This window comes from Oculina patagonica, unplaced genomic scaffold (genome assembly GCF_052425735.1).
Source record: "Oculina patagonica isolate OP01 unplaced genomic scaffold, crgOcupat unplaced22, whole genome shotgun sequence".
Classification (NCBI taxonomy): domain Eukaryota; kingdom Metazoa; phylum Cnidaria; class Anthozoa; order Scleractinia; family Oculinidae; genus Oculina; species Oculina patagonica.
Window position 1 is genome coordinate 1 of NW_027558059.1, and position 50821 is coordinate 50821.

The 50821-nt window shown below is 37.4% G+C and overlaps 3 protein-coding genes and 1 pseudogene across 3 annotated transcripts; 1 reads left to right on the forward strand and 3 right to left on the reverse strand.

Annotated features, from left to right (window-relative positions):
* The first annotated feature begins 16075 nt into the window (after positions 1-16075).
* LOC144640251 (dual specificity protein phosphatase 6-like) lies at positions 16076-19062 on the forward strand. The gene is made up of 3 exons (XM_078499447.1): positions 16076-16726; positions 16927-17328; positions 17974-19062. The coding sequence occupies exons 1-3, from the start codon at positions 16294-16296 to the stop codon at positions 18294-18296; spliced, it is 1158 nt and encodes a 385-aa protein (XP_078355573.1). The 5' UTR covers positions 16076-16293; the 3' UTR covers positions 18297-19062.
* Positions 19063-32778: 13716 nt separating this feature from the next.
* On the reverse strand, positions 32779-38425 carry LOC144640250 (tyrosine kinase receptor Cad96Ca-like). The gene is made up of 9 exons (XM_078499445.1): positions 38190-38425; positions 37961-38077; positions 37204-37388; positions 36650-36769; positions 35107-35183; positions 34548-34588; positions 34094-34190; positions 33443-33539; positions 32779-32992 (listed from the first exon to the last, which is right to left on the reverse strand). The coding sequence occupies exons 1-9, from the start codon at positions 38353-38355 to the stop codon at positions 32840-32842; spliced, it is 1053 nt and encodes a 350-aa protein (XP_078355571.1). The 5' UTR covers positions 38356-38425; the 3' UTR covers positions 32779-32839.
* An 8383-nt stretch (positions 38426-46808) lies between these two features.
* On the reverse strand, positions 46809-47449 carry LOC144640254 (uncharacterized; annotated as a pseudogene).
* A 245-nt stretch (positions 47450-47694) lies between these two features.
* On the reverse strand, positions 47695-49653 carry LOC144640253 (ephrin type-B receptor 3-like; the record flags this gene model as incomplete). Its single annotated transcript, XM_078499448.1, has 3 exons — positions 47695-47729; positions 48416-48562; positions 48999-49653. Coding segments are annotated over 3 exons (837 nt in total), but the record flags the coding sequence as incomplete, so codon positions are not given.
* Between the last annotated feature and the right edge of the window lie 1168 nt (positions 49654-50821).

Sequence of the window (50821 nt, forward strand, 5' to 3'; positions counted from 1 at the left end):
CCGGTTTCAATAAACTGGAGAGACACTGTGAGGCATTTTACAAACAGGTTTTAACGACTAAGAATTAAGGGAATTCGTCTGTATTGTTTATAAACGTTTGATTCGCATCATTTGAGACGCAGATAGGAATTATATAGATTCTCACTGGAGCTTGCCAGTGAAATAAACCTGTTTTTCTTTTTACTTGTATTTATGTTTTTTATCGAGGATATGGGACATTGTACCGAATCGTAAATTGCATGATTATGGAAGACAAATCCCTTGTATTGTTTTCACAACCATTAGATCAAGAACCGGAAAACGTTGGTATTTCCTGAGGCTAAATTTTATTGCTAAAACAGACTGTAAATATAATAATCCCAATATACAAAAACGTGATGTTGTTCTTGTAGATAAAAGTAGAGATTATCGTCTGCTTGCTTTAAGTTCCCTTTCCGGTGGCGTTTGAATTAGTCTCGATTAAGTAATTACAAGAATGTAAGCTTTAAGGAATAAAAACAAAAATGAGTCTAGTATTGAAGGGCATATTGGAACATTTCCCGAAGAAAAACACATTAATTTTGAATGTTATCAAGTTTTTTCCTTTTTTTGCGCGGTGTTAAGACCTTTCATTATCGGCTTTGTTTATATGTTTAGGCAAATTTGCTAGTCAAGTCAGTCAAGAATCTGAAGAAAAATAATCCGTCAACACAGCTTGGGCTGCTTGGCTTAAGCTCTTACGTTGAAGAAAGTAAAATAAATGGATCCTTTCTGTTCGAGTTATCCGAGTTCGAGTTACCGGGGTTCTACTGTATTTATAAAATTGGTATCAAGGGTAGCACTAGCATTAGCACGCTAGTAAACAAGAAATTATACGCCACATCGAGGTCAGGTACTTGCCTTATTACATTACATTAATTAATCAACGTAGATTATCATAATTTAATACATCGCCTGAGTTGGTATTAACTGTTAGTAAGGGGGGTCTCCTCGATTAGCCTAGAAAGGCTTCCGAGTTTCCTGCTCAAAACTGTTACTACAGTGAAGCATGGAATGTTGTAATAATAATAGTGTATGATCTTGGGCAAATAAATAAAAAATAAATAAACTCTTGATTTCTACTACAACAAAAACAACTTAACGAAAACGACATTTTAAGACCGATTCTCAGCTAGAGGTGCTGGATATTTTATAAAGTGTAGGAGACATAAACATAAACACTTATATCTTAACTATCAGTAATAAGATCAGCCAAGAAGATGACTTCCTTCAAAAAATAAAAAAAGATAAAAGATAACTCGCCATGCTCATATTGTGAGGCTTCCGGCATAAGACCGTAGGGTGCACAATCACGCGAGCCATAAGACCTTGTTTTTTCCTGCGAATTTTCCCGACTCACGATAGATAAAAAATCATTTTAAAGCAAGAAAATTTAACTGTAAACCACCTCAAATCTACACAATGCAGTTTTACTATTTTCATACAGTTTTCTGTTGTTTTTTATGTGGTTAAACTCAAGTCGGTTGTCCATAAATTCCCGAGGGTGGAGGGGTGGGGGTGACCCTATATGGATCTAGGATCTTTCACAGATCCTACGTAAACTAGCTGCATTTTCGATCACAGTCCCCTGCTTCATTAGTTCACTCAGGAGCCCATTAATGGGCTCCTGGTTCCCTCTATATGGCCATGCTAAAGCCACCTCTAGCTCAAGGGTTCAAAAATCTTGTTCGGTCCCGCAAAGGACGTCCATTTTCGCGCTTTCACAGTCGAAACACATTAAGTACCTATAAGGGTCCGTTTTCAAAGCAAGCCGCAAATAAACAGGAAACAGTTTTCAAGAATTAAAACGGGCATTAAATTTATAAATGTTTTTCCAGGACGTGGCTCTTGGCCGACTAACGACGCATATCGTCAACAACATTGCCCGCCTCCCCTGGTGTAGATTAAGCTATTGTATCATATATCAGTTATCAGTAAACGAATCTACAGTGGTACCTCTTAGGAGTAAACGTGAAATGGAGTCACGTCCGAAAAATATATTTAGGCATCTTTTCTGATGTATATTTTAATTTTTTTTAGCCCATTGCTTAATAGCATCACCACGTGCTATTTAGTGAATAACTTTGCCTTCGTGCTGACGAGACCCAACCAGGTCGAAACGGTCGGTTGCATTTTGGCTTTCAGTTTGTGCTCTATCATATCGTTGTCGCTTTAAGTGTTCTACTTAGTATCAGCCTTGCTAACTGTATTTGCATTTCTATTTTTGGCTGATTAGATCTTTCACAAATCTTATGTGTGCCAACAGCATCTTAGCTTAAGGTCCTTTGCCACTTATAAATTCTAAACATTTTCAACGAGCAGCCTGTAGATCAGAGTTCTGACTAAATAAACTGGTTGAAAAACCTGACGACATGCAGCTAAAATTAAAATTAAAACTAAAATCTACGGTATTTTAGTTTACAAAAAACTCGAACAAAAATTTCTCGTGCAAGACATTTTGTGCTGAGTGCAGGCACTTGGTAGGGCTTAGTAACCGCGCCGAATTTTCAAAACAAGATGGCGGCGTGATCTGAGCCAGCGGTTTTTGTCGGAGGGGTTGCTAGGTAACGTGACTCAGAGAGCGTTTTTTGAGGGAGAATTGAAATTGTTCTTCCAAGAGAATTTGCCAAATGTACAAATGTTTACAGCCGCACCAAAGTGTGAGAATGAAAAAAGGCGCTGAGAGGACTCGGGAGTCCAATATAATGTTGCCTTGGCAACATCGCTCACTCTTCAAAACGGAAAATAACTTGTGATTTATAGGCGCATTCGAGTGGATTTCTCATTTCAAAATTTTCCGTGATAATGACTTGACCTAAGTCATTTTCATCAATTCCCATGACCCGACGCATGGAGAAAAATTAATTAACTCATAAATCTGCCATTGGATCCTTATTCCTTCGGCTAAAATGGCTAGGTTCCCAATCCAACATTCCCTCCAAAAGATCAAGTTTTGAAAATGTGCATATTTAGTGCCTGTCTGAGAGCGCTAAGAATCTACGGTATTTGCACTCTTCGGAAATAAATGCGATTGACGTTGTAGTGTATGATGAATTAGTTAAAAAAGTAACAAAACACTTCAAAGTATGAATGTACGGAAGCCGATAAGGGTCACTAGTTGTCGCTTCCAATTTGTCGCTTCCTAGTTGTCGCTTCCAAGTTGTCGCTTTCATTCCTGGAGGGGCTTTATGTATTACAATGTGATAGAGGGGGTGGGGGTGTCGGGTGAAAGTATAAGAACTTTCAGAAGTTTGTTTGTTAAATTTTTAGTTCGCTGGTTTTTATTCCCCCCCGTAAGTTGTCGCTTCCAAGTTGTCGCTTCTCAGTTGTCGCTTCCAAGTTGTCGCTTCTCAGTTGTCGCTTCCAAGTTGTCGCTTCTCAGTTGTCGCTTCTCAGTTGTCGCTTCCAAGTTGTCGCTTCTCAGTTTTCGCTTCTCAGTTAAAAATATTAAAAGTGACTGGCCAAACACGACTCCGGCCGGTCGCTAAAAGTTAGCCTTCAGTCTGTTAACGGAGGATTTCACTCGCTCTCTGGAGCCGTTACAGCAGTTACAGCATTGATATTTATGCCATTGTGTCGGCTAGGTCTCTGGCATATTTCGTTAGATTTATCGGCTCTTGTTTGTTGAAAGATTCTTAATTGCCTTCAAAAGAATGTTGTAGTCTATAATATTTATCAGATCAGTGGGATTGGAAAACTGTATTTATGGGATTGCAGAAGATCGCAAATACTACCAAGCTTAGCTGGGTTTAAAATAAAGATTAAAATAAAATTTCTAACAGAAAAATATATCTCAACAAAGAATAAGACCTTAAAAACGTTTTATAAAAAATGGACGACTTTTTGTCCTACTTAGTCTTTTTCTCTTTCATATGTATATATATTTTTTGCCTCATTTAGCTTATTTTTGTAAACCTCTATTAAATTGCCTTTGTAAGTGTTACCTTTTTAGTTGTAAGTGAGAATGTAAGTAGTGTCCTCATTATATTGTAATTATAAGTAGCTTTATCATTGTAAGTAGTGTAAGTAAGTAGTGTAAGTAAGTATTGTAAGTAGTGTCCTCATTATATTGTAAGTAGTTGCAGTATTGTAAGTAGTGTAGGTAAGTAATGTAATGTAAGTATTGTAAGTAATGTCGTATTGCAAAATAAAAAATAAAAAAAAAAGATCAGTGGGATTGAGAGCGATGGTTTCTTTGAGTTAATGTTTAGCTCCCCTTAGTTTGAGTGGTTGTGATTTGAGTTATTGTATGGGGCTAAACTTTACTTCCATTATTTTTTAACTGTCTTGTTGCGTTACTTGCATCCAACAAATAAATTCTATGGCAGTTTGATTACTGATTACAGCGACAACTGAGAAGCGACAACTGGGAAGCGACAACTGAGTAGCGACAACTTGGAAGCGACAACTGAGAAGCGACAACTTGGAAGCGACAACTTGGAAGCGACAACTAGTGACCCTTATCGGCTTCCGTAATGAATGAGATCGGAAACATTTGGTAGTAGTATGCTAGTTGACAAAATACTCAGAATACTACTTAGGTCACGGAATTAAAGTAATACCTTAGAACAACTAACCTTGGCAGCGTCATTAATTTTAAATAATTACTGAACCGTTCAAATAACAAGGAGCGTTTGTTCGGTGTAGACGTTTGTTTTGAAAGTATCGGGTTTGTTTACTCCCGTCAAGCGTAAAACGAAATCATGTCCGTTGGAGTCTTGATTTTCCGGAGTGCAAATACGAGTGCAAAGTTTGCCTATATTTACGTCTCACAAACGGCTCTTTGTACTATTGCAGCGTAAAAAATTTAATGGAAAATTTCATCGAGAATCGAAAAGATAACTACAACATTTGTTCGCTTGATTGCGCTCATTAAATTGCTTACTTCAGCACTTTCGTTTCGCCTTCCCCTATTTTTATCTTCACTGACCCCAGGACACTGTAGTCTCCCATTGGGAAGTTGAAATCTATCACTGCTTCCTACACGAATTTTAAATATTTACAAGCTTATCCGCTTTAGATGGTGCGATTTGTCTTCAGATACAAAGTCCGGGTTTGCAAAAGTTACTTTCCGCTCAGAGCTTTGCGTCAATAGCGGAAAAATTTGCTTATCTGCAGTTGTTGCGTAACAGTTTGGCGTAATGATACCAAACAAAGGACTGACGTTGGGCGCCCACGACATATGACTGACAGTTTCACATCCCGATCGCGTCTATCCCATAACGCGATGCAAAGCACGCGGAACGCTCGTTCTTGTGTGGGCGGGCTTAAAAAGGGGGGGGGGGGGAGTTGTAGGTTGGAACGTAGGAATCTAGCTGGTTGAGCCGAGTAAAGCCAGCGCTAAGGCCTACGGCTGGCCAGCGCCAATGCCCTGGTATTAAAAGCAACCACTGTTTTCTGCCGAGACTGCCGCTCACAATTAATCTTTCACCAGTTCTCAACTTATTATTAAGAGTACTGGCCCTGAAGAAGACTTTTATAATTCAAAAATCTTCTCTCTTTCTTTTTTTTCCCCCTTTTTTTTTGTTTATCCCTAAGTGTTTATTCTCTATTACACCACAGTCGCTACCAGGGAAGGTAGCTTGGTTGTCACAGACCAATTTTTTTTCCGGTTTCAAAGGTTTGGCCTCATGTTTTATACACTAACAGAAAAAACAAAGTTGTGCGTAAACAGAAAAACAACTATTTCAACTTCAGTGATCGCTAGCTCAGAATTAAATAGCTGCTTTACGCTTGCACTGCTAAGCGCAGTGTTTGCCCCAAAACCCTTCCCCTGTAGTATAAAAACAAAGAAGGTACGACCCCCTGAAAACAAGACACCCACGTTTCATTTCCGTAAAGGTCGATCTCTCAGCTCAATGCTTGGAACGCAAAAACTGCTTCGTCAGGGTCTTATGACTGAAAGATTAGCGCGTTTCTCCGGTGGGTGGGTGAATGCTTGAGCTTCGTCGCAAATTTCACGAAATGGAGCTCGTCGTAGAAACCGTTTGGGTTCCAGATGAAAAGTGATCGCTGAAATGAATTATTAACATTCATAAGTAATTACTAAACAGAGTCCACAATCGACATCCGTCTCAGATACATGTTAGTTTTGTAAAACACTCTATATAAAAGCTTGAAAAACTTAAAACTATAAGGAACTCGGCATTGGTCAAACCTAATTTTTTTTATATCAATGTAGGTGCAGGCGCCTAGAGAAATGAAATTGAAAAGTAGAGACAGATATATCGTAGATTGTTAGCGAAATATATTACAAATTTATTTTTTTCTTTCTTTTTTTTTTTCTCTTTTTTTTTTTTTTTTTTTTTTTTTTTCTATGTTTTTTCTTTTTTTAAATTATCGTTGGATGTAGGGTTCTTTTGAAAGACTCTGGAAAAATTGGATTGATGAGAGATTGTTATTGGGTTTAGTAACATGTAATGCAAATACCTAGAAGAACCTTTAAAAACAGGTAGAAGCCTCTACATTGTTGATACGACAAAATTAGTCTCAATAGCATGGGTAACAGATCTCGAAATAAACTAAAATCTTCCCCTGTGGGGCTCGCAAAAATACAACGAAACTCTTAAAATATTTGCGCGTTTCATAAAACACCCGGGGGCTGTAAAACTATTAAATGGGGTGTAGATCATACATCTTGCAAGCTAAAGTATGCCTGACAAGGGGTGTCATTTAATTTGCATCAATGTCAAAGTCCAACATGGGCAAAAGCTGTTTTGACAGGCTTACTGATGTGCGGCTGACCACCAATTCAGGTTGCAACTGAAAGGAGGAGACAACTGTTCCGTCAAAACGGAGGAAAAATGGACCCGCCCCGTTTAAACTAAACATGGCGGGAAAAGTGTGTACATCCGGTCCGAGGTCGGGGGCTTCAGTACAGCTTTTTGTTTTCCTTTGAAATTAAGCCGAGAACCCAACTAAGCCATAATCAGTGAAATCTAAGTCACTAGCATACGAGCCCGTGATATGAACAGAGATCTCATTTAAGTATTAAAGAGACTTTTAAAATCAAGAATCTTTCTTTTGTAAGGATAAGCAAATAAGTGGGTTTAACGACTATAAACTTGTATCTGTCACTCCCTAGTTTTTCACATTAGGCACGCAAAGCTACCCATCCAATTTCACAACCAGTGAAATTTTTGTTCTATTAGATTCGTGTAAATAATAGTTAAATGAAACTGATGAAGTACTAGCCATATACGCCTACCAGTTCGATTCCATAGCGCGTCGAGACACAAAAAAAATCATGGCTCGCTCATATAAGGGGCGGTGCCGGTGGTTGAAAATTCCTAAGAACCCTTTCTCAGATTATCGTAATTTTTACATTTGTAGACGGTTTCCGTACAGTGTTTTAATGCTGTTACAAAATATTTGGTTAGAGGCGTGTTATCCGGTGATCTAACCACTAATGATTATGAAAACAAGCTTTCAGATTAAAGAAGCAAATTTAAACTTAGTGATTATTCGGTGAATCGTCATCAACTTAAATAATTATTACTCAAAAAATTATCGTTCTCAAGCTCGACATATTGGATACAAGATTTTTCAGTCAAGTATAAATAACCCATGAGAAGCACAATTAGCGAATTTTTTAAACAACTGACAGTAAATTGTCGGCCGACTCTTGCTCAAGGTGATAGGCCAGTCAAATTCTTATAAAAAAAAAAAAACCTGTGCGATCAAAGCAAGCAGGACTCCTGATTTTCTCTTGAAAAAATGTAGCTTGTTGATTCTTAGAGTGGTTGTATACTTTAAAAAGTCGGAAAGCATTGTAGATAATCCTGTTACTATTTTTTGACACAACCACGTTTTCTGGCCAGCCCCCAAGGCTCCAATTTCCCGAAGGCTCTAATTTCTCCCAACATAATCAATACATTTTCAACAGAGAGGTGATGTGAAATAAAAAACTCATCAACTAAGGAATACAGTTCTGAACGACCTGATGTGCCATCAAATTTCCAAAGCTGTTTTAATAATTCGGTGTCCTAAGATAAAGCTGATAAAGCTCGAGAATTTTATCGACAGAAATAAAGATTCATTCCAAGTTTCATTTTCTTGTAACATTTGCTGACAAAGTTTTGGCAAGAGAAAATAGTTACCGTTTCTAGCTTGGGTCTATTGGTTGAAAAACCAATTGAAATGCGAGGCTAGCACTACGGCAAAGGACACTTAATTAAATAGGCCAATATTTCGACTAGTATTACTAGCCTGTTCTTGAGGGCCAGTGTTATTATGGAAAATATAAGGGACGAGCATTTCTACAAAGAGAGATCCGGCAACAAGAAGTACTGGGTTTTATTCTGCGTTGTGCCGTTCCCTGTATAGAAAAGTTTCATATAATTGTGGTTGGTTACACCCCAGTAAAAGATGCTATAAGCGCATTTTCTCCGCCGGATATAAAAAGAGAAGGGTCAAAGAGAGAATTTTAATATGATAAGGCTATAATCAAATTAGACGAGGGTGTGACCTTGCATTTACAGTTCAGTCTAGGCGAGACATTTATTAGCTGTGGCCGGAATTTTAACGTTGGCCTACACAAAACAGAGGGGGTGGGTGGACTGACTGATACGGAAGAATCTAGAATGACTAATGGCGTCGGATGTTACTTGAACGAGAATCAATGTCGGAGTAAAAATACACACCTAACTGCTAACACTTTCCCCTTTCGCATATGCTTCTTTGGGTTTATAACCGAGCGGGGAATGAGGAGAGGGGAATAGACCCGAGGAGAGGCTGGGGAGAGGGGAAAATAGGCGCGCGGGACTCGGGTTTTTTTCTGTCATTTTACTGAAAGATACCCCTCCGTGTATAGTTTAATTTTTCTTGGAAAAGCCTGCACTGCAATTTACAGCAAGCCGAATTTTCTTGGTTATTTTTCTGCAGTATATTGTTAAAGAATAACAAAATGTTTTTTGAAACATTTAAGAATAAAAATTAGCAACAAAAAAATGGACTATATTTCGATGCTTGTCGCTAATTTTTATTCTTAAATATTGTTAAAGCTTTAAAAAAAAAAATTACAAAATTAATCTACCAAATTTTGATCATCAAAATTTTGCGCAGCTTAGTGGAGAGCAGGCTTTTTGTTATTTTTTATTTTTTGTCTATTATTCTATTGTGCTTTGTGCAGGCATAATATATTTGACAGGGTTTTTTTTTTACAAAAAGAAAAATATCATTCAATGTCATCGAAGATTCCTAAAAAATCGAATATCCAAATTTTTCAGTTGCTTGCTATGTTTGGACTAAAATTCTACACATTTTCATTGAATTTAAACCAGCTAAATTCTGTTCTTAAGGAACGTCGAGTTCCGTGCCTCCCACGTGCTGAGAGTTGAAAGAAAATTCTTACACAATTTGATCATTCAGGCATCTCTGCCTTTGAGCTCGTTTCAGTATCTCAATCTAATATTGGTCAATATTTCGCAACGGGCGTAAACTGTTGTTAGAATGTTTAGACTCGCATTTTTATGAGTCACGTACATTTGATAAATATATCTCCATAACGGGCGAAAAATTAATCAGAATATTTAGGCAGTATTCTAATTCTTCACGGCCGTATTAAATTTAAACTAGATTTCGGCTGAGTTGGGTGCTAGCTGACTTAGTCCAGTCCGATCCCTGAACTCTCTCTTCCGCGCGCCCGTTAAAGGGGTTGAACCCTATAAATCCTTATCTCTCTTCTTGCGCAAAGGGTTCAACCCCTATAAACGGCGCGCGGAAGAGAGAGAAATCAGGGATTGGACTATAGCTGATCGTAGCGATGACTACTGTTGCGTTCGTTAGCTTTCGCCAGCGTCCCGCAGGAGTAGGGGGGAGGGTTGGCTGTAGTCCGAGAGCCCCAAATTCCCCCCCCCCCTCCCCCCAACCCGGGCTGGAAACTTACCTTACTGATTTTCGCGACACGTTTCGCGATGAGTGCGGATTTCGCGACATTTCGCGATTGCGATGATGAATCACTTTTTTCGCGTGAGAGACACATTTCTTTCCTACGTCAGAAAATACGTCAAATAACAAAAGAAGGGTGGGACCGGCGAGCAGAGAGTATGTCACAGTAGGTATGCTTGTACGTCTGAGTCTGAGTCTGACGACACTCCAGAAGATTCCCCTCAGTGCACACTTCTGATGTGGTCACGCGGATCGCGAACTATTGTTCGCGTCCCGCGAGGAACGGAAAGCGAAAAAGTGTCGCGAAAATTTCATGTAATAAGGTACTTAATACGCGCAGACCCTATGATCACTTAGTACTGTATACTTGTGACTATAAATAAATGCTGCAATGGACTTTGCCTTACAAGTCAAAGGTCAAGAAAGAACGCAAACAGTTGTGAATGACAATTGTCAACATGTCATGTTGGTTTTATGCATTCAACGCCGAAAATTATCATTTTTGTTTGTTTCTCTTACTCTCTTTCTCCCACACAAATGCGTCAATTACGTCACAAATTGTTGACTCATCGAGCATAATTTTAATTTTAACTCCGACGAAGTTATTCTTTCGCAATTTCTTGTAGTTTTTCCTTGATTTTTATTTACAACGGGAAGTAGTTGGCTAATTAAAGCGTTTTTTCCTCCTCTGAGGCAAAATAAACGGAATAAGTATGCGTGAATTTTTTAAATTTCACTAGCAGAATGGGCTCCTTACACTAGCCTACATTGGCACGTTCTGCGCTAAAATTTGCTTTCACAAGTTGCATTGCGAGCCAAAGAAACTGTGCTCGCTAGGTGGCTGTAGGAAATTCGAAATCCGAGAATCATTCGCCTTTAAAGGATAAGAAATGATTCGCAGAGTAGTTTTGGAAGACTTTGATCGATGTGTTGGACAAGTGAACACAGCCCCCTGGAATCAAACAAGTAAGGCCGGGTTTATAGCAAGCTAACAGAAAAAAATTACTCTGAAACAAAAATTCCATTGAGTACGAGTACGCTTCGCTTCGAGCCCCATGATTGGATAAAAAAATGTTGAAATAAGGCGACGCAGGGATATGATATTTTTGGACGTTCCACGACTGATCTATTATTAGTCAACAGAACACATGACATGCTTGATCATGCTTGTGGAGGCGGACAAAGACCATAATAGTGTAATGAGATTGAGAAAGGAAACATTTTACCATATTAGTTCCAAAGGTCAAAATCTTGTTTCTTCACAGACTCTCTATCATATCGATTTTCTTTGCCGATTGCCGGCCATACCTTTCCCTCGATGTCTGTAGCTGAAAATTTTGTAATAAATCAAGGCAATAACGAATAAATGTCAACCTGTCCGGCTTGACAAAAGAGAGTACCGTATTTTCTCGATTAAACGCCGGGCCCCGAATAAACGCCGGGTCTCCAGGCTTTTTTTTAAATAAAACCCTTAAAAAATTTTTTAAAGTTTAATATTTCTTAAAAATAATATATATATATATATCTGTAATAAAAAAAAAAAAAAATTTTTTTATAAAAAAATAGGGCTAAAAAAACTCCTATAATTTCTCTCGGGCCAGGGGACTAGACCCGTCTGATTTGTCACCGATCCACAAATTAAATTAAGGACAACACCCGAACATTCCAAGACCGTCGAGACCCCGCGCAAACCTTAACTTCCATAATAAAAAAACCTTTCTAACGAATTTACTCTGGCCTTAGCTCATTGTGGGTGATAACTGATCTAATATGAAATCGTCGCGTCGCCTCGTGGTTTTAGCATGGCACCTGAGTGGGTGTCAATGATGAGTTATCGCTACGCCTTTCAACAAGAGAAATCAAAACCATTTTTGGTCAACAGAAACAGCCGAGGCTGATAAAGTTTATTGCGACAATGGTATAAGGTATACGACGACTATGAAATACCATTAAGTGGGAAGAGCGTTTAAGATATGGTTAGACAAGGGGCAGTAAATTTTCCCTTTCCGCTCTTCTACCCTACCTCCCCTCCCCTTCTCACTACCATATCCCCCCTCCCTCCCTCCCTTTTACAGTTAAATAGTCAAATTGTCGTGTCTCAACAACCATTAAATACTGCGGCTGTTTGATTTTTTTCTAATTTATACAAAAATAACTGGATTGTGCAGTATATATAACTTATCGTAAACTAAATTATCACAGGGATTTTACTTGTTTTTCGTCGACAACTGTGCTATACACATACTTCTACTGGCTTAGAAAACAAAAATAATCCAAGAACGCCAAGCAAAGGGAAAAATGTCAACCGAATGAATCAATTTTATTTTTGGAAAGAAGTGCGAGGATTTGGGCATCCTCAGAGACCCAGGGGCAGTTAGTGGGGCGAAATGAAGGAATAAATCGGGTAGAAACTTTCGTCGCTGCAATTTCTGCCCGATTTATTCCTTCGTTTCGCCCCACTAACTGCCCTAGCCCTGGGTCTCCGAAGATGGGATTTGGCGAGAACTAATTCCAAGTTGTAATTCATTTCGACCCTTTCTACCTGTGGCCAGAGACACTCGTCAACAGTTTTAGTACACTAAGTGGTATTTTATAAGACTTAAATGAACCTGGTTCATTATTTAAAGGTTTGCATTAACACTAAAATGTGTCTTAGCTTTTGAAATCACACAAATCCCCGTGATACGTACTTCCCCTTAAAGAGCGGTTGTTATTTTTGCCACGTGTTTTTTTCAGACTGAACCTTCTAGGGAAAAACACTTCAGCGCAGATGCGATTGTCTTAACTCGAAGAAATACTAATTTCCCTACAGTTGTGAAAAATGACGTGAAAAACAAAAAACAGGAAAAGCAAGAAATAAAAAGAAAGAAAACAGGTTCCTTCGATAACAGAATGCTTGTTGGTGATTAGTGAATCAAACAAAATAGCGGAAACAGGTTTACCGTAGAAATTTAAACTTGAAGATGGGGAAAACACTCAAAAATGGCGTTGTTTTCAAGGTTAGGGCGTGATGACGAATAACGAAAGGTGTGCTTTTTAATAAATGAGCCAACTTGGCAAAATTAAAAATAAGTCAAAATTACACAAATATTAATTTGTGTGGACTGCATATTGCGATATGTGTGAGGCGGTGATTATAGAAAGGCTAACATATAGTAGACGGGCGAAAAAGTGCATGTAGAGTTTATATTATTAGAAACGTTAGACAGAACTTGAAAGGGCGGTCGCCTATTTGGTGCCTTACAAATATTGGAAATTATATACAATATAGATATCCATTACTCTCGCTTGTGTTATTTTAAATTGAGTGTCATTCGTTTAACTTTTGTTTATTATTTTTCTGCTGACAACAGTTAGAATGACGATTTTGCTCGAACTTCCAAAGGAAACAAATCATAAAGGAGTTCGAGAACTGATCGGGAGTTGTATTACAGAGTGTTTGACTGGGGAAAGGGGAACCACATTTGGTTGGAGCGAGTATCGTGAGATCGAAGAAATCGAGGTTTTGAATCAAATCGGTGTTCTATGTCATGTAACTCTTTTGCTCATGTATGTTAGGGTGCTTTAAACGATTCTAAACTAAAAAACAGTTTAATAATAAACAACGGTTTATTTGTAATGTATTCGTAAAGGTGAAAACAAAATTCATAAAGGTGGCTCTTCTCCTACGAAAAAAAACCTTATTAGCTCTTTGTCAAGCATTTTTATGTCTTTGAAAATGACTTAAAATAGAGTGAAAAAAATGCTCGGAGTAAAATCGGCTCAGTCGAAAGCCTTTCAGTTCATCTTCGCGCGAATGATATTCAACTCGAGGGCTCTCATTTCAGCCCTTTAGACGCGAATTTGGCAGCAAGTGTGTATTCTTGTAATATGCCGCTGTGTTCCGTGCAGTTCCGGCAGGTCTAACGCTAACAAGTAAAATATCTATAGGACGTTACAGTAAATCAGTGAAGAGGTTGATACGGACTTTGAAAACAAAAACTATTCCATATTTGCTAACCGCAGCCCGTTCCAAACTGTTGAATTACTATAGCCTCCGTAGCTGGGGTTTGTTGGAGTTAAAGCGCGCACAAGCAAGCGGAAGGGCCGCGAGGGGATTGAATTTCTTTCTAACTACTGAGTGGAAACCTTCAAAAGAAACAAAAACTGGTTCGAGAAATCTCTCGGGTGTTCGAATGAGAAAAGATTTTGGTTCGACTTATCCGGAGGCTCGAAAAATCGAGGGTTCGCGAAATTGGGATACCAGTGTAGTCGAGAAATGTTTGGACGATTCTGCTGGTTAAAACAACGCGAGATAAAGAACGCTTAGTTCCTCAGCTCAGAACTTGAAGCTTATGCTTACAGCGATCAGATTCGGAAAATTCCTGAAGTAGTTTTCCGATGTGTTAGACCGGTAGCAGGCGATGTGGGCGTAAAAACCCAGCCACTTGGCAGACTATCATGTGAGTGTGGGTTTGCCTTAGCAGGTTTCTAAGAGTTTTTGCAAGAATAAAGAGGGCATCTCAGTTTTCCCGCCGGAAAATAGAGAAAAATTTAAAACTCACTACCCAAATCCGGAACGATCGATGGTTAGTCAGGGGTTTTGGCCCTCAGTTCTTTTCAAGCCAAGACTGATAAGAGCTTATATCCGCCCCTAACTGAAATATTAGTCTTAGTCACAAATAGGGCGTAACGTTTCAAAATAAGCTTAGATATTACACTCTGGGACGAATCGAAGAGCCTTTTTCTCTAAGAACCTTTTAAAATCAAGAACGCTGTTGTTTAATACCTGGATTATCTAGCGAATTGGTTTAACTAATGTAATCCTGAGTCTCTTACGCCTTAATTTCGTATCAAGCACGCAAAGTCTTACATTTGATTTGTCGGCCAAAAAAAACATTTCTCATAAGCACTGAATGAAAGATGGCTCTGAAAATTTGTCGCGTATGAGGGATAAAAATAAGATCTTATCGATTTTAAATAACGCTTTCTTGACGTTTTCAAGCTGTTTCCTCATGTTTGACATTTTAGAGCTGAAAGCAACATTCCTGAACATTCCCCCTAAAATTGCGTTTTCCCTCTCAGTTGCGGTTTATTCTGGACACATGTTCGCCCAGAGGTAGGGCGTTGACGCATCACCGTTTTAAAATATTTTCCGTTGAATGATATAGCGGTTTTTCATGACCGTACCCCTGGATTTTTTATAATTACGGCGAATATTTTTAACACTTGAAAACCACTTCCGTACACTACTTTAACACTGTTAAATTAAGTTTTGGTTTTGTGGGCGAAAACATACTGGAAAAACAAGTTTTTCAGATAAGAACATTTTGTTCGGCTCTAGGCGTAATCACCTATTCGAAAAAGTATTTTCTTTCATAATCGAAAAGATTTTTTTTAAAGACAAAACAAAAGTATGATTAACAAAATGTGCAAAAATAGATTTTTCTCACGATCGTTTGTGGCTATCTGGTATCTAGAAAGTTTTTCAGGATTTCTTGGGGTTGGACATGCATTTCCGTACGAATAATTAGCAATTAAGATAATTTGCCCAGAAGAAACCAGAAATATAGCTACCTTCCTTTTGATTGGCTCTCAGGAAATATTCAAAGTCTTTTCAGCGCGACCCAGTGACCTCAATATGTTTGGAAGTATTCTGAAAATGAACTGGACCATGTAAGATGATCAGACTGATCACAAATGCCAAAGATCTTTACACAAAGTTATTCTTATAACAATTTGTGGCCATTTGAGGCGAAAGATTCCAACATAATCACTCACAAACTCCGATAGTCGATAGTCCGTCGGTATTTTAAAACTGATCAAAAGAACTGATTGTATTGTTCGACTGTTTTACGTAAAGGGAAACGTAACGCTTTTTGAATAGCAATTATAAATAATGATCACCGCACCCATTTTCTTGTTGTTATTAAAAACAGTGGGGGTTATTAAATGCGCCGTTACTCTTCATTGAAATTTTCGCTACACTTGCTCCAGAAATAGCTATGATTTCTTCTGTGGCTGATATTTATTTTCTGCCGAATATGTTCAACGCTTTTGGCGCGACCGTGGTGTTATATTACGGCATTTCGCAAGCTGTGTTATGATAATTTTTAGATTTCACTTAAACCGGAAACGTTTGACAGGCGAGAGAGCCATAACCCCTCCTATTCTTTAAACTCATAATAGGTCGCTATGGAAACTGTGACGTAAGCGCACTACGCTTTGCTTGTTGGCTTCTCATTGGTCCATTGGGACATACCTATACTCAACGTCGATAATAGCTGTCAATCATTTTCGCACTAATAACAATGTGTTCATTTCGCCGCATCAAATGGTTATGAAGTTGAGTTGAGAAGGAAAACATCAATTGCGCTTACCAAGTCGATACTTTGAACAGAATTTGAAATGCCTTCACTACTCTTTGTTGACAGCCCAAGAAGTTACCGTAGGATTCAAGTGGAGAAGAAAAAATACATGGCCAAAGGAGCCAGTAGGTCATGGCTTTCTGATCAATTGAGCAATGGGACCTTTCTGCTTATTCTTGACTGTCGTCCGTACGCTGAGTTCGCTCGCTCTCACGTCCAAGGAGCGATTAATTTAACCATTCCTTCCCTTATGTTAAGACGGTTGAAGAAAGGGACGAACTTCGCCATCAGTTCGCTGATCACATGCGAAAAGAACAAGGCGCTGTTCAACAGAAATCTTCGCCATGCCTCGGGTATAGTTTTGTACGATTCAGAAACAAGCGATGTGTCAAGCGTATCTTCAAACAGTGCATTGGCAGTCTTGCTGAAAAAGTTCTCTGAAGATGTCAATACACCAGTCTGGTTACTCGAAGGTAAGCACAATTTTTTTTTCACTTAAACACAAGCATCCTTACTCATTTAATTAACTTACGCGCTAACAAAATTTCACTGGCAATCGCTTGCTCATTTGCTCGTCCGTCAAGGGAGACACCATTAGAATTTTGTTTGTTTTTGAAGCTTTAATTTAATATTCCCAATTCACTAATTACTTTGATTATTTTAAATGTTCCAGGTGGCTTTTCCAAGTTCGAGAAAAAGTTTCCAAGTTTTTGCGAGCCAGGCGAAGAAGTTGAAAGGCCATTGCTATCTCTCTCCGGGCTTACAATCCAAGACAGCGTTGAACAAGATCTAGCATTAAAACTCGAACCAAGCACACCTCAAATAACAGATCACCAAGAAAGCCGAGTGAAGGTCCCAGTACAAATCCTACCTCATCTGTACCTCGGCAGCGAAAAGGACTCTTCTGATCTAGAGATTTTGAAGAAATACGGAATTTCCTACATCCTAAACGTTACTCACGACAAACCAAACTCATTTGAACATTTGCCTGGTTTTAAGTACAAGAAACTGCCAGTAGAGGATAATTGGAGAGCAAACCTTTCCGACATGTTTCCTGAGGCGTTTGAGTTTATAGGTAAGTTATACACTAACATTTTTATTTTATATATTAGTTTCATCTGGTCTCGTATTAATTTGGACTGATAATTTAATGGGATTGTTGCATAGCTAAGGACTCCGGTATTCGAAGTAACTATGGCGGGATAGATGTTATCCGAAAACGCCCCCGTTGTAGCAAATCGCAGAGTAATTCATTTGCTGCCTCTTCAAAGTAATAAACTTGAATACGGAAGAAAGTTAGGGAAGAAACATACTTGCAATAACATTTTGTGTGGGAGAGGACATAGTTGATGAAACGTAAGCTAGGACAGTCTTGTTTGTTTAGTGTGGGTAGATGCGGAGACTATACTGACGTAGTTTTTTGCGCGGAATAAAACGAATCAACCTTTTAATTAACCCGTAGAAAACTGTTACATCCTTTTTTTTTTGTTTGTCGCGCTTTAATCAAATTGCTGAGATTTCGCTCTCCATTTATACTATAACATTTAGCGCGTGTCCCACTCTTGAAAATTTTGCCGCGAAAGCTAGAATATTTAATTTCTAGCAGTCAATTCGAAAGGGTATTGTTCTTTACACTGTATATTGATGCTGCGGCTTTTGCTTATAATTTTGATACCTGCATTTCTGACAATCATATATTGTTTTTCTTTTCTTTCTTCAGAGGAAGGCATCACACAGAACCGAGGGGTTTTGATTCACTGCCTTGCTGGCGTATCGCGTTCTGTCACAGTGACCATAGCTTACCTCATTTCAGCGCTGAACATGACTTTAAATGAAGCTTACGACTTTGTAAAACAAAGAAAACCCAGCGTTAACCCAAATTTAAACTTTATGGGACAACTTCTGGAATTTGAAAGGCAACTACGGACACCTCAAACGCCTAGTTCGACCACTAGTACCTTGTCGAGCGATTCCAGTTTGGATGGCGAAGTTGAGGATGTCGTTGACTTGAACATTGTTGCTCCACGCTGCCAGACAGTTTAAATCACTTGTAATTTATAACAGACCTTAAAATTATTCCTCTTGTAACAAAGAACTTCTAGCGACGAATTGACAGAGAGACTTCTTACGAGTTGTTAGAACTCGCAGGCAGAATTATAACGGAAAAGTTTAAGATTATTTAGTTTCACAGAGAAATATACGTACTTTAAAGATAGAGCGAATTGAGATAGTTATTAATATTACAAATGGCATATTAGTGCATTTGTGTGCTGTTTTGAATATTCTAAGGGAATTTTGCATTATATGCAATTAAACTGTAAACACACTTTGTGTACTTAATTCTAGTTTCTACACAAGTAATCTTGTATATTTCTTGCCAATATACAAACGCGTTCTAATTTCTAACTAAAACTTTTCGACGTCTTTTCAAAGTTTAATATACTGTGTTCGCAGCTTAAAGTTTTTCTCTAGAAACTTTGATATACTACTTCTCTTTATAACAATTATTGTATAAACAAAAGAATTTATTCCTTTAGTTATAAATCATTGTAGATTATTCATGATCAAGCTAAATGAAATCTACGATCAAATTCGACAAACTACTAGTCTTCAACAATTCAAATTTTAATTTATGTTCGCGACGATTTGTAAATACGTTATAATATTAAGACGATATTCGCGCAGCGCCAACGAATTCCACAAAAGACAAGTTGTATATATTAGTACATTATTGTTAGATCTACAGATTGTAAATATATTAAGAAATATCTACTTTAATAAATCTAGTAAATTCTGAAAGGAAGATAAACTTGTTCAAATCTAGTCAAAACAAATGGGAGTTGGAGTAAGGGCTGTTCCAGAGGGAGGAAATGGATCTGAGCGAAAAGTTGTGGTTAAAATCACGAAATTTTGCCCTGGGGCTGTTTTTTGCGGTTGCTATATTGAAAACTGTGAAACAATTAGAGCAATCCACCCGTTTTAATTTATTGTTTAGTTATTCGATCGCGCTTAAACCGAATTGTGTTTCTTTACAAGTTTATTCGATGGACGAGAAAGGCTAACTTTTCAAGATTACCGTACTTTCAGGGAGGTATAAAATACTTCAAGATTGAAATTCAAGGAGTGAACGACACGCACTTCCGGCTTCTCCGTCAAACAACAACAAGACTTTCGCTATGAATATTGAGTCAAAGTTTGTTTCCATATGCGAATTTAAGATAGATCTTCACTGAAAAATAGTAAGACGACCTTGAAGGAAAGGTGTCGATCTGATCATTGGAATATAAAACGGATAAACATTTCAGTTCTGTTTTTTTTTTTATTAAAGCAAAAACTTTTTTGTAGCGAGCACCGCTTGGGACCACATTTTTAATCGCCTTTTCACAAAGGATCAAATGAAAGCAAGTGGCTTGAATAAAAAAAATCGTTGAGTAAACAGAAAGGTAGATTTAAATACACGCGAGATCCGGCATGTAGTTGCGGTATTTCACCTCACGCGCTCAGGCCGGGAAGTCAACAGCGCTGTTTCCGGAATTGCAGACTTGCTGGCGCCTCCAGTATTTTCCGGCTATTTTTGTTACTGCGACTACGCATGCGTAGACCAACTCGAAAGATTTGTGTGGCGCGCGCTGGGCGAGATAGCATTGATGATTTTGTGGTGAGCATATGATCCACATTGAAATATTGTTCTTTTAATTCGACAAGGTTATCTTTGCCCATTTTGTAAAGATCGCCAGACAGATGCGGGCGCCGGAAATGGTTTCCAAGCGCCCCGTTTTCATTCTAAAACCTCCCATCTATCTGGGACGGATGTCGATTGTGTGGACAGTGTTTAGTAATTACTTATGAATTTTAATAATTCATATCAGCGATCACTTTTCATCTGGAACCCATACGGTTGCGAAGACGAGCTCCGTTTCGTGAAATTTGCAACGAAGCTTAAGTATTCACCCACCCACCGGAGAAACGCGCTAATCTTTCAGTCATAAGACCCTGACGAAGCAGTTTTTGCGTTTCTAGCATTGAGCTGAGAGATCGACATGTACTGAAATGAAACGTGGGTGTCTTGTTCTCCGGGGGTCGCACCTACTTTGTTTTTAAACTAAGGGGGAGAGGGGAGGGTGCAAACACTGCGCCTAGCAGGCAAGCACAAAGCAGCAATTTCATTGTGGGCCATTGTGAACTGGTGGCCATTGAGGCTAAAGTAGTTTTTTTTTTTTTTTTTTGTTAACGCACAGCTATGTTGTTTCTGTTAGTGTCGAAAAAATGAGGCCAAAACTTTGGAACCGGAAAAATTGGTCTGTGACAACTAATTTACCTTCCCCGGTAGCGACAGTGGTGTAGTAGAGAATATACCCCGGCCTCGAGGGATAAAAATTAAGGAGAGTTGAAACTTGAGTGAAAGATAAATTGTGAGCGTCAGACTTGGCAGAAAACGGTGGTTGCTTTTACCAGGGCATGGGCGCTGGCCAGGTTAGGCCTGAACGCTGGCTTTACTGCTCAATCGACTAGACAGCCCCCGTTCCAACCCCCCCCCCCCCCCCCCACCCCCCTTTGAGCCCGCCCACACAAGAACGAGCGTTCCGCGTGCTTTGCATCGCGTTATGGGATCGACGCGATCTGGAGGTGAAACTGTCAGTCATGTCGTGGGCGCCCAGCGCCCCAGCGTCAGTCCTGTGTTTGGTATCATTACGCCAAACTGTTACGCAACAACTGCAGATAAGCAAATTTCTGCGCCATTGACGCAAAGCTCTGGGCGGAAAGTAACTTTTGCAAACCCGGACTTTGTATCTGAAGACAAATCGCGGCATCTAAAGCGGATAAGCTTGTAAATATTTGAAATTCTTGTAGGAAGCAGTGATAGATTTCAACTTCCCAATGGGAGACTGCAGCGTCCTGGGGTCAGTGAAGATAAAAATAGGAGAAGGCGAAGCGAAAGTGCTGAAGTAAGCAATTTAATAAGCGCAATTGAGCGAAGAAAATTAGTTGTGGCTGTCTTTTCGATTCTCGATGAAATTTTCCATTTATTTTGTTTACGCTGCAATAATACACAGAGCCGTTTGTGAGATATTAATATAGGCAAACTTTGCTCTCGCAGTTTTAGTCCGGAAAATCAAGACTCCAACGGACATGATTTCGTTTTACGCTTGATCGGAGTAAACAAACCCGATACTATCAAAACAAACGTCTACTCAGAACAAACGCTCTTTGTTATTTGAACGGTTCAGTAATTATTTAAAATTAATGACGCTGCCAAGGTTAGTTGTTCTTAGGTATTACTTTAATCCCGTGACCTAAGCACTATTTTGTCAACTACCAAATACTACCATATGCTTCCGATCTCATTCATATTTTGAAGTGTTTTGTTACTTATTTAACTAATTCATCATACACTACAACGTCAATTGCATTTATCTCCGAAGAGTGCAGATTCCGTACATGCTTAGCCCTCTCAGACAGGCACTAAATATGCGCTTTTTCAAAACTTGATCTTTTGGAGGGAATGTTGGATTGGGAACCTAGCTATTTTTAGCCCGGTTTTATCCGAAGGATCCAATGGCAGATTTGTGAGTTAATTAATTTTCTCGATGCGTCGGGTCAAGGGAAGTGATGAAAATGACTTAACGTCGAGTCGTTTATCACGGAAAAGTTTGAATTGAGGAATCCACTCGAATGCGCCTATTAATCACAATTTATTTTCCCGTTTGAAGAGGGAGCGCTGTTGCCATGGCAACATTATATCGGACTCCCGAGTCCTCTCAGCGCCTTCTTAAATTTATTCTCACACTTTGGCGCGGCCGGAAACAGTTGTGTTGTTTGAGAAACTTTCTTGGAGAACAATTTCAATTCTCCCTCAAAAAAGCTCTCTGAGACACGTTACTTAGCAACCCCTCCAACAAAAACCGCGGCAGGCTCAGGTCACGCCGCCATCTTGTTTTGGAAATTTGGCGCGGTTACTTAGCCCTGCTTTTGCCAACCGATGTACTCTACACAAAATATATTGCACGAGAAACTTTTGTTCGAGTTTCTTTTTGTAAACCAGAACTCCGTAGTCAATTTTAGCTGCTTTTTGTGGTTTTGTGTTGTTTTTTTATCCGGAGGAGGGGTCACCTCCATTTACTGTAATACTGACAGGGCTGCTTGTTTAAAAGGTTTAGAATTTTAGTGGGGACTTTAGCATGGGACGTAGGATCTTTGAAAGATCTAATCAGCCAAAAATAGAAATGTAAATTAAGTAAGCAAAGCTGATACCACGTAGAACACTTTAAGCGACAACGACATGTTAGAGCACAAACTGAAAGCCAAAATGCAACCGTGGACAGCTGTTTCGACCTCGTCAGCACGGGCCAAACGAGGATAAGAGTTCGGCGAGAGTTCAAACTCTCGTTCTCGTTTGGCATGGAACCCATGCACTCTCATCGACTCTCATGCGCTCTCGTCAATTTGAACGTGCTCAAATTTTTCATGAGAGTCGATGAGAGTTTGACGGACTCTCGTTCTCGTTTGGCCCGAGTTGATGATAGTCAATGAGAATTGACGAAAACTCTCATGAGAGTCAACTCTCATCCTCGTTTGGCCCAGGCTTAGTACATGGCAAGCAATGGGCAAAAAAATTATTAAAAGATACATCAGAAAAGGTGCCTCAATATATTTTTCGGACGTGACTCTATTTCACGTTTACTTCTAAGAGGTACTACTACCGTAGATTCTTTTAGTGATAAGAGATATATGATACAGTAGCTTAATCTACACCAGGGGAGGCGGATAATCATGATAATGATGACGATATGCGTCGCTAGTCACCCAAGAGCCACGTCCTGGAAAAAACATCAATAAATTAAATGTTCGTTTTAATTCTTGAAAACTGTTTCCTGTTTATTTGCGGCTTGCTTTGAAAACGGACCCTAAGAAGCACATAATGTGTAACGCCTGTGAAAGTGCGAAGATGGACGTCGTAAGAGGGACCGAAATACGATTTTTTATCCCTTGAGCTACTGAGAGGTGGCTTAACAATCAAATATGTACTTCCAACACGAAATGTGTGATCGCTTAGGCCATTTAGTCTGGCATTGGGTGAATAGGGGTATGCAAATCCGCCGATCCGTCATAATTTAATGACCGAATCCGTAGATCCGTTGTAATTTAATGACCCAATCCGTCGATCCGTTAAAGAGGTCTAACTTTCGAATCCAAATTTAATTTGTTGCCAGGATTTGTGAAAAAAAGCATCTGGAGTTGTTTTGTGTTAGCTAAGAAGCAATCAACATTTTACCATATTAACGATAAACTAAAAAAAATACCTCTACATTAGAAATCGGTTGTTGATCCTACTATCCCACAATTTCCGTACTGCGTGACATGCGGTAAGTCTTGCGCGTGACCAAAAAGCAAAAAGTAAAACAAAGCAAAGCATTTCTGAGGATCGTTGAGATCCGCGATCCGAACTTTATTGCAAGCAAAATCCAAAATCCGGGCCCAAAATGGATGAAACCGCGATCCGCTTCAATTTCAGGATCCGCAAATCCGTTAAAAAATATGCTCTGAATCCGAAATCTGGGCAAAAATATTGTCAAAATCCGTCGATCCGTTTTCCTATTCACCCCCCTCATTAATGTAGCAAGGGATTGTGAACGAAAATGCTGCTAGTTTACGTAGGATCTGTGAAAGTTCCTACGTCAATATAAAGTCACCCCCACCCCTCCACCCTCGGGAATTTATGGACAATGGACATGTGTTCAACCGCCTAAAAAAACAACAGAAAACTGTATGAAAATAGTAAAACTGTATTGTGTAGATCTGAGGTGGTTTACAGTTTAATTTACTGGTTTTAAAATGATTTTTCGGCTAACGTGAGTAGGGAAAATTCACAGGAAAAAACAAGGTCTTATGGATCGCGTGATTGTGCACCCTACGGTCTTTATGCCGGAAGCCTCACAATATGAGCCTGGCGAGATTTCTTTTATATTTTTTTTATTTTTTGAAGGAAGTCATATTCTTGGCTGATCTTTTTACTGATAGTAAAGATATAAGTGTTTATGTTTGTGTCTCCTACACTTCATGAAATATTCAACACCTCTGTGGTGAGAATAGATCTTAAAATGTCCTTTTTGATGCTGTTGTTTTGGTTGTAGCAGAAATCTAGTGTATCTCAATGTTGCAAATAAATTCTTGTTTACAAGCGTGCTAGTACTGGTGCCACCTTTGACATCAATTTTATAAATTTATTTTTAGCTTGATAAAATTGTGATGAAAGCAAAGCCAAGTCTTGTTCTTGGAACTAAAAAGTTGTTGACACGAAATGCAGTATAATCTATTTATTTAGTAAAAAATTTAGTAAAAAAAGTGTCTTAAGTATTAAAGCCAGTTTCTTTGCTAACCTCAACATTGCCAGAAATTTACGGACCAGAAACCAGAGTACATCCTGTAGAAAATTATCTTCTACGTTAATTCATTTGGTTTTGATAAATACTAAGTTTTTCTCTTGTGTTGTTGATGTTTCTCTCTCTCTCTCTCACGTGACGTCATCCGGGATCTTAGCTCGCACCCATCAGCTTGTCACTAGTTCTTTCGGTAGGATAACTTGCTACCACTAAATTTTCCCGTTTTTCCCGTAAGGTTTCTCTCTATATATCTCTTTATATTAATAACGGTCATTACCAACACATGCATTGTCAAGTAAGCCCAATGGTTTTACAGGAAAGGGGAACAGGAATAAAATATATTTTTTTAAAAACTGAAAATATCAAATTGTCAAATGAGCCAAACTTGGCTACCGTTATTAAAATCTTAGAACAAATTAAAACGAAATAAATGTCTGGCATTATATCTATCCTGTTTCTATGCCAGAAAGGTTCATTTTATTTTATTTTCTACAACATAAGAGCTTTAGCTAAGCAGCCCAAACTATTTTTAGGGTTTTTTTTCTTCAGATTCTTGACTTGCAAATTTGCCTAAACATATAAACAAAGCCTATAATGAAGGGTCTTAAAACCGCGCTCAAACGGAAAAACTTTATAACATTCAGAATTAATGTGTTTTTCTTCGGGGACAGTTTCAATATGTCCTACCTCTAATCATCAATACTAGACTCCTTTTTGTTTTTATTCCTTTAAGCTTTGACATTCTTGTAATAACTTAATTGAGACTAATTCAAATGTCACCGGAAAGGGAACTTAAAGCAAGCAGACGATAATCTCTACTTTTATCTACAAGAACAACATCACGTTTTTGTATATTGGGATTGTTATATTTACAGTCTGTTTTAGCAATAAAATTTAGGCTTAGGAAATACCTACGTTTTCCGGTTCTTGATCTAATGGCTGTGAAAACAATACAAGGGATTTGTCTTGTTCATAATCATGTAATTTACGATTCGGTTCAATGTCCCATATCCTTGAGAAAAAACATAAATAAGTAAAAAGAAAAACAGGCTTATTTTATTGGAAAAGTCCAGTTAAAAGCCCTATCAAGCTATAATTTCTATCTGCGTCTTGAAGGGAAGCGAATCAAACGTTTATAAACAACACAGGCGGACTCCCTTTACTCTAACTCGTTAAAACCTGTTTGTAAATTACCTCACAGTGTCTCTCCAGTTTGTTGAAACAAGTTTCAGAGTTCCCAAAGGACCAATATCCCACCTTCCTTATTGGTCAACAGCCAATTTAAGAAATTACACACGCTTCTAAAAAATAACAAGGGGAGGCCTTTGGTATCCTCTAAAAAACAAATTAATTTCTCTCCATATAAAAGAAAATAAAAGATCGTCGAAAAGGGGTACAAAATTTAGTGAAACATTTTTATTCAATTTATTTATTTATTTTAATTAAATTAAACGAAACAAGAGACCAAAAAGTTCAAACGAAAAAAGTTCATGTTTTCGGCGTGTGCTTTTTATTCACGTGCCATGCGATTTTAAATTAGCCAATAGAAAAAGACCTGACGACCACATGTTCCAGGTAATGGCGGGAAATTTCTCGATCGACGTCGAGTCTATAAAAAGAAGTTGAAAAGCCATATTAAAAGTTGACAATTTTTTTAAGAGCCTTAAAATGCCACAGCACTGATGTTATACAAGCATTTTATCAAATGGTACCGGAATTAAAAAAAAAACAGTTATTTTCAATACAAGATACGCAAATACTGTTTCCCAGCGCTAGAAATACGTTTATATCACACGTAAATCCTATATTTAACGCAGGCTTTATATAAAGCAGTTTTTCAATACGTTACGGAGGCCATGTTGGCCGGTGTACCTCAAAAAATATTTAATGAGCTCTCATATGGTAAATTAAGGACACCAATTTGACAACCATGAAAAGCTCTATTTAGAGTCTTAAGATTTTTAAATGTGAATTGATAACAAAAAAAAACTGTTCAGTTAGCAAGAGACTTTGAACGGCAACTTTGCCACGCGCTCTTTGTTTACAAACATTGAAAACCAATACCGTTTTCGGGGGGACTCGAATTTGCATGACGACAAGCACGTATGTTGTGTACGTGACAATAAAACGTGTCAGTAAAAATTCTGGTTTTGCGAAGCGTGTCTTTGTTAAACTGCAGGAAACCTCAAACGGAATACTGCTCTCCTATGGTACCTACTTTAGCTTTTATCTTTCTAAATGTTGCCAGTAAACTATTCGTTAATTAAGCTCTTGTAAACAAGTTAGCTTAATAGCTCACGTAGTCACTGAATATTAGATCCTCATGTTTCCTGTTTAAACAATGATGCTTAAATGGTTAGAGACAAATAAATGATAAGTTTGCTACACGAAATTATACTTAATTTTCTTTTATTAACTTAAATTCTTGTTTCCAACGCAAATTAGTAATTATATTTCTTCTCTACTGGACAGTTTGTGGTCGGAAATCTTGGGACCAATATTTTTAGACATTTGCTGTTATTTTTAAACACTTCGCCGTAAATCTGCAAACTAAAAAACTAAAGAATGCAGTGCCGGACTAAAATAGATGGCAATGGATTGAATTGACTGAAAAATGTTCAAAACAGTATCACTGTCAAAAAATGAGTTCAAATTGAAGTCAGAAGTGAGGTTTAAAAAGGATCCAGAAAAAGCTTCTTCAGTGCATTTTAATGGCAAGTTCATGAAAGGGCAGCGCTCTTGTAGTTAGTACTTCCACCCCGCCAAATATTTTTGGGAGTTTACCAGGCATAAATCTATCTTCCGTCCGTGGATTTTGTCAGGTTTATTACTACACAGCGCGCTCGAAAAAGGAGATTTGAGGATTTGAGTATACTACACTATTGTTTCACTTTGCCTATGGTTTCTTGTTAAAGTAGTAGTGTCAGTGTTAAGCCTTTTTTCTGATTACTTCTTAATTGAAGAAAACCTCAAAATAATAGTTTTCTAACGTAGAAAAACAACAAAAGAGTAATAAAAAGGCGAAAATAACCAAGGATGAGATTGACAAACGAAGACTCAGAGAGATTACGAACAACAAACTTGTTTCAACTGATTTCGTTTGGGTACTGAAATAATAGGATTTCTATAATCTGTTCTAGAGTATAACTCATAACTGAGCTTAAATTATAGGAACAGCCACCGAACATTTCAAGTTATGTTCAGTTCCCTGTTATCTTTTCCGTTCTTTTGACGAACAGAACAAGAATGGGGACAAATTTGATAAAGAGGAAGGTCGTAGAAGGTCGCTTTTATTTTCTTGTGGGCAAAACTTTTTATGCGTGTGGAGTTTCGAATTCTGTCGTGCTAATCGCTTTAACACTAATCCACCTCCACTAATCACATAACCTCTTAAAGTTTTACCTACCAAGCGTAAACCGAGTAAGTCTGCTGAAAACTACTACACAATAAAATAGATAGCTAGACTTTCTTCTGTTTCTTTCCATTCTGTGATGCATGCCGAAATAGGTGGATTGTACCAGATTCTTGTTCCGGAAATGTATAAAAAACAGGTCGATCACGTAATGTTGTTTATGAAAGGCTTGATCAAAATCGGCGGAAATTGAGACTCTGGCTTTGTGGTCAAAACCCATTTTGGTGTACTAATCAATTATCACGATAAAGCCTTCTTTCTTGTGACCACGATTAAATTCTTCATCCTTGGTGTTGCTGTTGTGAACGTCGATGATAAAAGCTATTCCAGTTTTAGTCTGTTTGTTCATTTTTCAATTTTGATGATAATCAAACTGATCGCATATATTTCTTTTTCTGCCGCATATATTTCTAATTAATACGCTATATTTCCGTTTTGTAAGAGTATATTATGTGTCCAATTAGCGCTTGAAACGGGAGGTCACGTTTTATAATGTTGGTGGCCGGCCAAGCCCGTTTTCCGTCTGTGGGTATATCCATGTTTACTATTCGCTATTCCACGATCGCATACACTGTTGTATAAGCACAACAAAGCGCTGAAAGCAACGACTTAAACAATGGTTAGAGAACCAAAAATTCCGGTACGGAGGTGTTATTTGTGGTCAGGAATCGTTTTCCGTGCATTTGGGTTGGTTTTGGTAAAACTGTGTTAAATATTTCCGCGTGCGCCCATAATAACATTTCTAGTTCTTAGCTCGCGTGGGCGTTCTCATGCCGTAGTTGCGCGCCAAGTTGGACGATGTCCAAAGGTTGAAAGGAGGGAAAAGTGTAATCCACTAGAATCTATCACACGCGAGGTGTTGACGACGAAAAAGGAATTCCCACAAGTTGCTCGGCAACTTTTTGGCAACTTTTCATTTATTTAGAGCAATTTTTTCCCATTCGAGCAATTTCTAGACCAAATATCACCGAAAATTGTCCAAGTGTTGTTCGAAGGCCGTACGAACGTTTCCGAATGGTTAACGAAGTTTGCCGAAGATTTTCGAGGAACATCTAAAGACGTTTCAACTTTTGGCTCATTCCGATAAAACAAAACTCGTCAGTAAACATGACGTCATCGATCCTTGTTAATAAACAAATTTCTACCTTAATATGTTATTTAGATACTTCTTTTACAGTAAAATTGCATTAAACTGCTTAGAAATCTTACCTTCAAAGGGGAATTAATATAAATTTGGAGACATTTTCTTGACAAAAAGCAGCGTTTTTGATTTTTTGGTGGTAACTTTCGAGCAACTTTTATTAATCAAAAGAAACCTTTCTGGATTTTTGAAGCAACTTTTTGAGAAATTACGGGCAACTTGTGGAAAGCCCTGCGTATACTTATGCCTTGTAGTTCCTGTACGGCTTTTTTCCCAGGCCTTCACGGTATGGTATGACGTCACTACTCGTTTCAGTGACGTGTTCGGAACACGTGACCCAAAACGAGTTGACCGTTTTCAAAGGTTCTTACTTAAATGAGATCTCTGTTCCCGAATGTAACATTTAAGCTTATCTTGACACGCCACGGTCTCGTATGCTAGTGACTCACATTCTTACTAATTTTCGCGATTTCAAAATAATCGCGAAATATAGTACGCGCGAAAAAAACATTGCGCGAAATTTAAACACGCGAAAATTAATACCATATTATATATCAAAACAATTACAATTTTAAATGTTTGGATCTGCAGCTATCTACCTTTAAAAATATCTTTCCGTCTTGTTTTCGACTAGCACCCTTCCTCTGATTACTGTTTCGGGCTTGTAAATTGGTTCAAAACCTCTTTAGTAAAGTCACTAACGTTTCCATTTGCAGGCTCCTTGTAGTTACATTGAGCCAGACCTTTGTGTATTTTGACGACTGATCCTTAAAACACTGACAAAATCGCGAAATTAAATACACTTTTTCTCTAATTTTTCTTGCAATCGCGAAAATTAATACTCGCGAAATTCGGCTCTCGAATGTTCGCGAAATTAAGTACGCGCGAAAATTAGTAAGAATAAGGTAGATTTCACTGATTATGGCTTCGGGTTCTCGGCTTAATTTCGAAAGAAAACAGAAAGCTGTACTGAAGCCCCAGACCTTGGACCGGATGTATATACTGTTCCCGTCATAGTTCAAAAATGGCGTTTTTGACCGAACAGTCGTCCTCTTTCTTTTAGTTGCAACCCGAATCGGTGGTGAACCGCACATCAGTAAGCCTGTCAAAACATCCTTTTGCTCATGTTGGACTTTGACTTTGATGGAAATTAAACGATACCCCAATTGAGGAACCCCCTCTCAGGCTTACTTCGGCTTGCAAGATTTATGACAAGCTGAAAAATGGTACCTTGCACATTTCGGCACATTAACAATTCTCGCATTTGCGAAGCAAAATATATACACCCTGTTCAATGGTTTTACAGATGAAACGCGCACAGGTTTTACGAGTTTCGTTGTATTTTTGCGAGCCCCGGGGAGATTTTAGACTAGTAAATTTCGAGATCTGTTACACATGCTATTGAAACTGATTTTGTCGTATCAACAATGTAGAAAGGTTCCTCTAGTTATTTGCATTACATGTTACTATAACCCAATAACAATCTCTCCTCGATCGGATTCTTTCCAGAGTCTTTCTCTAGGCGCCTGCACCAACATTGATATATAAAAATTTAGGTTTGACCAAAGTTCTTTTTAGTTTTAAGTTTTTATTTAAGCTGTTATATAGAGTGTTTTACAAAATTTAAGAATTTATACTTATTGATAATGTGCAGATTAAAACACTTATTCTTGCTTTACTTAAATAAGTATATCCCCGTCACATGACAAAGTTGTTTTCTGCCCAGCAAAATAAGTTTCCTTTCAGCAAGTGTATTTTTTCTTACACACTACAAAATCTGTTAATGCAAAAGTTAATTTAACTTTATAAACACTCTACAAAGGAGGTTTCCTCCGTTTATGAAAAAGCATCTATATATGATGTAGTCGAATTGCAGCCAAATGATTATTGGCCATTAAACAAAGCACTTACATGTGGAGTAAGGATAGGAGTAATAGTATACCCATAACACACTAATTTATGATATCTAATTTTTTTTATACCAGTTCATGCTTGTAATTCGTTTCAGTTTTAATTTTTTTTTAAATAACTATTTCAACTACTAAACATTAGTTTTTTTAACTCTATTTTTATAACTATCTTAAATTATTAGATATTTTATATTTTTAGAAATTGTATTTTAATAGCAGGGCCCCTCTGGATACCAGCCACTGTGCTGAATGGGTCACCCTGCATAAATAAAGTTTACCTTTACCTTTACCTATAACAATAATAACATGATGATTAAATAAGTCAGTTGTGGAAAGCACTGTTATATAACAGTTAAAATATTGGAAACTTATCTAGAGAATTATTTCCTGAGTTATCGTTATTGATTTTAGATATTCCTAATGCAACGACAAAATATTTATGAAACAGCAAGATTGCTCACAAAAAACTCTACAATCTATTTATCTTATAGTTTTCGTATTCTGACTTGATCAGTTAATGGAAATTTAAATTGCATTTACTAATGGCAAAAAAGCATGTTTATATGTCGTAGTCGAATTGCAGCAATATGATTAATATCAGAAATAAAGCAGCAAAGGAGTAATAGTATACACATAACAATAATAACAAGATGATTAAAAAAGTCAGTTGCGGACAGCAACATTAAACAACAGTTAAAATATCCGGATTTATGTTGCCTGAGAAACAATTCATTCCATATTTGTTGTTGATGCATCAAACACGTTTGCTCATAAAAACTCTACAAACTATTTATCTCATATTATATGTATTCTGACTTCATCAGTAAATGAAAATTAAAATCACATTTACTAATAGCAAACTGCAGCAAATATATCATTTAGCCACTTGAATCAATTAAGCGACAAACAAGTAATCCGGTTCATATACCAATAAAATGATGATTAAATAAGTCAATAGGAATAACACTATTCAATAACAAAGACAATACCTTGTTAACTAAACTAGAACGTTTATACATAATAGCGTAATGCCTTAGTCTAGAAGTTGAATAAATAAGGAAAATGTTAGATTGTTTTGTATGCATCGACACATTACCTTTAACCCCTATGAACAATTTATCTCGTATTTTAGTCTAAATTAATCAATGATTTAAATGGCGTTACTGTACCAGATACCTCTTGTAAACTTAACTAAAAAATTCTACTTAAAGTTTACCTAGAAATGTAAAATTTATGTCATAAGTAACAGCTTTTGTCGTTTTTATCGAGACGAGCAGTATTATTTTCAAACATATGTCCACCAGTGGAAATATCCCTCTACTTAACATTCTTTACCTGAGACATTTTTTGACTTAATCTTAAGCACCATTTCAGGTAAAGTTTTTTTTAATGTCTGAAAGTTTTTATTAGTCTATCACAAAAAAAAACTTAGTGTCTTACTCAGTGAGTGTTTACCAAGGAAATAAATTACTATAATTATTACTACAATTATGATAATTACTATAATTACAATAGTTATATAGTTTGGTTTAAATTATCATAAAATAATAAATAATTAACTTATATTGCGCAATTATTAATTTAAAAATTTTCAATTGCGCATTACAATATAATTAAAAAATAAAAAAAGCTTAAAATTTAAAATTTAAATTCACAAGCTAAAAAAGTTTTAAATGAAAATAACTTTAAAAAAGAAAATAAAAAGGTCTTGATGGCTTTCATTTCCAGCTGTGCATGTTTACTCAGAAACGGAGACTTGACCATTTTCCCAATTTCTTTCCAGTGGAGGTAGTTTTGACTCGTTCAGTTGGAGGTTCATCTTCCGCTCCGAGATCTTCAACCTTTGAGTATTTTGTGCCGTCATATCGTCCCATGTTCATCAGTTCTGTATATGTCTGAAAAGGAAAATAATAATAAATCAATTGAATAAATTTATTAGAATATTTAGATTTTTATTTTTAATTTATTTTATAGTGTCCCCATTAAGTATTTCTTACTTCTAGTTCTATTAAGTATTTTAGCAAGCGATACTGAAATGAAGATCTTTATTCCTTCATCGCTAATATAAAAAACTTTATGCAGCATTAACCAGGATGTGATTAAAAATGTAGAAATTAACGTTCCCAAACCCAAAAGTTTGATAGCATCAAACTTAGGATTGCCTATTTTGAATCTTTTCCTTTTCCGACAGACTGACTGACTGGCCGGCCGGCTGACCGATGGACCAACTCCTAAGAGGAGAGTATTGCAGAAGACACCGAAGTTTATTTAAGCTTAAGGGGTCAATAGAGTTTCTGAGTGGCTTCAGAAGTGCATGGAATTCTGTTGACGCCAATTTTACAAACCTCTTCGCGAAGGTATGAATCCATTCTTTTTCGCAGGTTTTCAAAAGGGGAGCGGAAATCAGGGTTAAGGTTCCAGCACCTTGTTATTACATCATACCTAAAAATAAACACAACAAGGTGCAATTAAGTTGACTTTTGCCTATAGGAATTTTTAAATTCCTATAGCCTTAAAAGGCTAGTACACCAATAACATTTCTTAGTAGCTAATAATTGCATAAACATAAAAAAGTCTTTGTTCAAGCCTAGTGGTTGTATAGGCCGGAGCTTATCCTAGTTTCTGTAGCATTAAGTGAGCAACAACATGCAGGGTTACCCCCAGCATTAAATTCACTTGTACCCACTTATAAACCTGGGTGGAGAGAGGCACAGTGGCAATAAAGTGACTTAATTGCTCAAGAACACAACACAAAGAGCCTGGCTAGGGCTCGAGCCCAGAAGACTCAATCCAGACTCCAGCAAGCTAACCATTAGGTCATTGCGCGTCTCAAAACTAAATTAAAGGATAGCACATATATAAAAAAGAAAACAGTTTTAGTTAATTTTATGCTGCGAAAATCAAGAATATTTAACTTTTTAAGTTTCAAAGGCAATGTGTGCAGAACATGGTCTATCATCGAATAGTCTGATGAAACAATCAGATTTAAAACCTACAATTTGTCATCAATATGTTCAGGCTTTGGCATTTGATATCCATTTAAGACTTCTGCAACCACCTTGCCTTCCGACCATCCAGGATATGGAATTCCCCCTGTCAAGGAATACAGGTGTGTTCTTAACTTTTTTTGCATGTTGGTGAAAAGATTACTACTCGTTTTAAGTTATACATAAGTTTTAACTCTACCCTACTTAGAGTTTGATTTTGAAGATGTTTAGTTCTTCTTGCTATTAATTAATATTGGTTCATATGGTGTAATCGCCCAAGTGAGTTCTGAAAAGAAATGCTGTTAGTAGCCGAATGAGTTCTCCCAACAGGAGTCGAACCAGGGAGCCAAGTTCTGTACACTGGTGAGACATTTTACCACTGAGCAGCAAAAAAGACTCATGGGAGTAACATTATGATGATGATGATGATGATGATGACTATAAAAACAAGTTTTTAACTTACCAATGGTGAATATCTCATACAGCACAACTCCGTATGACCACCTGTGGATTTAGTGATAATGCAGATGAGAGGGAATACTTGTGTAGTATGTACACAAGACAGAAAGTGTGTAATTTAGTACTATAACAATGGTTTGTAAGAAGAGTAATTCAGCTAGTGTCTTAAAAAAAGAAAACTACAATATTATGGGTTTTCTTGTGTTCTTTCAAACTCCTGTGCAGTTCATTGACTTGATGGTAAAACCACTCTAAAATTCCTGGTCTAATTTGCTTAAAAAGTTCTTTAATTTACAATTTTAGATAAAATTATAAATAATTGTTAGTAATATTATAATTCGCTCATGACTTTCATTCCTGGGGTCTGGCCAGGACTGAATACCAACTTTTGATTGGTTTAAATACTTATCACAATCATAGTCGATTATCTAATCTAGTCTTGATTCTAAATTCAGCTTTCGACCTTAGCTATTTTCTTTTAGGTAGTCATAAAAAGTGTCATTCTTATCATTTGCAGACAGCAAGATCAACTGCAGCACAACAATGGAATGTATTATACATACACATCACTTTGGGATGAAAGTTCAGCAAAATTCCCTGACAGAATCTCTGGTGCAGTCCATTTAATTGGCATGCAGCCCTGTGAACACAATCAGTAAGAAAGACTGATATCGAGGAAGTAAAAGGAGCTAAACGACGGATGGCACATCTGAAAGATTAACCTAACTTTTTGAAGTCGGTCGTTCACAATCCCTCCTAATTTTCCCTATCCTTTACCTTCCTCATTGCTTTTTTGGTTTCGAACTATCGGTATATCGCTCATGTTTTAGGTTCTTAGTTAACGGTTGGTTTGAGGTTTCCATTAAACTGAAGTACAATTTTGAATGAATTAAAATATTGTAACATAACTCCCCTAATGGTTGGCGCTCGCCTCCGAGTCGAACGGCTCGGGTTCGAGGCCTGGCCGGGGCGCTGCGTTGTGTTCTTGGGCAAGACACTTTACTCTCACAGTGCCTCTCTCCACCCAGGTGTATAAATGGGTACCGGCGAATTTACTGCTGGGGGGTAACCCTGTGATGGACTAGCATCCCATCCAGGGGGGAGTAGCAATACTCCTAGTCGCTTAATGCTACGAAAACCGGGATAAGCTCCGGCCTGTATGGGCCACTAGGCTCGAAGCAGACTTTTTTTTTTTTTTTTTAACATAACTCCCTTATTTTCATATCAAGTTACCAAACTTTTTTTAAAATACAATATGACATTGCAGCAAGACTTTGCAATGTGTTCTTAGGTGAGACACTTTACTCTCACAGTGCCTCTTTCCACCCAGGTGTATATATGACTGTGTACTGGTGATAATGCTTGGAGGTAACCGTGAAGTGGAGTAGCATGTGTAGGTGGGTGGGAGGGGGGGGGGTGTAGTGGTGATAATGCTGGGAAGTAACCGTGTAGTGGGTTAGCATGCCATCCCGGGAGGGGGGGGGAGAGTAGAAATACTCCTAGTCCTTAATGCTATAGAAACCCCGATAAGCTCTGGCAGTATGGACCACTTGTCCCAATACAGTTAATCTTGTTTCCCGAGAATCTCAATGTTTCCTCAGGCTAAAACAAAATTAACTGGTTTCCCGAGGGACCAGTCATTAAGTGATTTATTACATAGCATAACGAAGACATCAGAAGATTCACATGCAAAGGCAATCATCAGTCAACATTAGCAGGCAATAGTGCACTGTTACCCTCTGACGTCATAGATTTTGCAATGTTGCCCGCTCAGAGACTTTTTTGGCGGAAAACAGTTTTATTGTTAGATGTTATGTGAAGTTGAGGTAGCCAATGAAAGTGCATGTTGTTGGGGAAAAAATTCCAGCTACATAACAATTCATATTACTAAGCATTATTGCTTTCATTGGCATTATAGGATTCGATATAAAATTTAACAGAGCTTGATACAAATCTGCCACAACACAGGTGACCTTTTCAGTGCAAGCCGTTTGAATGCTGACATCACTGTTTACATACACTGCATTTAGAAATTCACCCAACTAATTAAGTTGCAACATTTACAAATATTGTTTTATGGCTGTGTAAAGTTATTGACCACTCTACCTTTTTGGCATTTCCGTGCCCATACTTGAAATCTTGATAAGCCAGTCCAAAGTCAGTCACCTTGCAAACATAGTTGTCATCGACAAGTACATTTCGAGCTGCCAGATCTCGATGGATTATCTGCAAAAATATTCTTACATTTTGCATTTTGAATATGATTTCACTTATCATGTAGTGATATTTCTGTATGTCTTTTCAAATAAATGTAATACAACCAGGCATATAGGGATATCTTGTCATGATTACAGAATGTTGACAACTCGAACTCTTGAAAAGGTATAACATTGTAATCCAGGAATAGGAGTCAAATTATTTAAAACTATAGAAAAATTGCAATAGCTACAATAAACATATTGAAAAGTTGACTGAAGGCAGATGAGAGCTACAGCGTTTGCTTGAGCAGTACCAAAATATTACTGAATTCTAAGTACCACAAGTGGGAGTCTTATAGCTCATTTAATTGACAAATTCATATTGAGTAGGAATTTAAAAAGCGTTGCAGAGTCTTTGGAGAAACTTTATCAGACTCTAATTTCTGTGACTTGTTTGCTCACCCCTCTTGATCCAAGGAATACCATACCAGCAGCGATTTGTTTGGCAAATAACACTAGGTCATATATTTCCAGCTCTGGAACACTTCCCTGTCCGAGGTGATACTTATCATGAACTCCACGGCTCTTCCTCAAATAACCCAGCAAGTCACCACACGCCAAGTACTCCATGACCAGAATTGGATGAACTGGAAGCAGAGAATGAGCATTTTAAATATAAGTTACAATCCACTGAATTTGTGACAATTAACACTGTCATTTACTGGTACCTTATCTTGGGAAATGTGAGGCAAATGGTGAGTTAACTGGAATTTGGATTGAGCTGAGTTCAAGCCCCACAAAAAAAAAATGTGTTGCATTCTTGCACAGGCAAGACACTTTAATCTCACGTTACAGTCACTGTGCCACTTCTTGGGAGTGTAAAGGAGTACTGACAAATTATTAGGCTAGGGCAAGCCGACACTCCATGTTGCTTCATGTCACAAAAAATGGAGGCATGCACCAGCATTGTTGAGTTGTGTTGTTCAAGATTCCAACATAAATACACACTGTCAATTTTAATGGTATGCTGAAAGAAAAGCTTGCCAGTTTTGGTTGCCATCTAGTGATGGCAAGATATCAACCTCCGTTAACTTAACATTCCTTCCCAAGCAATAACTTCCCACTTAGCTTGTTGCTAAACTTATAGCCCGAGCACCTATACATAAAAAAAAATCATTAAACGTTTACCAATCTCTGAACAATTATAGCAGCCGATTACCTTGGGTTGTAACACAGCCAATAAATGTAACAATGTTTGACTGAGGTTTTTCTCCAAGAAGTTTTCCAAGCTCTATTTCTCTCATCAGAGATTTTCTTCCATCTTCCCCAGCAGTGGCTACAATATAATACAAATATAACAAGTTGATTTGCATTTACATCTTTCTCATTAACTTTGATTGCATCTGAAAATGTTCACAAGTAATTTAAAACAATTCAAATGATGTTACGTGTAAAGCATTTTGCAGCAACTGTCCGATTTCCAGGCTTCCCATCTGGTTCACTCAAAAGTGCTCTCCAGACTGCTCCAAATGCCCCTCTGCCAATGACATCTTGAAGTAGTATGCGGTCAACAGCAATCTCCCATTCATCCACTTCAACATTCTGCAACTCCATCTCAACTGCTTGCTCTTGATCAGGACTAAACAATTTAAAAACATCAACACTGTCAAAATTACCAAAGGGTATGGCATACCCCTAGTGACCAATCAAAAGAAATTCATAAAACTATTCTGCAAAATTTACCGGTAGAGCATACGTTACAATTGCCACCAATAGTTTTTATTATTATGATAATCATTACTTGTTGTTATCGACTTTTAACTTATCAACATCTATTTCTTGTAGAAAACCTCTCCAATTAGTTTGCATCCTCTATAGTACACTCAACAAAATTACTCGTTTCTGATTGGCAGTGCAATTAATCCCAACTTGATTAATGGTTTTCCATTTGATTGGTTGATTATTTCTTCATTTATTTCTTCAATTTGAGATGCATGCAGTCGATGTCCATAATCATACAAAAAAGAACGAGACCAATATCCAGCTATCTTCACCAAACACTATTGGTCAATAAAGGATTAATTATCTATGGCATAGAGAACACCACTTTTCTTGATGACACAGCAAGAAATCCCGAGCTGCAAGAAAGCCCAATCTAAGGTAGCCAAAAACAGAGCACAATTTGGTTCATCTTGCCCAATCATGGTGCTAGCTGTATAATAAACCTGCTTATCGGTGCATTAAAATGTATATGGCAGTTTCCACTTGAGTGTTGAAAGTAATTCGACGCATTTGCTTTGGTTTTGCATAATTTTATTTCTGCACTTAATTAGTAGTAGCACCAATTTCTCATCCAATCAGAAATCCCACCATCTACATGTATTTGCTTCAAGGTTTGATTGGTTCACAGCTGGATTTATCTGTCCTTGATTAGCCAGAGTGATTTAACTTTGATGTTGGTTTTACAACACTCAATTGGAAACATGCTCTGTACAAATGTAAAAGTGATCTGCATGTAATTTTAGTAGAATAAAAAACAAGTTAATATGGAACTTACAATTTCGCCATAGCTGAATATTCCCAATGAAAAATATGAACAAACATAACAAAATCAGGTTTAATATTTGCAGTAGACCCAGGTAAAGAGAGGTTAAGTACTAGTTGGGTTAAATTATATATAAAAACGTGTACACTTGGATAAGGAGTAACTCAAAACAACAAGTTTAAAAAAAGATAATTACTTTGCCCAATACAGTTTTTTTTTTTTTTTTTGCAACACAACTTTATTGACAGCAAAAGTCCATTTACAACACAATAATATTCCTAAAAATAAAACTAAATCGAAATAATGAATTAAATTAAACAATTTACAGCACTTACGACAACTAACTTAATTTAACACAATACTTAACAGGAAAAAAAAAAAACCTATATACATTTACAATCGTAGTTAACGACACTACTACTGTGATTTTTTTTTCTTTTTTTCTTTTTTTTTCTAATATTAAATTTTACTCCTCCACAAAAAACAAACATTTCTAAATTTTAATTCGATTCGGAAACAGTGGATGAAGAGCCACTCCATGGGTTTGCCACTGGAAATACTCTTTTCTTTGTCTAATGTCTTGTTTTATTCATTTATTTATTTATTTATTGACTATTTTTTTAAAAAAAAAATCTAGGCAGAACAAGAAACTTAGATAAAATGCTGTTATTCAGTTGGTGTTTTTACCTGCTCTGTGATGTTTACAAATGTACCAGACAATGGCAAATATGACAATGCAACCGGAGATGGGTCCAACAATGTAGTACCACTCTACAGCTGGCCTGGCCCTGGCAATGTCACTTGACTTGAAGCCTTTAACAGTAATATACAAGACTTCAATTTTATAGTTTCTATAATTTTAGTTATTGTTTATTCTCGGGTAGAAGGCATGGAGGCCACATGGTTGAGCCCTGGCCAGGATTGCATTGTGTTCTTGGGCAAGACACTTGACTCTCAGAGTGCCTTTCTCCACCCAGGTATATAAATGGGACTAGTGAATTTGATGTTGCAAGTAACCCCGCAATATGCACTAGCATTTCATCCAGGAGGCTAGGAGTAAAAATGTGCCTTAAAGTGCCTATGAAGTAAAAAATACTTTTACATTTTTTTGTAGCTTGTTATATGTACTTTTCGAAATGCCCAAAAGCGAATAGTGTTAAAGAAAGAAAAATCCGAGTTTTTGCCGCCTAAAGTTCAAATTTGACGTCTGAAAAGTGGGGCCATTTTGCGCGCGGCCAAAACGATCATATTACAAGGTCGTGACGTAGGAAATTGTTTAGACGAGTCGAGCGCAATGGCGGATAAGAGAAGTGTGAGTGCAAGAGGTACCCAATGCGTGCTCGGTGGCCCCAATAAAACCAATTGCCAGGACAAAACAAGTACAGCGAGAGTATCGATGCATTATCTACACAAAAACTAAACTTTGCGGCAGAAATGGAGTCGGTTTTTGCTAATTCACGGCGACGATGTCCCACAAATCAGCCCCCAGCTCATTTTGACGAAAGCTGCAACGATGGTCTTCGATAAAGCGTTGGCGGCAATTTATTCAGACAGTGGTAACCATGTCCAGCTAGAGGTATCTAATCCAAGGGGCTATTGCCACAAGAAACACTACTCGTCAAACTTTGCTCTTGTCTCTCGCGATCGGAAAGCACATTAAATTTTGTATTTATGCACTTAGCTTTAATATATTTGTAGATTTGTTTCGATTTCTCAAAGCACACCACGACTCGCGCGAGAATATATGAAGTAAATGAATCATACAATAAATGTAACGGCAATTAAAGGCGCCCCAAGTTATTTATTTATTTTTTTATTTATTTATTTATTTTGCCACACAAACATGATTAATGAAGCTATCCGGTAAATCGAGGTTATTGCTTCCTTTCTGGGCACCATTTTGATTTTTCGTTTATAGTGCAAACTACAGCACCTGAATACACTTTATTTTTGACACCCACGAATGCCACGTAGAATAATTATTATATAATAGAAACTGAATGTATCTGAAATATTTACAATATGCATGCTGTTAAAGAAAGCAGTCTATACTAACACATGTAAATGTAAATATAAAGTAGGCCCTGGCCCTGGTCAAAGATTGTATACCTGTCTTATTGAATGAAAGCTTTGTTACTCTCATTTGATTAATACACAAGTTCCATCAGTTTACAACACACATATAGTGAGACTGAAGTATAGCAACTAATAGTGTTGATGGAATGCTAGCCCATAGCAGATAACCCCCAGCATATGAGGATAGTAGGAGGTAGCAAGGCGCGACAGGCCGCACAATCTCTACCGGTGTGAAACATTTGAGAACCTTTTATGTTCATCCAGTTAAGTTTTTATATCCACCTATGACCGTTAGATGGATCGAAAATGGTGCGTTCTGATTGGTCCTTGCCAGTCCAATCAGGTTGCTGTAGGTTCGATCTGTTTGGTTTCAAAGCTTGCATTGTGTTTTCTAAAAGGTTATAATTTAAAAAATTCTACGTTTAAAATGGCATCCTGTTAAAATGCACAGGCATATTTCTGTTATACGCGTTCTTAAGGTGCTTTCTTCCAAAGATTGAAGAAATGTGTATTATAGTTTGCGTGTATTTAGGCGTAGAAGTGTTGTACAGTACAACAGTTTGACTGTGTTAATTAAGTTCACTGGTAGAATAGGGCTCTGTCTGGAAAACATAATCAGTAGGAGGTAGCAAGGCGTGACAGGCCGCACAATCTCTACCGGTGTGAAACATTTGAGAACCTTTTATATTCTTGCTCTAACGAGCATATATATCTTCTCAAGATTTTCCTCTCTTAAAAGATATGATAGGTGGATCTTTAAAAATCTGTAAGATTTTTTAGAAAGCCAATTCTTTCTTGTCATGTATTCAATGTTTTTTCCACGGTGTAGATATGTTATTAGGGACGGACCATTATTTTTCTGGAGGGGGGGGATGGAAAATCTCTCTCTGCAAACTTTTTTTTTATCTATGCACCTCTGCAAACAATTTTTTTCTAACAACACCTTCCTGCAAACAATTTTTTTTCGATCTTTTTTAATCACGATCTGATACAAAAAGGAGGTTCGCTTTTGCTGTCATCAATCATTATTTAATTCAATATTTTATGGTGGCGACCAATAAACACCTCTGAACTCACCTTTTACGTTTTCTGAGACGTACACTACGAAGATTGGCGGCAGTAAAAAGCGAAACTGCTGCTTGAACGTTGAAAGGATAATTAGTGCCAGGCCAACACGGACTCCCCGCGTGGTTTATGTTTGCGACGCAGTATAGCATTTATTTAAATTTTCGCTCTAACGAGCATGTCCTTGAGAGATTTACCTCTCTTATAAGATACCAACGGAGGCCTTGGGAAAATATTATTATATTCAGCAACGGTTGAGTTTGTATTAATCCCCAGGTGTCCATTAATATTTGTTTAATGTCGCGTACTGCTGGGTGGTATGTAGTTACAAATGGCAGTATTTTTCTGTCCGTTTTTTTATTGATGTTTTGCTGGAGCGCTGACTGTCTATTGGCGAAGTTGACTCCTGTTAGAGACCTCTCTATAGCTATAAAGTTATTTGGATAGCCGCGCGCTTTAAGGCGCAATTTGAAGTTAGAGAGGCTCTTTTCAAATCTTGTTTTTGAAGAGTTTGTTCGAAGTAGCCGTGTTGCTTCGCCTTTAATAAAGCCTCTTTTAACTCCCGGTGGGTGACACGAGGTAAAGTGAGTGTATTGGAATGTTTCTGTCGGCTTATAGTGTGTCTTGATGTCAAGGATAGATTCTGTGTTGAATCTATCTCATTTATATATCCAGGAAAGTTATTTCGTTCTCTGAAATTTCAGCTGTAAATTTAGTTGTGGGTGGAAATTGTTGGCTTGTTCAATGAATTGACAAATGTCTTGTCTTTCCTGATCCCAAAGGGAGGAAACGTCATCAATGTATCGTTTCCATTTTCTTGGTTTGATATTACTTTGGCGAATTAGTCTTGTTTCAATGTCTGCCATAAAGATGTTGGCAAATGCAACTGCCATTTTTGTGCCCATGGCAGTTCCATGAGTTTGTAGATAGTTCTCATCATTAAATTGGAAAGAGCACTCAAGCCAGCAATTATGTGGCCCAAGAAAGCAGTCAGGGCATCACTGATAAGGCCCAAGAAAGCACTCAAGGCAGCTTTAATGATGGAGATATGGTTTTACATCAAATGTTTGAAGAAAAGTGGGATATATTTGACAACCAATCTGCCCAAACAACCTCAGATGATGAAACAGGCAGTGACTCATCTGCTAATGAATCGGAAAGTGAACCATCAAATGAGGAATATTTTTAACTTTAATTTATAAAAGTTTATGAATTTAAGATCCTGAAAAACCATCAAGAGACTGTATACAGTAAACATTGTTGTTGTTGTGTTTCTTTATAATGTTTGAATAACTATATGTTAACCGTATTTTCTCAATCAAACACTGGGTACCGAATAAATGCCGGGTCTCCAAGGTGGAGTTGAAAATAGACCCCTCAGGTATTTATTTGAGTAATAATAAGCTGTAGGTATATTTGATGGATAGATGTTTGTCAAAAATAATTAATTAAACCCCTTGCTTAATAACACCGGGCTCAAATAATCTGCAGGAGTCAAATAAATGCCGGATCCAGCAGGCTAAGTTTAAAATTAATGCCCCAGGTGTTTAATTGAGAAAATACGGGTATATAGATATGTATGAAGTTTAATTCAATGAAATGTAAAATACTGTTCATATTTAATTGCTGCAATATAAAGTTACTGTTTTAAGAAAAGGATCAGCTATTTACTAATTTATTAGTTGAATTTATTGCCTACATGACCACTTTGAAATTCAATTTGGTCAAATAAAATGTTGATTTTATTTGAGCCCTGTATACTGCCTGCAAACAACTACATACTTTTAGTCTTCATACTTTTAGTCTATAAACATTTAGTCTCATACTTTCATTTTTGAAAGTTTTTTTTTTTCATTGATAGATTAGTGCAAGTTTCTCTGACTTCTATGCAAACTATTTTTTTAATACATATGATGTTTGCAAACAATTTATTTTGTCTTTTTAGTCTTTCAATATTTTTCATCCGCCCCCCCTCCAGAAAAATAATGGTCCGTCCCTTAGGCGCTAGGCCTTGCTGTGCGTTTCTTTCACCATGGGTTCACCGAGAAAAATTAAATTAGAAAAATAGGTCCGTAATGCGAACATGTGCCTAGTACAAAGTGAAAACTGGGAATCAATAGTTTATGTGGAGCACACGTGTTTGTATGCTTTAAAAGAATCAATTTATGGAAATGAAAATTTCAATACATACAAAAAGGTGATCTTGATGCAATTTTGCATTGGTTCATCCACACAACTCACACCAGAACAAAAAAAGAAAAACGTGCAGGAAGGCTATTGAATTGATTGAGTAAGAGGAGAACACATAATAAAAGGCTACAAAGAGAACTAAATAAAGAAATCAGAGCACTGCAAAGTCAAGGTGTATTTTGATCTCATTCATTTCATTTCATTTCACTTTAATTTTCATTCATTTCAACATCCTTTTTATTACAGTGTGTGTAAATTGTGGAGGAAATCAGAGTGTTGTAAAGTCAAGGTGTATTTTTTTCTGGGAAAAAAAGACAAAAAGATGCGTGTCTTTTTAGCAGCATGTGCATTAATATAAGGAAAATTGCATATGTATGCTGGCAATTTATACACCTGGGTGGAGAGAGGCACTATGAAAGTAAAGTGTCTTGCCCAAGAACACAACAGAATTACCCCAGCCAGGGCTCGGACTGCTCGATCCAGAGTCCAGTGTGCTAACCATCAGGCCACAGGGCCTCCCAAACTTCAGTCTAAAGAAAATCTTTACTGAACAAGTAATAAATTTAAGCTGCCAAGGATTATAACTGCTGGCTTTCGTGTATAATAAAAGACCTGAGATTTTTTGTGCTGCTTAAAGCAATGGAGTACCAAAACAATTCTGTATTAACACAAAATGTAATATGTTTGCATTCATTATGAACAGGGTGTCTTACAAAAATACCACACACAGGGTTGGAAACTAAAATTTTGGAGCACTCGCCATCCAGGCGAGTGACCTTCAAATTGCACTCGCCCAGATCAATTTTCACTCGCCCAGTCTTCTTCCATTAACAAAGAAAAATTTAGGCCCCCCTCCCCCTACAAATAATAAAATATACAACTTCAATTTTTAATCACGTTTTGATACTCACTGTGCCACTTTGGTAGTCGATCGCAAAACAGACTGCAATCTATTTCTTCAATGAAAAATTGCCAAATATAGACCCTACTCCACACTAAAAACACGAGCACACTTACTTCAAAAGTTGAAACGCAGTTTTATTTGATACGTATTTCCAAATTCTTGTTGTTTGCAAGCAAAATTGTACAGGAAAAGAGGCGAGAAATGGCCATCTTGCTGCGTTTCGCGGCTCGATGGATGAGCCAGTGAATTTTTGACCAAAGTTATTTCTTTGTACAAGTACGTCCGTCATGTAACTTGCCCCAAACGGAAGCCATTTTACGAACGCGAACACAGCTTTGTTTGAGATTTCAAAATGTTGGTAAGCTATCGGCTTGTGGACAGTGTAGATTATTTTAAAGTGGGAAGTAAAAGTTTCGCTTATTCTGAATAATATATTCTGGATATGACAATCGTACTCGCCAAACTGGGCGAGTGATCCGTGATTTGTACTCGCCCGACAGTTTTCACACTCGCCTGGGCGAGCGGGCGAGCGCTAATTTCCAACCCTGCACACGCATTCCTACAGTACGTAAATGGTTGCAGTTAAATGTAACTGATTAACAAAACAATAATTTAAACTTTAATTATACCTTTTGTTTCCACAAACACTTTGGCATATTTCCATTTATCTTTGTCACTTTCCAGTTGATTCAACTCACTCACAGAGTAAACTCTGAACAAATAGAAGCTGTTTCCAGGTAGATGGGCCTATAACCGGGGGGGGCTTATAACCAGAATTTTACAGTATGTCTTCCAGCCTTCAATGTTACTACATCAGCGGTGATATAATTTCAATTTTCCCTGACTTTTCTTCAATGTGTCAATTTTCCCTAACTCAAAATAAAATTCCCTGACTTTTCCCTAACCTTGAAGAATTTTATTTTTCCCTGACCATTTCGTGACCTGTGGCAACCCTGATTGATGTGTGTGTTAATTTCCAAGAGCAATCCATGTCTCAATTTCTATATTTTCATATTACCTGAGCAATAGCAGAATCTGCTTTATTGTAAGAAGAACATTAATAAACATTAGCATAATTTATTATTTCACAATAAAAAACAATGGTAAAATTGCGTGACGTTTCGACTGCTCCTCGGTAATTATCAAGCTAAATGTAAGAAATAAAATTTGCATAGACATATATAGCTACAAAGAGGTAAAATGTGCGAAAAATATTAATGAAGTAGAAATATGTAAAAAGAATTTACAAAGTCGTTGCTAAAAATAATAAAAAGCATGCAAAACTAATTAATAAAAATTATTAAAAACTTTCACACGAATAAAGTCGGACTGTACATTGAGACTTGGTCTCAGTTCCTGAATAAAAAAAAAAATTCATAAATAAGACAGTCAAACTTGTTTTCACATTTCTTTAAAATTAGAAAGTTATTGTCGGGGGTAAGATCCTTTGGGGCCAGAGAATGTTCCTCGCAAAAATGCTTTCCAATAGATGACGATACGTTCGACTTGTGCTCGTCGACGCGTTGGTGCAAGTGCCGGCGCGTAAAACCAACATAACCAGCATCACACAGGTCACATTTGAACAATAAACAAGGGACTGTTGGTTTACTACTGGCAGCTTGACTTCACGTAATTTCAGGTCTTGCTCAATCTTGTGGCTGACGAAAACAGGTCAGATGGTGGTGTTAATTTTCAGTTGCATGCAAAGAACATCCACTGAAGCTTGGTCTTTAAACGATAACACAACACGAACAAGTTCTGAACTAATGAACAGGTTGCTCAGAAGCTTTGATGGCAATGAAGCGTGTCATAGTGAAATTTATTAGGTCATCTGGGTATTCAAGATGGGAGAACAACAACTTGAGACGATCGCATTCTTCAGAGAAGTAGGTCCAGTTAGAAGAAAGTCGAAACACATGATCCAGCATAGTTTTCAGTAGGCCGCGTTTATACCGATCGTCAACATGACTCTTGTAGTGTAACTATAATTTTATTATTATTATCATTATTACCGGTACTATCATCATCATCATCATCATGATCATCATTATTATTACTATAATTATTTATTATTTATTAATTATTATTACTGCCTCTGGTATGAACATGAACAAAAATTAATATATTCAATGTTTGCATCAGAATCCAATGTGTTCCACCAGAAAATATCAAATTATTTTGGGCTAGCCATGAAGCAAGATGCAGATCCTGATCAAAGATACATATGTTGCAGTTAATTTTTGGTTTCAGTTACCAGTAATTTCTAATTTCAACTATTAGTTTTTTTCTAACTAGTTGATTTTATTAACCTAGCTTATTTTTTTAATAACTATAAGTTAAGAAGTAGAAAATTAAAATTAAGGCACCTTCCCTCTCTCACTGTCTTAAACCCCCCTCCCCCACCACCACCATCCTTACTTACCCTGCACCCCTACCATCTGCTATTATCCCCCCTAAGTAGTACCGTCTATTTTTTTCCTTTTTTACTAACCTGCACTTCTAGGATTTGAACTCTCACCCTCCAGATTTGCTGTCCATTAACCTCTTATCCACTTTGCCACATAGGAAACCTTGAGTGAACCACTACTTTGTTAATATGACTCCAATCCAAACCCTAACCCTAATAATAACCCTAAAAATCAACTACTTCGGAAAAACTAACTAGTTGAAATTAGAAATTAACTGAGATAAAAATTAAATTAACTGCAACATGTACATTGTACATCTTATAGAGACTAAGGCAACTGTGCAGTGAACATTTCATGTATTTCAATCCCTTGAAGCAGACCTTGGTATCCCACTGGAAACTAAAAAACATACCCCAGAAAGGGGCGAAAAATAAGGGCACTGATCCACTATGAAATGCTACACTAGTAAACATACATGTACAATACCTTTGCAATTTGTCATATCTGATAATTTGTAGAATCCACTTTCACAAGACGTACAAGCTGTTCTCTCTGCATTGGAAGCTGAGTTCACAGGACATTGAAGACATTTGGTATTACTGATTGTACTCTTGTATTCACCACTTGGGCATTCTAGATTGGACAGTAAAAAACCCACATAAAATACATGTGTTATATATGGTAATAACAATGCATGTAGGTCTTAAACAAAACTAAGACAGGCACAAGCTGATGGGCACGCTCAATATAATTTTTACGGATTGAAAGTAACATGTTAACTATGTAGTGCTGTGGTTTTAACTGAGTCTGTGTCCAATACACCCAAACTGAGTCAATTCATCTAGAGTACTTGAGGACTCAACTCAATTCATTCACACAGAGTCATCGACCTGCATATTCACGGGATGTCAAGTCACAAGAACCACAATGATTATAATATAAGCCTTCATCGTTCTCAAAACGCAACACCAAACTGAGTCGATTCGTCTACAATACTTGACGACTCGACTCAATTCATTCGCACAGAGTCAGTCTACACACACAGCAGTACTAAACATTCAGCACAAACCTTTGCATTCCAGTCCCAAAGATCCATTGACAAGTTCATAACCAACTTTACAAAGACACATTAAGTCATCTGTAATGTTCCATTCTCCATTACTGAGACACAAACTCGACAGCTTGACTTTATTAATTGAATTAACATCAGTACATTTTCCTATTTGTTCGACTAGATCTGAGTCATTTGCTGGGGCAACTGTTCTTGGAAAAGTCACAAAGGTACCGCCTGTCTCAGGGCAGTATCTGTAGCTAATGACAACTCTACTCATTGTCACACAGACTCCTTGGTCTAAGAATGCCAGATATATGCCTTTGGCTTTAGTTACCACTGAACCACAAAATATGTCCTTTACTGATTCTCCAGGCTTAGGCAACGTTGGTGGTTTTATTATTGTTTCTTCTTTAAACACCCCTCTAGTTGGGTCAGGAACAGGATCTTTGGTATCAGTGTGATAAGAATAAAGAGTTAAGAATGTTTTGCAGTATCGACTAGTAGCAGTTGTTGGACAGTTAAGGAGGCTGTAATGCACTTCAATATCCACCCTCTTAGCATTCTTGACATCAATAAAGTCTGTTTGTAACCAGTTGTTTGGTTCCCTTGTGATCCCATCACTAATATCACAAACTTTGTACCTCTTGTTCACACTTGAAGGGTGGATCCACTATAAAAAGCAAATTTCAAGTTAATTGGTTATCAGGTGAACAACACACTATCACTGATAGTAATAATAGTAACAAAAAAACGTTTTATATAAGTGGTCGAGACAGCAGCAAAAATGTAGAAATTTTCAAAAGTAATACGACTTTTTTAATTTTCACAAACATGTTTCGACGGTACATCCGTCATCGTCAGTGTGACGGTTATGAAAGTTTACAGTGATTTAAAACGTGCCTGTTACAAATCATACGTTACATTGCGTTGGAAAGTAATACGCTAGATAAATTTTGAAGTTAACGGAATTAAAAAGAAGCGCTATAGCTGCACGCGCGCGCGCTTCTTTTTAATTCCGTTAACTTCAAAATTTATCTAGCGTATTACTTTCCAACGCAATGTAACGTATGATTTGTAACAGGCACGTTTTAAATCACTGTAAACTTTCATAACCGTCACACTGACGATGACGGATGTACCGTCGAAACATGTTTGTGAAAATTAAAAAAGTCGTATTACTTTTGAAAATTTTATATAAGTGATTTAATTTCCTCCCAACCAACACCAGGCCCATTAGCGAGATAGTAACAGGGTTCGTACGGGTCATCGAAAACCTGGAAAGTCATGGAATTTTAGAATTTCATTTTCCAGACCTGGAAAGTCATGGAATTTAAGTGTGGGTCATGGAAAGTCATGGAAAATAGTATTGATTGTACAAAATAAATAAGGCAAACTATTTTTTGTGAAGAAAAAGGTGAAAACGTACCCGAAATCAAGATAATTATTTTTGAAAATTTCGAAGAAAAATGGTCAAATTTAGAAAAGTCATGGAAAAGGTTTAGAAATATTCCTGGTCTCTTCATGATCATGCTATGGAAACAGGGATAAGCTCTGGCCTGATGGGCCAATAGGCTCAAATGCAGACTAAGTGCTCTGTTCTCTTAGAAAGCCAGGAGGTGTGGTGGTTTGATGGTTAGTGTGCTGGACTCTGGATCGAGCAGTCCACATCCGAGACCTGGCCAGGGACATTGTATTGTGTTCTTGGGCAAAACACTTTGCTCTCATGGTACCTCATACAGTGTGGCTACTCAAACTGGGCAAATTATTTGAAAGAAAGTTCACCAATCAAATCGTTAATTGAGAACAAAGGATGGTGACTTTTTTGTAAAATCCAACAA

What these genes read in the sequence shown, in the direction of transcription:
- LOC144640250 (XM_078499445.1), bottom strand. Translation starts at nt 38,355, where the DNA reads ATGGAGTTGCAGAATGTTGAAGTGGATGAATGGGAGATTGCTGTTGAC. An exon ending in GGCACGGAAATGCCAAAAAG is followed by an intron (nt 35,184 to 36,649) that starts GTAGAGTGGTCA and finishes TTGTGTTCACAG; the next exon opens with GGCTGCATGCCAATTAAATG. An exon ending in CTTTCATCCCAAAGTGATGT is followed by an intron (nt 34,589 to 35,106) that starts GTATGTATAATA and finishes CTAAATCCACAG; the next exon opens with GTGGTCATACGGAGTTGTGC.
- LOC144640251 (XM_078499447.1), top strand. Translation starts at nt 16,294, where the DNA reads ATGCCTTCACTACTCTTTGTTGACAGCCCAAGAAGTTACCGTAGGATT. An exon ending in ACCAGTCTGGTTACTCGAAG is followed by an intron (nt 16,727 to 16,926) that starts GTAAGCACAATT and finishes TAAATGTTCCAG; the next exon opens with GTGGCTTTTCCAAGTTCGAG. An exon ending in TGAGGCGTTTGAGTTTATAG is followed by an intron (nt 17,329 to 17,973) that starts GTAAGTTATACA and finishes TTCTTTCTTCAG; the next exon opens with AGGAAGGCATCACACAGAAC.